General features: G+C 45.1%; 1 protein-coding gene across 1 annotated transcript; it reads left to right on the forward strand.

Annotated features, from left to right (window-relative positions):
• The first annotated feature begins 4,520 nt into the window (after positions 1–4,520).
• On the forward strand, positions 4,521–56,392 carry LOC142578195 (cytochrome P450 2A13-like). The gene is made up of 12 exons (XM_075687597.1): positions 4,521–4,649; positions 6,087–6,310; positions 15,020–15,121; positions 17,028–17,050; positions 22,273–22,379; positions 22,809–23,039; positions 29,864–29,898; positions 30,479–30,526; positions 33,310–33,425; positions 45,272–45,530; positions 46,334–46,524; positions 56,217–56,392. Exons 1-12 carry the CDS (start codon positions 4,521–4,523, stop codon positions 56,390–56,392), a joined length of 1,641 nt encoding a protein of 546 aa, XP_075543712.1.
• The last annotated feature ends 4,556 nt before the right edge of the window (positions 56,393–60,948 follow it).

The following is a 60,948-nucleotide window of genomic DNA, read 5'->3' on the forward strand; positions in this document are numbered from 1 at the left end:
GGGGGTCCAGCAAGGCGATGGCTCTGTCGAAGAACTTGTGGTTCAGCCTCCGTCTTCGGGTGTCGAGTCCGCAGCACCTTTCACCACAACTGTTACGAGGAGTTGCGAAGAAATGGTTTTATTTACAGGAGAATTGGACGATGATGGTAGCGTGATCGTAGCGCAGCCCGGCCTCTCTAACTCCTCGTTTTCTTCGTCCTCTCTTTCTTCTCTTCTTGTCCGTGCCTTTCGTGTCTGTTACAATGTGTTGCGAGAACTGAAAAACAGTCGCTTCCTGATTTCTTCATTCAGTAACCTGCCGCGTGCATCGGCATTGTGATGCCCTTTCGTCGATACGTGGTGCCGGCCCGTACTGACACAACGACATGACCCGAAATGTAGTATCCTTATGCCATTTCTTAAAAAGATCACTATTTGTGTAAATCAGCGTTTTTGGTTGAAACCAAGAAAAAAATATTCAACGGTAGGTATCATTTTTGTCCGGCATTTGAGTTCCAGCTGAAAAGAGTCGGTGAAAGCAAATTTACAATAAAGCTAAGGCGACCCACAATCTGCACACAGCCGCAAGCCTACATGCGCTCCACTGAGAATAACCTGCCAAAGTTAAGGTCATGTGTCAGCTGGCCGTTCAAGCAATCTTTACTTTTTTTCGTTTCTGCATCCATTCTGCCTGCGTCTGCGGCAAAAACGTGAAGTGGGATGGTGGTGGTGGTGGTGGTGAATTGTAGCAGCAGGTGGGTTTAGCCTGGCGAACAAGTCCGGCAATTGCTCCAGGCAGATAGATAAACAGAAATTGGTGGATGCAGGTGGTAGCGTAATGGTTAGCGTGCCCATTTCCCAAATGCAAGATGGAGCATTTGGGAGATGGGCTCGAATCTCGGTGGTTTGTTTGTGAAGACAGCTTTCTGTGGTCTCTGGTGACTGCGAAGCTCAGAATGAGGCGGCATCCTGACGACAACGGTCGCCGTCAACGTAACAGAATAAGCGGGCGTGCAAGGTCACGTCTAAAGCCGAAAGCACATTCGGAGGAAATACACTATACTCTTGCCGACAAAAAAAAACGTGATGAGTAACGAGCGGTGTTGTTGAGCGAGGCTGTAGACGGATAATGTCACCATAGACAGGACAACGCTCCCATCCTGGTGCTCAGCGGAAATATACGTCGACAGTGTGTCAATTAGCGTGTAATTGATACTTCATTAAGGTCGTTGCGTGTTTGTGTTGTGTCTAGCAGGAGCTAGTAGCGTAAGAGATGACACTGGAGAGAAGGCGGTGAGCGAAGTCCGCGAAAAGTAATTGAGGATAGCCATATAGAACGTCGACGCCATGTTGAATATAGCCTGCGACTTCAGTTGCTCAGCCGCCAGAAAGGCTTGTGTCGTAGCATACCGCTGGGCGTATTTGGTAACCACAGCGATAAACACACATTTTGCGGAAGTAAACAGAGGAAAGGGACGTAGTGAGTTGGCCGCCCTTTTCGAGCTCTGGCATAGTTTGAAAAATGAATGTGGGGAAGTATGACGCACAAAATAGTATATGTCAACCCAAACGAATCAGCGTGGTCATACTTGCGCGACACGCCATGGTGGCCTGCCACCAATACATCATGAACTTGCAGTGATGAGAGTTTTCATTGCGTACTTGAGAATAAAAACGAGCACGTCAGAGACGTCCGAGGGACATTTCTAGGGTACAAGAGCACAACCCCCCCCCCCCAAAAAAAAATCACGAATATAAGCTTACGAATATGGGCGTCGTAAGATCGAGCACTTCGGCGCTTGTTGATCTTCTTTAGGATCACGTCAGCATTTCATTCAGCGTTTCTTTCTGAGAAAAAGAGTTGAAGGCGCCCGTTTATTTGCATCACAATGGCAGGCGTAACCAGGCAAACATTGACAGCATTTCATTAGAGAGTGCCTGCGTACTCTGTGGAGATTACGCATGACAATGACATCAAACGCAGAAAGCTTTGCTTACATCGATTCGCACATACATAGGATTCGCATAATTTTTTCACTCATTGAATACAGTGCATTCTACGGTGTCATTCTTCGACAAAACAGATGGTACCGATTTTCGCGTAATGAGGATTGGAACAAATTGTCTCACCTTCCGGCTGTCACCTTTCTCCTACTGCCAACATTCCTTCCCCTCCGTAGTTGCTTAGCTCTTATTGGGTTCGGCTGCTAATCACGAGGTCTCGAGATCGAATCCCAACCACGGCAGCGGTATTTCAATGGGTGTGAAATGCGAAAACCCGCGTACTTAGGGCTAGGCACACGTTAAAAAATCCCAAGTGGTCTAAATTATTCTCGAATCCTCCACTACGGTGTGCCTCCTAATGAAATCGTGGTTTTGGCAAGTAAAACCTCATAATGTGTTATGTAACATTCGTTAAGGATGTCCTGGGCAGTCGCACAACTCTTGAGTACAATTAAGTGTCAGGAGTTGTGCGCGAGGTCTTTGAGTATGTGGATAGCCTTTATGGCGTTCGATAGCTGCTAGTCTACATTGCGGCTATATAATAAAGGCGGAACGGCAACATGGTAGAGAATGGGGAGAACACACAAATCCCGCATATATTACTGCACAATAATTTTAAATATCGTTCTTGCTTCACGCACGTGGACAACCGCCATAGGAGACTACTTTGGAAACTAACTGCAAGTACTGTATATGTCGTACCCAATGGTGTACCTGGCCTGGTGGCCAGTAAATGGAGACGTAATATTGCGAACAGCTTCGGCTATAGCGTGCTAACGGACAACGACACAAACTGAAGTGACTAGTGCAAGAGTGGACAGGGAACACTAAAGACGCTACAAGGACAAGCGCCCAGTTGGATGTTTGCGCGCTTATCCTTGTCGCCTCTAGTGTCCCGTGTCCACTCTTGCCCTAGTCACTTTAGCATGGAATACCAACTAGCCCGGTCTCACAGCCTGCGACGACACAGGGACAGTTTGCGCAACTCTTGTATCGTGACTTTTGTGTTAAGGTGAAAAACCAACTTATCCATGCATATGTCTTAATGCTTAAGCACATCTAGATTTGCAGCTGCGGCGGTGGCCCATGTGTGCGCATTGCAATGTCGCTAGTGAAATAATTTTGTGCACCTTAACGAATTCGATAGTGGAAAATCAAAATCCGTCCACGACGGCGTCTCTAGTAGGCGCTGTGCGATGTTCGGACGTTAACAATGTATGCCGACTGAAGAAAGGCTGTCCCGAAGTACTTCTGACGATTAGGCTAGCTTCTTTACTCCGTAGAATGAAAAAAAGAAAAGGAAAAGAAAAAGAAAAGAAAGAACCGCATCAAAAGCCCAGAATCAACCATTGCTCGTCGCGACTAAACGCTCTTAGGATGACGAGTAATTTCTAGGCGACGAGCGAATACGCTTGATCAAGAACACTGATAACACCGGCGGGACAAGCATTGTGGCGAAGTTCAATGCGCAGGGAAAGCTTTTATTTTTGTTTATTTTGTTTGGTTGACGTCATCACGCGTCACCGCGGGAAGTTTGAAAAGTTTAAGGTTAGTACGCCACGTGGTGGCACTCACGCGAACTAAACCCTCATGTCCAGAAAAGCTGGATACGCACCCAATCGCAGCAATTGCTACAAAGAACCCATACGGGTTTCTCGAAAGAAGAGCCCCGCAGTTGAAGAAAAATTCTTCCTGTTCTGGGACTCCAACCTAGGGCCAACGCCTTTCCGGGACAGCCGCTCTGCCATCTGAGCTAATCAGGCGACTCGAAGAAGGCCGAGCGAAGTCGAATTTGTCAGCAACTCCAAGCGAAGGCAAGAGTTTGACGTAATAGTTCTGCGGAAAGCCGCAAGGTGGAGAGAAGTAACTATTTAAGGGGAAAATCAACGGTTACGGAATTAATTAAGAGTTTCTTTCGAGAAACCCGTATGGGTTTCCTTTGTAGCAATCACTACGATTGGGTGCATGTGTCATTTTCTCTTAATTACTTCTCTCCACCTCACGGGTTTCCGCAGAACTATTACGTCAAGCTTTCTTCCATTTGAAATTTCTCAGCAGCAGCTGCTTTTCCATCTGATTCTCATTTATGCTCTTTTTTTCTTCAAATAAAACCTCGTCATGGGCTTGGAAAGATTCAGCTGTTATTTTTCGGATGTAATTTAATGCCGCTTCCCCTTCCAGTTTGTTTCCATCTTCGTCTAGGATATGTATTGACTTCCTGCCTAATAATTGTATGTGGTTCCAAAACATTCTAGTTGCGTCCTTCTTTTTCTCTCGTATTTCTGACAACCAACGTTCACTTTGGCTTTAACCTTTGCTTGAACCATAGCTTCTTTTTCTCCTGGTATATTCCCCATTTCCTGTCCAATTCATCCTGCGCCAACTGCGCGTCTTTTGCCTGCTTATGCTCTCGTGATGCTTTCAGTCATTCATCGATGGCTCCTCGTACATCCCCGTTCCACCAGCTTTTCGGTTTACTCTCTCCGTTCCAACAAACGTGTTACATCTCTTTCCGCGTTTCTCTCGTCATTACACGTATGGTATCTTCGACGGGTCGCCTCCATCACCCGAAGTACAGAGTCCGACAGATACGACGTTCCACGAACTCAGAGGTTGAGGACAAGCGCGAAAGCCGAACGTGGGACTCGCTCTCGGAGGAGGAAATGGTACATGCGTAACAACGTTACTATTGCTATGTTTCGCCTATGGAAACCTCCAAGCGCTGTCCGGAAAACCGGCAGACGCGCCGGTGGGACGGATGTTCGTCGAGACGCGAGCATGCAGTGGTCAAGGTTGCCTAGGTTACGGTAGACCGTCACCAGCACCGGCAACGCTGTGTTGTGATGACGTTGCGGGAAGCGCTTTCAATCTCGACGACATATTAAGGGCAATTCTAGCCTAACATCTCTTTTGCGAAGATGGGCTCAGTTTCCATCATCCTTCCTTTGTGGCAGCTAGCGCGTTGAGACGCAATGTCGCACTGCGCCGCGTTCAGAATCGGTCTAGGCCGTAATGCAGCAGATTACAGCTTTTATTTATTTTTTTTGTTGCCCGGCGTACAATCGGTGGTCATGCCATGAACGTTACCGTCATACAGTCGTCGACGCTGTAGTCTTGCTTTCGTCGTCGCTCATGGGCGCTTGAGTCACACACACAATCGCTCGCCTTACACAAACATGCTGCGTCATCTGCAAAAGCCTTGCAGAACCGCAAATGGTGCTACATAGCCAGCTACGTGCAAAAGTGTTCGCATAACATTCCTTCTCGCGGAATCTGCATATTCTTTTCATAATGCAGTTTTTGTGAGGACAAGAGTAGTAGTGCCAATAATTATTATACCAGTGGTAATGATTACGATAATGAGGGTGTCCTTAGGACAATGACAAGTGCCCACTGTCGAGTAGTTGGCACTCGGGCGGCATGTGACAAATAAACTTTGAGAGCTCTTAGAATTTGAATATTTTATGCGATGCTTATAAAAAGAAAGCCCAATTTTGTCAAGCATTAGCCTCCTCGTGTTTCTGTTGCTTTCCCGTACTACTCTATGGTGCTCACTATCTTCTTTCCTCTCGTGAAAAATTATTAACCGCTCTCATGTATCTTTTAATCCCGGAAAGCAATATTTATTTATTTATTTATTTATTTATTTATTTATTTATTTATTTATTTATTTATTTATTTATTTATTTATTTATTTAAAGACAGAAACACTTGGCAGTCTGTGTCCCTGTTTCTCTCGCAAACTGTTTGCGAAAGCGCATAGCGCCATTTCATGTCCTCACATTCTAATTGTCGCACTGTTTTATATAGGTGTATTCTATATCGGTGTATTTATTTTCTATCCCTCCTTCCATTAAACAGTTGTGAGTAGCGCTTGTCCTTGTCCGTCTTGTTTTCTGTGGTCTTATTCGCGCTCAGTTACTACTTCAAATATCGGTGTACCGGAATTGCCAACCGATGTGCTCGAACGGTCATTAATTTCATTTCAATGGTTGACTGTTGAGAAGACTTCATCATCTGAACTTCTTTTGTGTGTTTAAGCTGAACCTTTCTCGTGTGCGTATCAGCAGCCAAACTGACTGAAGAAATTTCCTCTCACGCAGGCTACGACCATGGACTGTCTAGCAGTGGCAGGCAGCCTGTTGGTGGCCTCACTTCTTTATTTCGTACTGCAGCGATGGCTGCTCGGAAACCGAACCCCGCACGGGTCGAGGCTGCCTCCGGGTCCTCCGGGTTATCCACTAGTGGGTCACCCGCAGTTCATGCGCAAGGACTTCCACTGCAACCAGGCCATGAAGTGGGCCAAGCAGTACGGACCCATATACAGGTAGGCTGAGCCAATGATACACAGGTAGCCTAGCTCAAGCTTTAGCTCAAGCTCAAGCCCCATTGATAGCGTCGCAGAGTAGTCTCAACAACACTCGATTTGAGATTAGCTTCTGTTTGAGCGTGCAGAGTCATTTCCGCGTCCCTGCCTGTTTTCTACCCCAGGCCTCTTCACCATCTATATAGTGGTTTTCTTAAATTATAGAGTTACGGAGGCGTGGTTAAAAACGGGTAGCAAACTCGCTTTAATCGACCCGCCGAAGGACCGGAATTGGAATTCAGTTGTTTCACTATCCTAACCTTCCTTTCAACAGCCACTAATAATTTCCTTCTTATCTTATAACGATATGCAGATTGCTTCAGAAGCAGCTCAATCTCACACAATTCAACTCTGCAGAAAAGGATAATCGATGAGAACACATTCCAGCTCTTCTTTCGGGCACACACGTGAGAGGCTATCTCACTTGCACGCAAACCGCGGCTTCAATATGCCATGTACAACAGGGTTGCACTTCTGGGTCACTTGTTTCTTGGTCACTCGTCCTTGACTTTTGCTAGGAGCTGGCTGGCTGCCCTAAACCGCTTTCATTACTAAATGAAATGGCTGGTATTGCCATGTGCCGCATGAGAAGAACACCGACCACCTGTTGGGAAAATGTACCTGGTTTGACTTGCAAAGACAATGCATCTTGAATGCATTAGGGTAGCCGCTAGATGCACCGTTTTTCCACTTAGAAAGTACTCGAACATCGGTGACACGGCTTGTCCCACGAGGATTGAAAGACACTTCTGTTTCTCCTTTTATAATGAATGATCTGTGCGAACTGTATGACGCAGTTCTTGGCAGTGTGTACACTAACATCACCTTTTCATTATTCTGTATTATCATACCTATCTTTATATATATATATATATATATATATATATATATATATATATATATATATATATATATATATATAAAATAAATTTAAATAATTAAATTAATTATTGAATTAATTTAATTAATTAATTAAAGTGAATTAATTTTAAATAATTTATATATAAAATACATAATATATTGCTACGGCATGAGCCGGGCGAGGAGAAGAGGAGGAAGACGCTATCTGGCGCAGCCTCGGGACGCCATATTGACTTCACCACCAACCTCGTCCCTTAAATAAAGCCGGTTAAACATTAACCGTAACAGTCTTGTGGTGGAGGTGCGGGGTACTTCGACTAAGACGACGGAGCTGCTGCAGCAAGTGCCCCGCCGGAGCCGACGCCTCGCTCGACTGCCTCCGACACCACTTGAGATCCCGATGTCCCACAGCGGCGACCAACAGCCTTCTCTGACTGCTCCAGTGGGAAGAACCGGCGCCTGGAGGCATCAGATGGAGCCCCACTCTTTCTCAGGAAAATTCGGCGAGGACGTGGAGAAATGGCTCACCCACTACAACCGTGTGAGCAAGTACAACGGCATGAACTCCACGGCTCAGCTCGACAATGTGGTTCTGTTCCTCACAGACACTGCACTAGTGTGGTTCGAGAACCATGAAGATACCTTCACAAGAAGGGAAAGCTTCGTTACTGACCTCACAGAGTGCTTTGGTGACTCCACCACGAAAAGGAAGCGGGCGGAGCAGACATTGCTTCAGCGTGCTCAAGTCCCAGGTGAAACATGTACTACGTACATAGAGCCGATCCTGAAGCTTTGCAAAACGGTCAATCCTCGAATGTCCGAAGAGGACAAAGTTGGACACCTTCTCAAAGGCATAGCCGAGTATGTTTACAATTATTTAATCGGAAAGGACAGCCTCGCCTCGGTCGCCGACCTCATCAAGCATTGCCGCACATTTGAGGCCTTGAAGCTGCGCCGTATCACGCCAAAGTTCGGCAGGTTAGCGAATGTCACAGCGGTGGCAAGCGTTGACGATAACGACAACTACAGTTTTCAATTTGACCTTGCGGCAACTATAAGGCAAATCGTCCACGAAGAAATTAACGACACACCAAAGGGGCGGATTTCGAACAGCTTGGTTGCGCTTGCAACCAACCTCAAGAACATGCATCTGCTGTGTCTGCATTGTCTGCCATGCCAGGCGTTGCAGACTGTCGAGTCGATCAGCTGCGACAGCACCGACGTACCTTTCCCGAGACATGACGCACAATCAACCACTCGTCGAGCTACCACCACGAATCGGAATTCGAAAGATCGCGTTTATTATTCGCAGCGTCCCAGGGTTGACCCCGAGGCTGAGGACGTCGATCGCGCATCGCCTGTATGTTACAGCTGTGGCGCCTCAGGACACATTGCTCGTTTTTGTGGCCGGCGCCGACAGACAACAACATATACCCCACCACCAACTTGGCCTAATTTTGAACGTAACAGGTATGACGACCGTCGGCCGACAGACCCTGATACTGCAAACACCGCAGGAACGCCATCCCGGAATACATATAGTAGAAGGAGTGGCTCGCCAGCTTCAGACCGCAGCCTGACGCCCCCAACCAGTCGCCAACGCCGTTCACTGTCACCACGGCGACGTGCTACGTCACCACCGCCGTCGGAAAACTAGCCGGCTAGGCCGATGGAGGTAAGGTCGCCGGACAGTCTGCGTCTCTGCGAAACACTCCTTTGCCTGTTATGATGGTGAAGAACAAAGTGCGTGAGTTAATTGATAGTATACCTGCAACAGCATTAGTAGATACTGGTGCTACCGTTTCCGTCATGGGTGTGACTTTCAAAGAGAGGCTGCGTCGGAAAGTTACGTTCCCTTTAAATGATGTGTGACGTTTCGTGGTGTCAGTGGAGAGTGCCTAGTTCCTCTTGGTATTTGTGTTGCAAATGTTTTATTTGGAGGAGAAGATCTTAAAACAGAACTTCTCGTGCTACCGCAGTGCACTCATGATGTGATTCTCGGGATTGACTTTCTTCAGGAATGTGGTGCATCCGTTAACTGTGGCACAGGCGAAATTACTTTGAATAGCGCGCTTCTCGCCACCCTTGCCGACACATCCTTACCAGAGAAAAACTATTGTGTCGTTTTGAAAGATTTGCTGCTACCGCCTTGGTCGCTGTCACGTATCCCTGTCAATTTCGCTGCTGCCTACCTTTCATCGTTTGACGCGCGAGTCCAGCCACTTACGTCGAGCTGCGCAAAGAAAGATGTACTTGTACCACGCTCCCTCGTGAGAGTAGTGAATGGCGCCTCAAATTTGTGGGCTTTCAATTGTTCTTGCGTCCCTGCTGTTCTCCCGCGTGTTATGAAGCTCGCTGAATTTGACGAGATTACTTACGGCTCCATTACGGTTCTAAGCGAGGAGGAGCAGTCTCATACTAGCGATCCTCACCGAAGCACTTCTGAAGAGCAGATCTTACGGATGATCAACAAGGCGCTGCCCTCACATGAGCGCCACGCTCTCGCACAAGTTTTGTGGGCACATCTTTCTGTGTTTGATTTCGCACAAGACGACAAGCAGGCTTCACTCCGACGTTCTCGTGCTCGCCACAGAATTGACAACGGATCAGCGCACCCCGTTCGGCAAAAGCCTTACCGCGTTTCTTCAAAGGAGAGGACAGTTATCGCTGAACAGGTGAAAGACATGCTACGGAAAAGTGCTGTTCAAGACTCCTCTAGTCCGTGGGCAGCACCAATAATCTTAGTAAAGAAGAAGGATGGATCGTGGCGGTTCTGCGTTGATTACAGGAAACTTAATGCGGTCACCACAAAGGATGTGTATTCGCTTCCTAGAATTGATGATGTCATCGATTGTCTACATTCCGCTGCCTGCTTTTCATCACTGGATTTGTGATCGGGGTATTGGCAGATGCACATACACCCAGACGATAACGAGAAAACGGCCTTCCTGACACCAGACGGTATTTATGAATTTAAAGTTATGCCGTTCGGCCTTTGTAATGCACCAGCAACATTCGAACGATTCATGGATGCTATCCTCCGATGACTTAAATGAGAAATTTGTTTGTGGTACCTCCATGATGTGGTGATTTTTGGCAACACATTGAATGAGCATAACAGCCGTCTCAGTCTTGTTCTGGATTGAGTAAAAAGAAGCCGGTTTGACCCTAAATTCCCAGTAATGTCGTTTCGGGGAAACCGAGACGTTAGTATTTGGGCATCGGGTCGAGAAAAACGGTGTGAGGCCAGATCCACGGAAGATTGAGGCAGTCAGCTCCTTCGAAGCACCGAAGTCAGTGCGGGAGTCGAGGAGTTTCTTGGGCCTGTGCTCATATTTTCGTCGCTTCGTCCCAAGATTCGCCGACGTGGTGTACCCCCTAACATGTCTTCTCTAAAAAGCCGTCCCTTTCAACTGCACATCGGCTTTCGACGGCGCGTTCCGCCAGCTAAAATTTCAACTAACGTCAGGGCCCATATTACGTCACTTCGATGCATCCTCGCCTACGGAAGCGCACGCTGATGCCAGTGGCGTCGGCATCGGTGCCGTACTAGTGCAACGTCATCAAGGAGCTGAACACGTTGTGGCTTATGCTAGTCGCTCTTTGACTAAGACGGAACGCAGTTACACTGTGACCGAGCAAGAATGCTTGGCATCTGTTTTCGCTGTCCACAAGTTTGTGCCTTATATCTACGGATGCCCGTTCACTATCGTTACTGACCACCACGCTTGTAGAACGTATGAACATAATAATAATAATATTTGGGGTTTTACGTGCCAAAACCACTTTCTGATTATGAGGCACGCCGTAGTGGAGGACTCCGGAAATTTTGACCACCTGGGGTTCTTTAACGTGCACCTAAATCTAAGCACACGGGTGTTTTCGCATTTCGCCCCCATCGAAATGCGGCCGCCGTGGCCGGGATAACGTATGAACAGAACTCTAACTAACGTGCTCGCCATGTACGCATCTTCCGATCACAGAGACTGCGACGACGTGCTCCCCTTCATCACCTATGCTTATAAACCTGCAAAGCATGAGACAACCGATTGCAGTCCTTTTTATCTCCTTTACTCACGTACACCGCTAAGCTGCAGTGACACTATACTAGCGTTTGACTTTCACAGCGAGTACTCTGTTGCCGAGACGCTTTGGCTTGCCGAAGAAGCCCGGCGTATTGCTCGTCTTCGTACAGTGGCATCGCAACACCGCTCGAAAGAGCGCTATGACAGCCGACACCAGTCTGTCTCGTACGCCAAAGGAGACTTTGTGTGGTTGTGGAGTCCGGAACGTAAACGTGGCTTATGCGAAATGTTTTTTACCGCAGTACACGGGCCCATTCGTCATTGCAGATCGCTTGAGTGACTTGACGGACGTGGTGACACGCTTGACGTCCGCTGGTCGTTGGTCTAGCCAGACCCAATTAGTGCATGTTGCTCGTCTTCAGCAGTTTCACCCTACGCTTAATAGAAATAGGGGGAAAAACTAGTATTGAGTAATTATTTTTGAACCACCTATTCAACCTACACACATCAACTTTCGGTACAGGTCAACCATAACCCCGCCCTTACAAAGGCTGTTTCACGTAACCTGTGCCAAGGATTTTAAAAAAGTGGTTTAGCCGCAGCTGAATGAAACCAAAGGCATATATATGGTTTGTCGTCATGTGGCGCTCCTTAGAGCGTTTTTTTATGTTCCACTTAATTAATTAACTAAGATGAATTATGAAAGCTTTTTTAATATTCACTTTATTGCCAAGTGCATATCGTTTCGTTGTAGAGGGAGTTCGGAAACGACCGACGCAATTTTTTTTTGAAACATTCATGCTGCGTGGTGATATTTTTCGGCGTTTAATGAAAGCCCGCGAAATATGAAATAAAACCACGTGACTGCGCTCGTGCGCTATTGTACTGCAGCGCTTTCAACCGCGGTTCGAGCGAAAGAACCGTGCGCGCGGACCGCGCCGAAGTGAGCGGTCGCGGCTGTCGCCAAGGATGCTCACAGTGCGTGAGAATCTTTGGCGGTGGCACACGGAAAGGAAGCGCCGTCGTCTCCGGTGAGCGATAAGCACGGCGCATGGTTGAGAGCGATGCGGTACCATAGCGCACGAGCGCAGTCACGTGCGTTTATTTCATAATGAATCTGAACCCTCTCTACAACACAACGAAACGTACTTGGCCCTGAAGTGAATATTAAAGATTGTGCCTAATTCATCTTAGTTAATGACCTAATTAAGTGGAATAAAAAAGGCACTCTAAGGAGAGCCACATAACGGCAAACCATATGCCGTTGGTTTCATTCAGCTGCGGCTAACCACTTCTTTCTTTTAAATCACCGGCACAAATTACGTGAAACACCTTGTATATGTACTCCAAGTATAAACTTGCTGCCTCCTTGGATTCTCCCAGGGCAGTGGGGAAGCTTTGTAAGCGTTTGATATGGTTTGAAATACAAGCGTCTAAACAATAGTTCAGCAATTTTCGTTTAACCCCAAATTAACTCACATACTTAAAGATTTGGCAGCATACGTACCTCGCCTAACACAACCCCAGTTGCACTTAAATGTAAACTCGGTGAATGATGCAGTTCTTTCAGGGCACTGTGAAACCACGCATATGAAGTTTTTGAGCGCTTCTGGTGGCCCTACCAGCTTCGCTGTAAAACCTTCAATTTTCGCTCAGCACTTGTGCCGTCTTTTGAATCGGCCAAATCGTTTGCACTGTTTTCAATATGGAACCTAACGAACTAGCGCAATTAGGCTAACATTTTACTTGTCGCAAGTTCCTCAACATGGTCTCGCTTACGTGAAAGGTTTCGCAACATTCCATCAAACTGTCGCGTAGGGAGGAGAAAGACAAGAGGAAATTCAGGAAGGTCAATTAGACATAGATTCGGTCTGCTAGCTTAGGCTGGGCGAAGAGGGTTAAGTGATCAAATGAAAGAAAAACAGTTTCCCAGAAAGCACCAACCATGATTGTCAATGGAAGTGAATAGTCCGAATGAACGAACCAACCAACCAACCAACGAATGAGCAAACGAACGAATGAACGAACGAATGAACGAACGAGCACGCGAGAGAACGAGCGTGTCAGCGAACAAAGAACGTTTCCTTTTCCGAATCCAACCATCGACCAACCATGATAATAACCAAAAGAACCAAAGAAAGTTATCCGCTTTAAGTAGGAGAGAGGGTAGAAATAAGTAGTGAAGAGAGTATGTCAGGGACAGAGTAGCAATGCTTGCACGTCTACAGTCCTTCACAAAGCTGCAATCCTCCGTTTCATCTGTAATAATGCGATCGTTACTTTGGAAGCTATCGACGCATATGACCATGGTCCAAGAATGTTTGGCCGGAATACGGTCATAGATTTAGTGGTTTGGCGTAGTCCGAAGAACTCCACGTGAGACGTTATAACGATGACAAAAGCACAGTATGTGTTCAATTGTCCTTTTAGTGTTGCGCGAGTCACACATGGTATGTCTCTCATTACATTACGGAATGAATAGGATTTCGTAAAATGCACCCTTAACCAGAGGCGTCGCAGGACAGCAAAGTTGCCTCACAGTTCAGAAAATTGTCATGATATTTGCCGCGGGGCCTAGTCTGTGGAGATGTCAGTTTGAGACAATAAGGGTGTTTCAAGAAGCTAGCCTCTTGGTGCGAGGAAACAAACGAAGACTCGTCGCAGCGTCTCTTCTGCCCAATAGTATGGGGACCATCTGGGATCCTTTTGGGACTGGCCTGGCAGCATCATTAGCATTGTTGTTACCTACGATGCCGCAATTACGCGGTAGCCAAGGCTTGATGTGCAACTTCTCTTATCTCAGACACGAATTTCTAATGAGTCCTGCGTCGTAAGGCTGACTGGAAACTGTGATGGGCTGTCTTATCGCATTCATAAAAAGCTACCAAGTTTCGAGATCGTGCTTGTAAGTTATAATTAGCAGCAGCACGCAGAGCGGAAAGTTCTGTTCCCGTACGCGCCGACACATGAAACACCTTGAACACGGTTGTAACTAGTAAAGCCAGTATGACAACAGCACCTGGGAATCTGGTAGCGGAGACCATCTGTGCAAATGTGCGTTTCTTACCTATTGGCCTCGATCAATAATAACAGTGTCATCTGTCGTAGGGCCATTGTTGAATGACCGCTCTTCTTCGCAGTTCCAGGCAGCGTGAAGCGTACTTGTGGCTTTCGTAGGCACCGCAGCGGTGACAAAAGTATATCTTCTGGTGTAAAATTCGATGGAAGGTAGACTTAATGAGGTACAAGTTCTGAAAAGCGATGAGCAAAACGGGAACAACATGAAAGCAAGAACCAAAGTTACGACAAGTGGACTTGTCTTATTCAGGGCGACATTTGTCCTCCACTGGATAGTATATATAGGTAGGTTCTTCTAAAGGGGAGAGGGGGTAAGGCGGGTGGGTGACTTAACGACCGATGGTGTATTAACAACGAGGGCGTACAAATGAAAAGAGATGATGTGCTGCTGAACGCCGGTAGAGGAATGTGAGGAAGCGCCGTGTGTCAGCTGGTTGACGTGTCCCTGTATGTTCCTCTTTTCGGGGCAGGGGCCTGGACAAGGGGCGAGAGTGAGGGTGGAATTACCTGCTCCAATTGAGGTCAGTGAAAGTTATGAAAAAGTGGCTTAGGTATCTGTAGCATTCATGAAATCTTCAGGCAAAATGTTCCAATGATATGGCTCTATACGTGTCAAAGCACAACGATAGGTATGGAAAGATTAAACTAAGGCAAGCACCTACCATCTTCCTTGCGCTGTGTGATTTCCTCTCGTTGTTCCCAACAGAATCAAGACAGGCCCTACAGACATGGTTATGCTGAACGACTTCCAGTCGATAAAGAAGTTCCTAACTAAAAGAGAAGTCCTGTACCGTCCAGTCAACTGGTTGTATAGGGGAGCAGTGTACTCAGGTAAGAGTGCGTGTTCGTATACGTCGCTCTTAAATCTGGCCCGATCGTCGCCATCACAAATCACGCTAACATGTCCATCACGGTTCGCAATTAAAGGGATCATCCAGTAATTCTTAAATAAATTCCAGGGGGCATTTCTTATTGGGGACTTCCTACTGCGTTCTCGTATCAAATTCTTGCCTAATGCGCCCCATCAGTAAACATTTCTTATAATTTCAAAGAAAATATTAGTAGAAATGTTAAGTGTTGCTAGTTGGAACATTAACGGTAGATGACTGTGCAGGGGAAGTGCCACGAACATGGGGATAGGGTAAAGAGATAACTGGCACTGTTTAAGCTAAGGCATGGCGTATCCAAAGCTGCCATGTCGTTAAACAGAATACTTCTCAGTTTACTGCAGGTTTTTCTTGGCTTCACTGCTTCTGGATGTGCGCGGCCAGTTGATGCGTCTTGTGACGACAAGAACCAGCTCATCAACAAAGGCCCTTCGTTCTCAAAGCTGTCATCATCCGGCGACGCAACTCTACCGGCCTATCCTTTCAAGTATCTCAGTGTGAGGTCATTGGTTGGCGCCGCTATAAAAGAAGACCGGCGTGATTTCGTCTTCTGTGGGCAAGGCGTATCCAAAGACGCCATGTCGTTAAACAGGATGCTTCTCAGTTTACTGCAGATTTTTCTTGGCTTCGCTGCTTCTGGATGCGCGTGGTCTGTTCATGCGTCTTGTGACGACAAGAACCAGCTCATCAACAAAGGCCCTTCGTTCTCAAAGCTGTCATCATCCGGCGACGCAACTCTACCGGCCTATCCTTTCAAGTATCTCAGTGTGAGGTCATTGGTTGGCGCCGCTATAAAAGAAGACCGGCGTGATTTCGTCTTCTGTGGGCAAGGCGTATCCAAAGACGCCATGTCGTTAAACAGGATGCTTCTCAGTTTACTGCAGATTTTTCTTGGCTTCGCTGCTTCTGGATGCACGCGGCCACTTGATGCGTCTTGTGACGACAAGAACCAGCTCATCAACAAAGGTCCTTCGTCTTCAAAACTGTCATCATCCGGCGACGCAACTCTACTGGCCTATCCTTTCAAGAATCTCAGTGTGAGGTCATTGGTTGGCGCCGCTATAAAAGAAGACCGGCGTGATTTCGTCTTCTGTGGGCAAGGCGTATCCAAAGACGCCATGTCGCTAGACGGAATGCTTCTGTGCTTACTGGTTTAGTGCAGTTTAGTCCCCGTCCTAGTTCAATACGTCGTGGTTGCCGAGGCTTAGTGGTTCTGCCGTGCCCACGGCGTTGTTTTGTAACAGCGTATGACTGCTCTGCCATTTGCAAACTACTAATTTGCAGCAATGCCGAGAAAAACCAGGGCCTACGCAGAAGGAACTGTACGAACAACTACTTGAAAATCAGACAGAAATTTGTAAGGAACTATTAGAAATAAAAGCTCGGATTGCGGAACTGAAAGAATAGATGCACGACTTTAGGCGTACTGCGGAAAATATGGTGTTTGAGCGCTTAGTGCCGCATGAAAATACTGATTACATGCCACATTGGGATCGTTTCAACAAGTCGTCACTGTGACCTGAGACTTCACTGCATTCAGAAGAGGAACAAAAGAACAAGGCTGTGAAGGGTATTTTTCACGACAATCTTGAGGTTAAATGCGAATCTGTTGGGCGTATCCATTGAACAGGTAAGCAGGTGGAAAATCGCCCTGTAATAGTACGCCTGCAGGACTCTAAGGAAAAGAACAAATACTGAAAAACGCAAGCTAACTGAAGGGCTTGAATACCTTTATTAAGAAGGATTATACTAAATCAACGTCAAGAAAACGCAGTCTGCTCTGTAACAGCGCAAAGGCCGAGATACGACAAGCAAAAGATCGATAAGGATATATATTCTGGGGACAAAGTGCAAAACATGCGGGTGAAAATGACCAGCGACAAGAACACCACCCCTCAACAGTAAAAAACTTGACGTAATGTGCATGCGCACGACAAGCAACTTTGTCTCCTTAGTTTGAATGCCCGTAGTGTTGGGAATAAAACGAAATCTCTTCAAATTTTACTGCTGCAGTACGATCCTCACATTACCGTAATAACTGAGAAGTGGCTGCATGAACGAGTGAATGATGACGACATTTTCCCGCCTTCCTATACGGCTTTTAGTAAGGACAGGCAATCAAGGGGAGATGGTGCGGCCGTTCTGATCCAACACAGATTTGACACTGCCTTGCTGGAGGACATACCGGGACTTGAATGTATCTGCATTAAAGTAACCTTGTGGGGCCGCTCATTCATTTTATACGCATTATATAGACCGCCGACTCAACTCTTGAATACTTACTAAAATTAAAGGTGCATATGTCTAAATACCAGGGAAACAAAGTTCTTTTCATTAGCGATTTTAATCTGCCTGGAGTAGGCTGAGAACATTTTGAGACCTTTTCAACTAATACCCGTCCTGCAAAAACTCTGTTTGGATTAGTGCTCAAACATAATTTGATACAATTAGTTCATGAACTAACGCATTATCATGGTGCCTCTAAATCTGTTTTAGATTTGGAATTTATTCCTCGTGATTTCGGCACATCCACCGCTGTAATTTTTCAAGGGCTGTCTGATCACTATCTTGTCTCAGCTTCTATTCCCCTGGTGCCGCTTTCGCAAACCATGAACCCGTCCTTTCATATTGGGAAAGTTTATAGACGTGCCCGTGATGCACGCATTATCGACCACCTAGAAACTTGTCTGATAGATTTTGTTGATACCGATGTTTACAGTTTGTGGGACCAATTTAAACACATGTGCTTCTACTGCGTTGAAAACTTTATACCGTTTAAACGTAAGAAGGTGCATTAACATACTCCATGGATGACGAGAAGCATCATTCACCTGAAGCGCAAAGCGAAAAGATTAAAGAAGATATGCATGCTCACCCCAAACTTACATCCGACACTCTAAATCACCTAGCACATAGGGTACATACCTCGAAAGAATACTACTTCAATATGTCACTCCCGAACTTCATAACATATGATCCAAAGAAGTTTCGAAACTATGTCAGCGAAAAAAGAAACCCATAGCACAGATTTTGTCGATAGTTCAATGGTATCTCATCACACCGCCATTGCTCAACACTTCAATGACTACTTCCATAGTGTATTTTCTACCCCTAGTAATTCTCTACCACCAGAAACGTGGACCATGCTGTAAACGCAAACTTCATTTTATATCATGGCGTCATTGCTATGTTGCTTGACTCAAATACTAAAACTTCTTGCGGTCCCGACAATATACCCAACATATATCTTCGTCACTTTGCCGAGTCTGTTACCAAATACTTAGTTATTATTTTTCCTGTCTCTCTGTTATCAGAGGAATTGCCAGATTACTAGAAGTCAGCCCGAGTTGTGCCTATATTCAAGAAAAGCGAACGTCTATTACTACAATATTATCTCCTGATCTCCTTAACATCTTCGTGTTGTAAACCTGTCAAACACATAATAGCTCACAAATTAAACGAATTCTTAGAACAACACTCAGATTTAACAAATCATCAATATGAATTGAGGAAAGGATTTTCTACTGCAACACAATTGGTTACTATAGTTCACAACTTTGCAGCTTGTCCAGACACTAACAGCTAAATTGATGTAACATTCCTAGATTAAAGCAAAGCATTCAATACAGTTCCACACGATAAACTAATTTCCAAGCTTCGGTTGATTGGCGTGCAACAATTAATCATTTCCTGGATTTCTGACTATCCAAACAACCGCAACCAATATGTTCATGTGGGAGAGTAACACTCTGGCTGCCTTCCGGTAAATTCTGGCTTTCCGTAGGGGAGCGTACTTGGCCCGTTACTTTTTTTATACATGTTAATGAAATTGTCAATATGGTTAACACCCCAGTTCAAATTCGTCTATTTGCTGACGATTGTGTTTTGTTTACAGAAGTTACCTGCGTTAGTGACCAATGTGACCTTATCTCTAGCTTAGGCAATGCGTTAAAAGGGTATCAGCAATGGGGAATCCTTCTTAATGCGACTAAGAGTGTCTATCTCCTCATAGCGCGCTAAAAAGCCCCCTTAGACTACACTTACAATTTGGCTGCAGCACCTTTACGGAAAGTAGCCTGCTATAAATATTTAGGTCTAACATTAACGAGTTACTTATCATGGAACTTGAACATAAATATCATCTGCTCTGCCGCTTTCTGGAAACTATGCCTTCTGCGCCACAAACTCAAGACTGCTCCGCCTATTGTTAAACTATTCTCTTACTTTTCCTTAATTAGGCCGAAACTTGAATGTTCTTCCATAGTTCGAGACCCTCCCATGAAAATTAATACTAAGAACTTAGAAAGAATTCAAAGAAAAGCAATACGATTTATTTACAGCAAATCTTAGGCTACTGACTCCACCACTGCATTACTAGCCGCAAACGGCTTTGAACTATTACAAATTCAAAGAAAGAAACGACGGCTAGAGTTTCTTTCAAACTTAATTAATCATAGGCTAGCCTTAGACACCGCAAAATACGTATCTCCCTTGATAAGCAGACCCACTCGAGACCACTACTGTCTTTTTCTAACATCACTTTTCGCAAGGACTGACACTTTTCGGTATTCTTTCTTTACACAAGCAATAGCTGACTGGAATAAACTAACTGAATCATATCCCCAGGGCCGTGAGCTGTATACCATGTGTGTAAATAAAGTTGTGATGTCGTTTATTAAATATAGTTTTATTATAATCAAGTTTAAATTGTTCTTGACCATCTACCTTATGACCAAGGAAATTGCGTGAAAAACATGTTACACACTTGTTTCATCCTGTTCATCTGTGTATATAATCTTGTGTATTCTGCTCCCCCTGCTTGGGCTTCTTGTCCGCAGTACTCTATAAATAATTAAATAGAATAAATACACATTTCTGAACATGACGCCAAGCTGAGATTTTCTCCTTCCAAGTACTACATAAGGTTGGTCATCCTGTTATTTTCTCTATGCATCGCTAACTACTGGCCTAGAAACTTTATGTTCTAGGTTAGCCGCACCAGCAGCACGCGCAGTGCATCACGCCTCTTTAAACAACGTTTCGTCAAAAGAAACCGAAGAAAATAATCCGAAGACACCTAAACACTTCTTATGAGTTGTGAACCTGAAAGCGTTAATGTTCAGTTGAAAGCCGCCGAGCTGTCCTTCTAGTTTTACGCTGCTAGTAATGCACCATAGCACTACGTGCTACCCGATCCAGCAAGCAGCAGCAGCAGCTTGCGAGGCCAACGCCGCATGCCACCGGCCTCCTGCGCGACGAGAGACCGAGAAAACAGCAGCGGCCACCAACGCCGGCAGGCGCGTGCAGCAGCTAAGCCCATTGGGGATGAGAGAGAGAGATACAGACGGCGCGCCGGCTTCCGAGAGCGAGGGTGACGTGGCGTCGCGGCGATGTCCTCTCCGTTCACGTAATACCGTTTCGCCCGCTATACTACGTCAAAGCGCGCTCGTGATCTGGCGTCGCAGCCAATGGGAATTTAGCTGGCGTTTCACTGCTGCAGACGCCGGCTATCTTTCTCGATAGGCCATTTGATGCTTTCGCATCAACATCGCTTGAGCTATATTTCTGGATTACTGTATTCGGCAAGACATCCACTAAAACGATACAAACCGAAAGGCCGGTGACGATGCCACATTGAAATTTGATCACCAGTTCAAGTAGCGTCATACTATGAGACAGTTATTGCATCTGGCAGATTAGTTCTGCGGAATCTCGCAAGGGGGAGGAAAGATCATGGAAGGGAAAAATTTTCATCCATCTTAGTGTAGCACGTAGTTACGAAGGAAATCCACAAAACTTTCTCAGAAAGAAAGCTTCGAAATCCAAGAAAATTTTATCCTGGTCCAGGGATCGAAACCAGGATTCCCTGAACCAACGCTTTTTCAGAGCGGTCGCTCTACCATCTGCGCTAACCATTCTGTTAGCAGACAACTCGAAACCCAGGGACAATGAATAAGGCAAATCAGTTCGCCAGAAGCCCGCAAAGTAATCGTACGTTTCCTTTGTCGCTTCATGCTACTCAAGTATATAACCTCATTGGGGCTAGTTGTACAATCGGGTGGATGACAATGTATCCATTTGAAGAACATTCCTCCAACTTGCGGGTTTCCACAGGACTAATTAGTCATACGGAATGTAACCTGAGCACCGAGTTATCGATTAACTTGGCCTCGCTCTTCGATCTACTAGCCTGATGGTTAGCTCATATGGTAGAGCGACCGCCCAAAGAAGGCACTCGTACTGGATTATATGACCGGACCAGGATGAATATTTGTTTAACTCTGAAGCCTTCTTTCTGAGAAACCCGCATGAATTTTCCTTGTAGGATTTCCCTTGTGCTGAATTTAAGTGGATTACTTTCTCTTAGTTTTAATATCTGACTGAGGCTAATAAATCGGTCGTTAAACAGCAAAGATGATTGTTGTGCATTATAAGACGAACGCAAGTTCAAATATTCTGTACACTTTTCGCGCGAAAAAAAGAACATTACAGACCAACTTCGCACTGTCCAGGACGCTTGACGGGCGAGCTTGTTTTTTTTTTTATTTGATTTGATTTGATTTATTGATTTCTCGTATAACTGAGAGGAGACAAGGACTAAAGGCATACAACTGCCTGACAAAGGTTTCTTCTCCCTATACAGTTAGAGGTTGGTAACATGGTAACAAGCACGTTGACCATAATTAACATCGTAAAGAGAGATAAAACATTTATTTGTAATAAGATGGAGTGACTTCCTCGTAGGGTGGAGCCCTTAGTTCAGGGCCCCATTGGCTCGCGCCACTCCGCGTGCCCGCCAGATCAGCCGTCGCTGCTCTTCCGGATCTGAGTCGGTCAGCGTAACCAAATATCGCAACAATTCTACTTACATTTATCGAAAGCACTTCTCAGTATAAGATACAATACAAAATAACAGTACAAGATCACACATTCGTAGACACAAGAGGCGTTCATTGATCTAGCCGAATTTATTTCCAAGATGACTGTCAAATGCAGAATCCCCGAAACTAAAATGACCATGCATTCAAACAATGTCTACATTTCTATAAGTGCATCAAATTTTCCTAACTAGGTGTGGCAACGATGAACGGCGAACTATGGGAACACAACCGGAGGTTCTGTCTTCACGTCCTCCGGAATCTTGGTTACGGCAAGACTTCCATGGAGGACCACATAAAGGTAAGTATATCTTGCAAAAATGCCGGCGTCCAACGCGCTAGGTGTCTTGTACTGAAAAAAAAGAAACTCGCCATTCAGACCTTGCGAAAGTGAATGTCCAGCGAAGCTGTTGATGACCACAACCACAACTGCTGAGGGAGTATGCGGTGCTTTATGGCTTTACAGTAATGGTAGTATGCCGTTTTAGAGTAAAAGTAGCAATGGGAGTAATGGTAATATTCTGCTGCTTCTATTAATCATAATATTCTGTTCTGCTTATTTACCACAAACAAATAATGAACTCATACCTGTATTTTCCAAGCCTAAACTTGTTCAATTTTGCTCTTTTGTGTCCTTTTCGGCCTGAGGTCTGTTTTGTTGTGCACGCGTTCGTGTGAAAAAAAATGTAAGGATGGTCTCTGAATCTCCTAAACTACTGGTTCAACGCAGGACGAGTGTCAGAGCATAATAGATAAAGTGGCAGAGGCGAAGGGAGCGCCTATCGCCTTCCAGGACTACCTGCTAACCAGCACGTCGAATAACATCTCGGCACTGGTCTACGGCCGCGGGTACCCGTTCGACCACCAGCGTCGCCGTTTCCTCGACAGCCTTCTCAACGACCTGCTAAGCGCTATCCGGGCCGGTGGCCTGGTCGAATTCGTGCCTCCCTTTCTCCTGAAGGTTGTTTCCAAACTGCCTTCAACGCGCCAGGCGACCATTGTCTCCAAACTATTGGAGTTCGTTGAGGACACCAAGTAAGTTTTTCGCATGTGGCATGCAACCATTGGGCATTGTGGCAAGGCCAGCCTCTCCATCTGTCATGTATCTACTTGTCTGTATTTAAGTCTATCTCCCTCCCTCCCTCTGGACTGTCAGTCAGCTCAGGCACTACATTGTCGCTGCTGTTTCTTTTTTCAGGTATTAATTGCCCAAACTACGAGAAAAGCGGTATGTTAAATAATATATGTCATCAATGATTACCTTTTATATGTGATAGGTGCAAAGACGCAGGGTAATATGTTATTTCATAGGTAGTTTCGATGACATATGCAGTCATCGTGCGGTATACTCTAATGATCGGTTTATTGGTCTATTGATTGATTGATTGATTGATTGATTGATTGATTGATTGATTGATTGATTGATTGATCTTCTAATTTCTTCAAAGTCCAAGGGGACCGTTAAACTTCTAAACTTCACATATCTAACAAAGGTATCCACTCCTGAATACAGTTCAGACAATGAAGCATCCCATATATCTCAACATGATGCTGTTCTACCCAAAAGAAGATGCAAAGATCAATCTAAGCCTACGCAACAGATACAACAACTGTTACCATATAATTTCAAATACACAAGCGATGTAAAGAATAATAATTCAGCATTGAATCAGTAACTAAAGAAGAATGATATGGATGGCCACATATAAGGTAACGCAACCTATTCTGACAGTAAAATATTGATTTATAACCGATCCATGCATAATTGTAATCTTTGATGCAAAGAATTTTTTTTTACTTGCCAAACAATATCTTAACCGCGGGCCGTAGCAGAAGTTTTAATAATCGTGAGTTCATCATCGGCACTAATTGTGCGAAGAGCCGCATAATTTGATCACCTTTACCAAGCACCCTTCCTTAATGGCGAAGTTGCTTGGCAGCACTACCTATTCATAGTTTAGTGTTATATTAAAATGAAACATTCTGGATGCGTCTGCAGTTCACGCTAACTTGTTAAACCAGTAAGGCATCCTTCCGATCCTCACGGAAGTTCAGCGAACTGGACAGCGAACTGTCAGTCGTTCAAACTTATCTGGTTAGCGGCGGCAAGCACGTCGGTCAGCATGAAGTCGGTTTTAACACTGATAATGTACTTAGCGACGTCAGAGTAATTTAATCAAAATTGAGCCGCACTGGAAGGCCAGTTAAACTAACCACCTCTGGTGTTTAGTTTAACTAACTGGTTAGTTTAGGGGTAGATGTTGGGGAGGAAGACGAAGTGATTCTTTGATAGAACGCTTCTACGTTTGTCTCCGCTTTTTCGCTTTGTTTTCCTGCATTTCTGGGAGCTGCCGCTCCCTCCTTGCGGCAATGGATGAAGAAATCTCCGAGGACTTTCCTGATGTGCAGCCGTCAGGTCGGGTAGCGTCCAGGAAACGTGGAAGTGCGTCAGGCGACACAGACAGCGAGGCCACTGAGATATGTTCGGACAGCTACGACTCATCGGACGATGACTTCCAGGTCGTGATGAGTAGATCAGCGAAAAGAAGACTACTGCAGGCATCTTCATCGCCCAGTGCTTCTACCGTGAAGAGTGCACCGCTGCGCTGGCCGCACACTGTGCTCTTCATGCCCGTGGACCCGGCGACCAATTTGCGGCTCCTCAACAGGCAGGTCCTCTCTTGCTTACTTGAGAGAATCGCACCAAATGAGATTAAAGACGTGCGAATAAACTCGCGGAAGAATGTCCTGGCAGTTGATGTTTTACATCGCAGCGCCCTACAACACCTACGTAATATAACTGATATCGACAATGCAAAGGTGCGATCAATGATCCCCACAGGCGGCGATGGTACTGCGGGCGTCATTTATGACGTCGACGTTGCCATTTCTAATGACGACTTGCCAACGCTGATAAAGCCAACGACAGAAGGCAATATCATTACAAGGATTTCCAGATTGGGAAACACACGCTGTGTGAAGATTTTGTTTGAAGGAGACAGCCTTCCTTCCCACGTCAAAGTAGGACATGTCCGCCATCCAGTACGACCATTCGTACCGAAGCCCCTCCAGTGTTTCAAGTGTTACAAGATTGGCCACGTGAAGGGTGTCTGTGTGAACAACGTCGTGTGCCCGCGGTGCTCTGAGTCTCATTCAGCAGACGCCTGCAACGCACATGTTCTAAAATGCCCTAACTGCAGTGGTCCTCACAAGGCCTCATCAAAGGATTGCCCGCGGATGCGGACGGAATTCACCATTCTAAAACGAATGGTGCGGGACAATTCGACGCATCGAGAGGCTGCTACCGCTGTTCGGCGACGTCGGCATCGCCACCGAAAACGTTCGCGAAATTCCGAAGCTGCAGATAGGTACACGCCAGCTACCGTCAGACGGACTGCCGCATCACCGCACTGCGCCACCAAGACAGATACAAGGAAAGCAAACAAAGCGGGGAGGCTCGCCCGTCCTGAAGAATGGCCTGAGCTACCGAGCGCACAACTCCCTGCTAAGTTACCTCAAAACGCACTGACTTCGACGGCTTCTGCACCTGTTGAAGCGACGCTGACTGATGATCTCCAGGTCATCAACATTCTGCGGTCGCTCATGAATGCCATTCGCGTTATACTTACCAACATGAAGTCTACGTCTGCGCAAAGCGCACTACAGGTGCTGGACACTTTGAGTCCAGTACTTGCAGCTCTTGGTTAAAATCATGGCTCTCCAGAAGCCGTCGTTTCGTGACGAAGTCCGAAACGCGTCGATATTTCAGTGGAACGCTAGAGGACTGAAGTCACGCATGTCGGACTTTCGACAGTTTGTGTTCACGAATAAGTTCCCAATCATCGTCATCTGCGAGCCCTTATCAGATAACATCAGACTGTCCGAGTATGAGTGTTTCATGTCCGCCACCCACGGAGAATGCAGCAAGATCATCGTATTTATGCGACGTGATCTTACGTATGTCCATCACCCAGTGTCGCCTGACCAAGAAAACCAATACGTATGTCTGACAGTAAAGAAAGGCAAGCTCACTTTCACATTAATTGGAGCCTACATATCGCCCTCAAGTCGGCTGGACTGCGAGAGATTACGGCGAATCACGACGGCGACTCCGCAGCCTTTGGTGATTACTGGAGATTTTAATGCCCACCACCATATCTGGGGAAGTTCTAAGATAAACTCGAGAGGAAGAAAATTAGTGTCATTTGCCTCCGAACAAGAACTGTGCTTGTTAAATGATGGAAGCCCCACCTTCCTGCGTGGAACTGCCTACTGTAGCTGCCTGGACCTGACCTTTGTTTCACACTCTTTCACTAGAAAGGTCAGGTGGTTTCCGGATATTGAAACGCGGGGAAGTGACCACCTACCCACTTATCTTAGGGTTGAAGGGTTGACGGACTCCAGGTTAGCCGGCGTCACACAATGTATCGACTGGCCAATGTTCAAGTCACTTGTCGAAGACGGCTGTCGTGATGACTTATCCTCTAGCCTAGAGGACATTATAAAAGGTGCCCTAGAGGTTGCGAAAAATTCGCTTCTGAGTACGTATACACGCACCGAATACGACATCGAGCTAGAGAAGCTTCGTGCAATTCGTCGTCGTGCAGAACGAAGATACAGGCGCACGAAGTCTGTACATGACTTGAGGTTGGCCAGAAGAACTCAAAAGAAGATTCAGCGTCGCATGGACAAACTCGCATCGCAAAGATGGAAATCATTCTGCGAATCTTTGGATCCACGAAAACCTTTGTCTCACATATGGAGAACTGTTCGTGGTCTCCGTGGAACCCCACAGCAGCGCCACCCTTTTAAGTCTTTGGCCCTTCACCAACAATGCAGCGAGATTGACGTAGCGGAAGCTTTCTGCAGGAGGATTGCTGGCGAAACTAGTTCCGCTGGAACATCGCCGCTCCACCACTCACCGGTTTCACGCGACCCCCGCATGGATAGTCCTTTCTCCATGGACGAGCTCGAAGCTGCACTGGCCTTGTGCAAGCGTTCATCTTCACCAGGACCCGACGGTATAACCTACCGTGCCCTATGTAATCTTGGCGAAGAGGCTCGAAAAGTGCTCCTGCTCTTGTTCAACAGCTCCTGGCAGACAGGTACGGTTCCCCAGGAATGGAAGACCAGTCGCCTAATTCCACTACTCAAGCCTGGCAAGTCGCCTGTAGACATTGCATCATACCGACCAATTGCGCTTGCCAGTTGCATCGGAAAACTAATGGAGAGGATGGTTCTAGCACGGCTAGAATGGTACCTCGAACATTACCAGGTACATCCAGATGCAGTGGCCGGCTTCAGACGTGGCCATTCTTCCATAGACAACGTTATCGACTTAGTGACGTACGTCGAGCACCAGAAGTCCTGCAAAAGATTATCTGCTGCCCTGTTTCTGGATGTTAAAGGAGCGTACGATAACGTAACGCACGAAGCGATTTTCAACGCGTTAGAGGCAGTAGGACTTGGCGGCAAAGTCTATCTCTGGATAAGTAGCTATCTACATAAGAGATCCTTCTTCGTACTTACCGAGGATGGCCCGACCTCGCAGCATTACAGTAACCGTGGGGTGCCTCAGGGCGGAGTACTCAGCCCAACGCTCTTCAGTCTAACACTCATTGGACTCACCGACATTCTGCCAGGCACCGTTAGGCTATCCATCTACGCCGACGACATTTGTATTTGGACGTCGGCTGTGACGCGACTGCAGCTTCGCGCGCGGCTTCAAAAGTCAGCCACTTTAACGTCCTCCTACCTTAGAGAACAAGGACTTCGTATATCCTACGAAAAGTGCGCAGCGGTGGCATTTACCAGGAAATCAATGTCTCCATACGTGATATCCGTCGAGAGACACATGATCTCGCACAACACGAGTCGCAGATTTTTGGGAGTGGTCCTTGATAAAAATCTCTCCTGGACCCCTCATGTGAATTATGTGAAGAAGCGCCTGACAGGAATTTGTCATATGTTTAAGTTCCTTGCAGGAAAGACCTGGGGAGTACCAATACACTCTATGCTGCAACTGTACAGGGTCCTCTTTATTGGATTCCTACGGTACAGCCTACCGGTCATGTCCAACACCTGCAGAACTAACCTGAATATAATTCAAAGCATCCAAGCCCAAGCCCTCAAGATCTGTCTCGGTCTACCGCGGAGTGCGTCAACGACTGAGGTTATTGCAGTCGCTCAAGATTTCACTATTAAAACGCACATTATCATTGAAACAATGCGTGTGCACATACGACACGTTTCCCGGACCCCTACCCACCACCTAGCAAGTCTCCCAGTAGATAGGCCCCACACGACATTCAGTGCGACTGCCTTCGCGCACCGTGCCTCTTTTAGGTCAGGTTACACACCTGCGGCAAGGCCTTCCAGTCCTCCATGGTGTATGCGCCGTCCTCAAGTGAACCTTACAATCCCAGGCCTTCAGAAAAAGTCGGACTTGCCATCATCAGCGCTCAAGCAACTAACTTTACTTCTCTTGTACGAGAAATATAGTGACTGCACACACGTCTACACTGATGGATCAACTACATCAACCAGTTCCGGCGGCGCTCTATTTATACCAGCAATGAGAATAACCAAGCGGTTCAAGACTTCCCATGTCACTACGTCTACAGCTGCAGAGCTCGCGGCTCTCCGCGACGCGCTTCAAGTAATAAATGCTGAAAGTCCTAGAAAATGGGCGGTCTTCTGCGATTCAAGGCCGGCCTTGCAATGTGTGCAGTCGTTTCTCCGACATGGAACTCACGATCAGCTCACGTGCGAAATCGTGGAACTTGTTCATCACTTAATAGAAAAAGGCCATGATATCTCTTTTCAGTGGATACCAGGTCATTGCGGTATCATTGGAAATGATGACGCCGATAAGGCAGCTCGGACGTCAAACCAAGAAGACCGCTGCGTCCCCATTCCTCTCTCAAGGACCGACGCCGCGAGGCAACTTGGCATTCTAGCACGCACGATCTCCTTGGCAGAGTGGAACACCGCACATACAAGGCGCACAAGACTGCAAAGACTAAACCCGTCACTTCAACTCAAACCTCCAGCGGGTCTACACCGACGTGAAGCGTCTGTTCTGTGCCGGTTATGGCTTGGAGTTGCCTTCACGAATGCCTACTCAGCACTAATTGGAATGTCTAATACTCCTGCATGTGATGTTTGCGGATGCGAGGAGAACATTGACCACTTATTGTGCCATTGTCCTCAATTTCAAGCACAAAGACAGTCTTTGTCCAACACATTGAGGACACTCGATAATCGTCCTCTGAGTGAACAGACCATATTAGAGCACCGTCCCGACCAATCATCGGCTCAGAAGGCAGTGAAGGCACTTTTGTGTTTTCTCAGAACTTCTGGTTTGCTCGAGCGACTCTAACTGAAGTGCTGTCCGTACACGTACCTACACCTTCTCTCTCCCTTCTTTCTCTTCCCTTTCTCCCATCCCCCAGTGTAGGGTAGCCAACCAGACTATTGACTGGTTAACATCCCTGCCTTTCCTGAACTCTCCTCTCTCTCTCTCTCTCTGGTTAGTTTAGACACATAAAATGTGCATTTCATGTGTCTGTTCTTACGGCACAGGAGATTCATTTTAAATAATTGTAATATTTCTTGTTGGCAGAGTCGCGGAGTTGTAAGCACTCTGCTTTTTCACTTATTTCTGGAAAAAAAATTTACACATTGAGGCCCCAAATAGGACCTCTAGTAGTACTTGCTGCCGGGCTATAGCTGGTGCGTGCCGAACGGTAATGAATTTAGCGCTAAGCAGACGACCACGAAAAGGGGACAATGGCGTTAAATTTATTGCCGTTTTCCACGTGAGAGGTCTGCTTTCCTAGTCGGTACAATTTGGTCTTCTCTCCTAAATGCAATTCATCTCGTTCAAATTGGTTCAGCCATTTTCTAACGAGCATTACGGCGCTTCGCATGTCTTTTGAGAAGCTTTAGCTTGTCGATCCTATCTGTATGCATGGAAAAGAGGAACTAATTTATCTCGTCAACCACTGCACTGATCGTGATGAAATTTTTTGTGTTTGAAAGTAAAAACTCCGACAGAATTCATCTTGTGATGAACGTAGACGTTAACGTAATCAGCATTGAAGTAACGCAGTGACACACTGCATTGCTAATTTTATCACTTTTGTGCCGCCGACTTCTTCAATTGTCTGCTGCCGTCGTCTTCAGTTCTTGCCTGCTGTTTTGTTTGCCCATCCGAGCACCTACCTAGGGGCAGTTACCAATTCAGGAGCATTGGCCCGAAATGTTCACTTGTCATTGAAGAGAGATACACGCCCACGGACACTTACCCAGAGACCCGGCCCATTTCGCGTGAAAGAGGCTCAATTGAGAGCAGCACTTACCCAGCGCATTCGTGGCGCAAGCTCCTTAATGTAATAGTATTACAGCTGTCAAAGACGTTCTACAGTTTCCTTGGGACTTTGTCAAGCAGGTCGTTGAATCGTTCATTTTCTTGAAGGCCAGATTCTGCGTGGAATACATTTTCATTGCTATTCGCAAAGCAATTTCTGCCGGCACTAGTGGACAAAGGGACTTCAGGAAGCGTACTTTTTAGTTAGGCCGTAGTGGGTTTAGAAAATATTTTTTAATCAACGAAATTCAAGTACCACGTCTTCAACTCAGTAACTGAGTAATAAATAATGGCGTCACAGTTCTGTAAACGGCACCTATTGACATCTAAAGCAGACAAAATCCATTTAATATAGACCAGTCTTAAATATATAAATCTAATTTATGAGTGAGACTCTTCCAAAAGCCTCATAAAAGTTGTAACAATTCCATGCAAGCTGAAATTTATCATCAAATTTATCCGCTTCAGAAACACTAATAGATGCAGTTTACAGAACTGCGATGGTATGGTATGGTAAAACTTTAATGAAGTCCTGCAGATCATGAGTCTTCACGAAGCGGGCCCGCTCCCACGTGGGAACCGGAAGGCCGAGCCTCTCGTCAGCATCGTGGGCCTGCTGGACAGCCCAGAGAGCTGCGATGTCTGCATTTATTGCGGAGTCACCGATTTCCTAACTTTGTGCTCAATTTTGTTAAAATTAGCAACTTTCAAAAATCTTCGTTAGAAATCGAAATTCTGCTTTTTATATAGCTCGTAAAACTTCTGAAAGGCAGCAAATCTCATTTGAATCGGCGTAACGGTCTTCTCGAAAGCACTTCTGCGTATCATATGTATTTTAATGGGAATATCGGTGTTGCCTCTGAGCAAAGCGTCCTCATAAAAACAATCACGCTACTAAATCACGACATCACGTTACTTGACTCATCTGGTGATGCAATTCCAGTTGCCGACTGCTCTGTGGTATTAAATGATGTATTTTGCCGTAATTTTGTTACAACCTCGTCTACAACACTTCCCAACGTGCAGTGTTTTGATTCTCTAACAATGGATCCAGTAATTATTCAACCCCTTGGCATCGAAAAAAATTATCGAATCATTGAAAGTGGCCTCAAGCCCAGGAATTCACCTTATCAATGCTAAATTCTTAAAAAGTACCAAAATTTATTCTAGTATTATGCTATCCAAAATATTCCAACAATCAATTGATGAATCCACACTGCTATTCGACTGGAAAGTCGGAAAGGTGGTTCCAGTTCATCAATCTGGAAGTAAAAATTCACCCCGGAACTACCACCCGATTTCACTAACTAGTGTCCCGTGTAAAATCCTCGAACATGTCCTTCACACAAACATTGTTAATGTCCTTGATGCCAACTCGTTCTTTTTGAAGGCCCAACATGGTTTCCGCCGATCTCTTCCCTGCGAAACACAGTTGGCTTCCTTTACACACAAGCTACATACAATTCTTGGTCGTCATTCTATCGCTGACTGTGTCTTCCTAGATTTCGCAAAAGCTTTTGAAAAAGTTTGCCAGAGTTTACTTCTCTTTAAATTAAGCAAATTGAACATTGATAGGAAACTTCTCTGCTGGATCGAATATTTTCTAACCGGACGCTCACAATTCGTGTCTGCTAACAGTTATAATTACCCGTTGAGGCCAGTTCATTCTGGCGTGCCCCAAGGTTCAGTGTTCGGCCTTCTCCTGTTTCTCATTTATATTAATGACTTGCCGCAATGCGTGACCTCTAACATTCACTTATTCGCCGACGATTGCCTAGTCTTCCGAGAAATTATTGACCAAAATGATGTTACGGTCCTTCGAAACGATATCAACTGTATATATAACTGGTGTAAAGTCTGGCTGATGGAACTCAACACAACGAAATGTAAGGTATTACGTATCTCCCGCACAACTTCTTGCCCCACTTCTTACTTGCTCGAGAATTCCGCTCTCGAATCCGTAACATCCTATTGCTTCTTAGGTGTCCACATAACTTCCGCTCTTTCTTGGTCTCTTCATATTAGCAAAATAATTAGCAATGCAAACAACTCGTTAGGTTACCTCCGGCGCAATTTTTCATCTGCTCCTGTTTCTTTAAAACTCCTCCTTTACAAATATTTAGTCCGAAGTAAACTCGAATATGCCTCTTCGATCTGGGACCAAAGCACTGCTATATTAACCTCTGCCCTCAAGTTTGTCCAAAATAACTCTGCCCGCTTCATTCTAGGAAACTACAGTCGTACTGCCAGTATCACTTTAATGAAAGAGTCCTTACAGCTTGCGTCACTCGCTTATCGCCGCAAGTTTTCTCGCCTATGTCTCTGCCACAAAATATACTACAGTCCTGCCCTACACAAAGACCTTATTCTTCCTCCATCATACATTTCCCCTCGTTTCGATAATGCACAAAAGGTGGGAATAATGTCGTGCTTAACCCAAGCACGTCATCAGTTATTTGTACCCCGCACCTCACAGGACTGGAACCACCTTCCGGGAGCAGTCACGTCCACTGGTCACTATTCCCAGTTTCATAATGTTTTAAACACAAGTGTATTGCAATGTAACTAACCAACTATGTAATTATATTTGTTATCGGTCAATTGCTTGAATTTTTGTTGCTTCCCGCAATTATCTCATCGTTTTAGCTAACATTGTATTAGCAGAAGAAGAACCTGTATCGGTGTCTTTTTTCCCGTATGTTCCACTCCCCTCTGTAATGCCTCTGGCCCTGAGGGTAGTACTAATAAATAAATAATGCGGGAATGCAAGTTTGTCCAGAGTTTCTTTTAAGATGCTTCGAAAAACTTGTCATTTGCGGGCACTGTTCCAACGGGGACCCGTCTTTCCTGTCGATTACAGAAAACAAATCGAGGAGCACAAGGCGACCCTTGACGAGCACTTCAATCGTGACTTCATTGACGGATACCTAAAGAAGATCAAAGAACACGAGGCGGATCCAAATTTAAATTTTCAGCGTGAGTCGACTTTCTCTCGCGGCGTGTGAAGCATACCGAAACGGTCCAAGGTGGTGCCAGCTATTGATCGTAAGCACTTCTGCACGAGGACACAAGCAGCATCAAAACGCTATGCAGTTTTAAAGCGATAGCCTTCTTTGTCTCTTCCGTGGAGTTCCGTGGTCGTGTATACAACCGAATAGCAGCAGAAGGTGCGACGCTGGACAGAGCGACATGATTTGGAGAGGGCGAAGGCGCCGTAAGGAGAAAAATACAGGTGCATCGCAAAGGTGATAAGCTTATCACGTGACGTAAAGAGTAGGAGAGGCACGGACCGGGGTGAAGCGGTGGCGGCGGCGGCGTGAATTGGAATTGTGCCAGCACCTGCTTCACTCGCGATCACGCCACCGGAACTTTCGCGTGACTTCTCCACATATGGCGTGATTGCGTCATGCCAGCTGTTCTCGCACCTGCGCCGCTCTGCTGCAATGAAGAAATCTTTTTTTTTAATTTTGGGATTTAATGTACCAAAACTACGACTTCATTATGATTTCGCCCCAATCAGAACGTGACCGCCGCGGCCGGGATACGAACCCGCGCCCTCGAGCTTAGTAGCGCAACGCCATAGCCACTACGGGTTTCAGTGGGTACAGTATTTTTGTTGCCTGACAATTGTGTCCGTGTGCTGCGCATATCCCTATGTGAAGTTTTTTAGCAAATAATGTTAACTATCACGCCATGCCCCGAGTACTTTCTCTGCTATCTTAGGAAGAAGCTAAAGGTACATGTTATAGCACCGGGACCGGCAAGTTTAACACGTCGCTACTGCTAACTCCGGCGACCGCGCCGGATATCTGCCAACCTTCGTGCACGTGCTAGCTAACGAGCCTCCCAAACCAGTAATTTGGCCAACGAGGATTAATTATCGCACTCGAAGGCTATAGCAAACCTTCTGCACGAAAGCTGCAACCGTAAATGATAACACTTTGCTGAAACATTAACTTAAGCTCGGAAACTACACACATGCACGCAAGGCATGCACGCAAGAGCATGCACGCAAGGCATCGGGAGACACGTAGGTAAATTCACTGGAGGGTAAATGTGCGCTCAGTTGAAATATCGGCATGTCAGAAGCACAGGAACAAACATTAATTCAATTTCGCTCGAGCCCGAGCCGTTCTTTCATGGTTTTCTTGACTGGTTATTCAAAAAGGGCTTTGGCAGGCCGTGCGAGGCAGCAACAAAGTCTTTAGAACGGAGCGTTCTTTGCGGGCCCTCCCGGACTTTCGTGGCCGTGGCTGCTGGAAGCTGCTGCTGCAATCTAGCGAATAGCTCATACTAGAAAAAAAATTAAATTATGTTCCGATGGTGGGATCGAACCTCGGCGCCCCGGCAAAGCAACCCAATGCTCTACCCACTAGGCAAGATTCACTTTTTTTTTTCACTTTCACGGTATTTATTACATATAGCAGAGCGAACAGCCATAGTCCCGATCAAGCACAAAAGAACAGTTCACGCGATAATTATCAAAATAAACAGTTCTCTAAAACAAGAAAAACAGATACACTTCATCAACAGAGCATACCAGTACGGTGAGAAGTCTCTTTGATCATAAATGCGTTTCAACAATTCAATTCAAACGAAGCGACTACGCATATACAATTGATTCTTCATTCAACCTAACAAGCAAGTTCACCTCAAATTGTGCAGCCCCACACGTAGCATCAAATCAAAAGGCTGAATCTCCTTTAGATGGCATGAGATGGTGTTCGGTATGATCGTTTACTTAAAGATCTTTTTTTAAAGGTCCTTTGGAGAAGATACTAAAGTATGATCGCGTCCCTGCTGCAAATAAAGCAGGGTCCTATTTTTATCACAAAGACCGCGATTAATCGAAGGTAAAAAGACACCTATACAACCATGATTTACCGGTAGCGTTTCAGTGTGCACTTTATGGGAGAATATAGAGCTTTAGATTAGGGGACGTGTCCTTCACCCAAGAGTTGGGAGAAGCAAACTCCATTGTGGTTCCTTCGCATTCTTTTGTGCTCGCTTTGTTTTTGTTTTCCTTGTTTTGTTAATTGTACGCCCAAGTGCGGCTTGCGTCTTCTTATCTGAAACTTTCTAACACCTTGGGGCGTGAAGAAATAGGCATTTCATTGACTGATACAAGCAAATCATGTCCAGATGCGTGGATGCATAGTGAGTGAAATAATGTAGGCGGAAAAAGCATACTGATTATATTTTTATGCAGAGTTTTCCGTGAGATAGAAAACAGATATTCATTTGAGATTGTAATTGCCAGAAAATGCACTGAGAGATATACTTCCCGCATGAATCTCTGCAAATAAGGACGCGAAACAAGATCTGTCTAAATGACCGAAGTTTCACAAAACGTTCACGAGATTCACCTGCATGAATGTTCGTAGTCATAGATAAGAACAGTAACGAAAAAAGAAGAATCGGGACACTATCTGTCTAACGTAAAGATGCCCCATCCAAGGCCGCCTGTGCTGACTGGTTTGCAAAGATTGTCGTGCCTCATTTTTTTTTATGTGCAGTAGAAGTTATACAGAAAGAGGTCCCACAGTTAGAAACTGCCGCGGGACCTCTTCTTCTTCGTTACATAATAATATATAAATAAAAAGGCGTCAGTCGCGGTTATAAACAAAGAACGAATTACACAATTCCTACAGTGTTAAAGTAATAAAACCTGTGGCAACACATCGCAACATAAAAAATGCACATAATAAGCAACACAATATATACTTCAAAGACTAGATGCAGTTTACAAGGCATTAATATAAGCTCTCAGTGAACGTTGGTATGACGATAATGCAGGTGAGGATTTCACGCGAGCAGGTAAATTATTCCACATTTTCACGCTAGCAAAACCAGCAGTTAGTTTGCCATAGTTGCTGCGTGATTTTGGAAGTAAAAGGTTATTTTGTAAAGAGAACCTGGTAGTGTTAGGATCAGCAAGACTATTCCTGCCAACGATTTAATTTAATTGTGGGTTTTTAAGAAGGCGGTAAATAACGATGCTGTGGTTGTACCAGACCATTTTATTTATTGTGAGGATACTCAACTCAGTGAAGATGGGGGTAACATGAGCGTTATAAGGAGGTGAATCGAAAATACGGATAGCGTTATTTTGGATGTGCTGCAAGGGAGCTATATGACAGCGATATGTAAGACCCCAAGAACTGATAAAGTAATTTAAATGGCTATAAATGAAGGCATAATACAATGTCAGGAGCGTGTGCTTTTCAAAGTACTGTCTGGCCTTTAAAAGCACCCTGATACCATAGGCAGCTTTCTTTTTTATGAAGCTGACATGCAAATTAAACTTTAGAAAGTAGTCTAATTGAATACCTAAAAATGAGCACTCATTAGATGGTAATATTGGGTGAGAAGCTATGTACACTGGTGGAAGGTTAGGTCGAGGTTTACTGTGTGAACTAAAAACCATAAACTTTGTTTTCTGAGGGTTAATTAGCTATTTATATTTCTTGCCCCAACTACTGACATTATTTAGCTCATCATTTAAACGCTCAGTTAGCGTAAAGATGTCGTTGTGGGAGGCGTAAATAGTGGTGTCGTCCGCGTACAAAAGACATTCTGTAGAAGTTAGGCAGTTTGGGAAATCATTAATGAAGATTACAAATAAGAGGGGACCGAGTATGGACCCCTGTGGAACGCCAGTGTTAATTATTTTTGTGTGAGACAGCACTCCTGAAATAGGCTCATACGCTCATCAGTTGATAACCAAATCGCTAATATTCGGTGAAACCGCAGAATGCAAACCCTCAAACAATTAAGAATTTTCTGAATGTAGAAAACCTTTCTTGCCTAAACTAAACTGTACGCTTTAGTTCTGCCAAACGTCGAAAAGTTGACGGGAACGAAAGGTTGAGCATATCGCTTTAGGTTTGGCACACGTTCCTTCCAACAATGTGCACTTATACGCTCCTAACCAAAAGCCATGGTATTTTGGCTGCTCACAACACCATTCAATGCAAGCTAACTTTGTTGGCTTAAAGACCATGCGCTTAACCAGAATCCAAAAAAAACTTTATTACAGTTAATTTGCGCGCGAAAGATGGTCCCGAATTTCTCTACATAGGCACCACACTTTTGGTAGAAGAAAACAAAGTTGTCCACGTTGACCCTTGCCAGACTTGCGGTATTAAAGACCGCTCAATACAAACAAACCTACGCATGGCACAGTGCAGCACTAGGAACGCCTTCGCAGACTGCGTGACAGTATCTGCCGGTTCCAAGTAAAGAGCCAGAAATAATAACTGACGATGCTCCAAGTATACTTACCTAAGGCGTTTATCCGAATCCCTTTGCCCCTCCCCCGATACAGTGTAGTCAATGGGAAATAATCTCTGGTTAACCTCCCTGTCTTTCCTTTATCTCTCTCTCTCTCTCTCTCTCCACAGAAAGAGTTCTGTATTGTGTGCATGTGTGTGGGGTTGTTTTATCCTTTTTCTCACCTATAGAATCCCTTTGCCCCTCCCCCGATACAGTGTAGTCAATGGAAATAATCTCTGGTTAACCTCCCTGTCATTCCTTTATCTCTCTCTCTCTCTCTCCCTCTCTCTTTGTTTCATCTCTTATCAACAACTGACAATGCTCCAAGTATACTTACCTAAGGCGTTGATCCGGATCCGTCGCTCTTTTCTGTTCTCCCTTCTCGAGCGCGCTAACGTCGGCGCCACTGTATTTAAAGGTCTGCAATCGTGCTTTACCTATTGGTCGGCTCGTTATATTGACAATGGTCACCTTTAAAGCCTGTGTCTCTTCGCTCCTCCGTGAAGCAAGGTTTTTCTTTATCGCCATTATTTCTGGCTCTTTACTTGGAACCAATGTGCTTAAGCGTGCTAATTCGCTCAAGTATTGTTCAGAGCAAGCTTTAGCTCGGGCCCAACTCCAACGCTGCCTATTCAAATACACGTAAAATGCAGAACCGCTTTTCTGAGATAACCCCTGGACCGATCTTAATGAAATTTGTTTCATTTGAGGGAGAAAATTAATTCTAGTCACTGTTGGAAGCGGAATTTCGATTTAAGGCATGCATTTTCTTTAAAATATTTTCAATATTTTGAGAGCTCGAAAAAAATAAAACCATGAAGTTTACAAATTATTAGCTCTGCATCAAGAACAGATATTGCGGTTCTGTAAACAACATCTATTAGAACATTCAAATTTATTAGAACATACATATATTAGAACAAATTTCATGCGTTACTTTATATCTTACTTGAATTCGTTGCATTGTGTGCAAGGGTTCTGCAAAAGCTGTATTTCCATATGACCAAATTTTTTTGAGATTCACGTGTAACATAAATTTTGTCCGCTTTAGATGTACTATTAGATGCAATTCACAGAATTGGGATATTATTTTTCATTGTTGAGTGAAAGAGTTGCAAACTTGATAGTTTCATTTTCTGAAAACTTGCGATTTTTGCCAATATTTAGTAAAAAATTTACAAACCGAAACGAGAGATTCGAAACAAACAGGCACTATAATTTAGATTTTTCTTTTAAATGCAATAAACCTCGTCAGATTTGGTGCAGTGGCTGCCGAGAAAAAGGAATTCTTCGTTCACATGTATTTAGATTGGAGCACCCGATCTAAAGCTATCTCTTAATGGATCCAGCTTTTCTTTTTCTCTTGATTTTTTTCTTTGCAAATGAGGTTAAAGCCACAATCGCACGCATACTTCCTTCATTGCCAATGCCAACAAGCTCTTTGAGCTGATCATCGCGTGCGTCACATTGCATTGTACGGACGCGCGAGAGCCCATGCGGGCGCCCCAGGTTGTTTCATGCCACATACGCAGCAATAAAATGGGAAACGTTAGAGCATTCAATTAACCGCTTCTTGAAAGTGTCGCTTCTCATAGATCCCAAATGTGCGTTGGATCTGCCCATACTTTTTAACTATCTTCAGCATCCACAAAAGTGCTTTTACTTCTATCTCCTACTCGACTCCTTGATTATGATGAAGATGGTGTCTAATGGCATCCCCCTTATATCGGGATTGTGACAGTCACCTAGCCTCTGCGAGCTATTACGCTTTGCCATACCGCAATCTAGCGCTTTGCCTAACTCCTACAAACGTTGTAAAGTTACCTATACCTGTGACGAGCCCACTCCCCTGTCTTCTCTGCTTTTGGAAAGAACAGCGCACCGACGAAGTACACTGAAAAGAGCGACACACGGATTTCACAATGTGTGCGTCGCTCTTTTCCCTCTACTCCGTTTGAAAGTTAGTCTTGCAGAACTTGACCATGCTACAACAACAGGCTCAACTATTGACCCTTCCGAAGTTCTGTGCTTCTATTTTCCAACAATACTCGCCTCTTGCTTAACTCGACCTCGAGCCAGCAGACGCTCGCAATAACTTTGAACCCCACGGCGCTTCTCGCATGCAGGAGGAAATTCTCTACGTTCCTGGCTGCGTGAATATCTTGCCATTCCAATACAGTCTGCTGTGCGCGCCCGGCTTTTTCTTGCTTTCAGCAACAGACCTGCAGCAGACCTCAACCTGTTTCGAAAACTTGTTCCTCTTTGTTTTCTTTCTCCTCGGGCAGCCAGCTAGGGCCTCAAAAAACAAGGCACTACACTTTGCCCTATCGCGTATAATTTCCTTTCGTTGTTCTTTCTCGTTGTTCGTAAGTTCTCGTTTGCCCGTCTTTGTAAAGCTCCATGGCCTTTCTCGCTTGCGTCCATATTTCTTTGCGTCCAGTTTACCACCTATATTTCTTTCACTTTCTTTTTTGATTATCCCGCGTGACGTTCTTGAAGTTCCAGTAGCCCTGTACTTCTTTGCGAAGTTTCTTCATGTCCTGGCCTGTGCAGGTATTTCCAGTCAATTATTCTGCTTGCTTATATCATTCGGCTCACTACTTTCAGTTCTTAGTCCACCTGGTGCCCGTCTAAAAAAAGCTACTGCCCCTGCCTAGTATCGACGTCTTACGGGCGCACCTAACCACTCGTTAAAATGTAGCCCGTCATGCGTGAACGCGCCCTCATGGCCTGCTACTTCGTCTGGAAAGAGAGTCAAATGTTTTTTTTATACTCCCTCTTTCTCAAAGAGTTTAACGCTCGTTCTACTCTCACGGAAAACAAAACGCAGAGAATATTTCTGCTTCTGCTGCAGGAGGCCGGCCCAGGGCCGGGCACTGCAGCAATTGTGCAGCAAAAGTGTAATTATATAGTCTTGAATGGTGCTTCTTGGGTCACTGGTGCTCAAAAGAATCCTTCTCGGGAGGCCTATTATTGTTTTTGTTGCAGCATACGTTTCATGTATGTTAATAGATAGGTTATTGAGACTAAGGGGGCCGGTAACCTTGTGCTGTACACTCCTAAACAAGTTTTATTTATTTATTTATTTATTTATTTATTAGATACCACGGACACGTAGTCGCAGCATGGAGAGCGACATATGATACATACAATGAAAGCAAGATTCACAAAACAAAAAAAGATAAAATTGCTTAATTAGGTTGTGGATTCAAATATACAATTCCATTTGGTTACAGTTAGAGGAAAAAAAGAAGACATATATTTTCATTCTTGCAACGAGTCCAACGGGTTCTTGAGTTAATGCATCATATCTGTGGTGGCATGTAGTTCTAGTTGATAACTTTGATAAATATTCAGATGGGTCAAGGGATAAGTTAGTGTGAAGTAGTTTAAGGAATTCAAGTTTTTGTTTCTTTCTTCTAAGGACGAGTGGTTCAATGTTGTTAATTTCCATAAGTTGGGTGGGGGAATTAGATCTTGAAAATTAGTTGAATATAAATCTGACCGTTTTTCTCCGAGTTCTCTCAAGACTATTAATATTAGTTTCTGTGTACGGATCGCAAACTATGCATATTCCAGCTCAGGTCTAATTAGGAAGAGGTAGCATAACATTTTATCGTTGGAAGGGGCTTTGTTAAGTTTGCATCTCAAAAGGCATAGCTTTCTGAAGGCTGAAGCGCAAGTCTTAGTTATGTGATCGTTCCATTATGGTGTATTAGTAAGGGTCACTCCTAGGTATTTAGAACTAGTGACTTCATGAAGAGGTGATCAATCTAACTTATAAGTATAGAGCGGTGCTTATTTCTTATGTTTCATTCGCAGAAGTACGCTTTTATCATTATTTAGTGTCATTTCCCAGCACCTGCACCATGCAAGAATATTATTTAAACTACAACATAAACAAGTTTGAGTCATGAATAGAAACAATACCTTTAAAGACTACACAATCATCGGCAAATAGCCGAATTAGTATACCACCTTCAGTTGTTCTAAGAATACCATTAATATATACAAGAAAAATAAACGGACCGAAAACACTGCCCTGGGTAACAACCGATGTGGCCGGAAGGCTTCCCCATTTTTCTCCATTTATCTCAACGAATTGTTTTCGGTTTTAGAATTAATTTATCATGCGAGACCGCATCGAATACTTTACGAAAGTCAAGGAAAATTATGTCTGTCTGTCCGTTCTTCTCAAGGGTTGATGCAAAGGAATGAACTATAGTGATTAGCTGTGTGACAGTCGAATACTCTCTTCTAAAACCGTGCTGAAAGGTAGATAAAATGGAATGCTTTTCTAGATATTTGGTTACACTTTTTGCTACGATATGTTCTATGAGTTTGCAGCATGATGACGTTAAAGAAACAGGATGGCAATTTTCTACAAGTAGATGGTCCCCCTTTTTATGAATTGGTGCAATTCTGGCTGTCCTCCAGTCACTCGGTAATTCAGACGATAATAATGAAGCTTGGAATATTATAACAAGGAAATTTGATAAGGTTACAGCACATCTACGGAGAAACAATTAAGGGATATTGTCAGGCCTATTTGAACATTTTGGTTTTAAATTCAACGCCATAGAGAGTACGCCAGCATATGATATAAAATTTACATCAAACAGTTGGTACACTGTGCAGTTACGTGAAGAATCACTGGAATTCGAGAAGACGCTGTGAAAAAACACATTAAAGTGATGAGCAAGTTCTACCTTCTTCGTAACCATCTGTCCATTTATTCTCATTTGGGATATTGGTTTCTTCTTCTCGGTAATGTAATTCCAAAATTTATTTAGATCGTTGGTAATAAAATTAGGCAGTGATGAGCTAAAATTCTAATCATTTGAACTACGCACGGCAAGTGCTAGCTTGCCCTGCACTTCAGATATCAAGTTTGCCTGGGCACGGGCCGTTTTAATCTCTTAATTTTGCGCTTCATATGAATGACATTGCGATTGATCCATGGCGTTCGCTCGTGCACTTGTATTTTTCTTTCTCATTTGGTGTGAATTTATCAAGAAAAAAATGAATCATGTCCTTAAAGCGGGTCCAAAGTACGTTGACATTATTTTCGTCAAAATCAATCAATTTTCCAAGTAATCAATCACGCATGTAGCGTGAGAATAATCTTTAACAAAATGGAAAGATGATTTTTTTTTAGTTTTAGCACAGGAAACAAGTAGTAAGGAAACACAAACAAGATAGTGGTCAGATAGCCTCTGCTCGATTAGCACCGTGAATTCAGCGAACTTGCGAGCAAAAAAAAAAAACAAAGTCCAACAATGAAGATTAAAAACCTTGTACACGAGTCGGCTCAATAACAACTTGCCTGAGATCATGAGTTAACACGACATCAAATAGTACACTAAATCCTGATTATGATGGGGCCCAGGCTGAAGGCGCAACCAGTCTACTCCGGGCAAATTAAAGGCAAATTAAAGTCACCCACAAAAAAATCTTACTGTGTAAATATTTATTCATACAAGACCGTAACTAATGCAAAAATTCAGGAGGGGCGTCAGGAGGTCTCTAAGTTGCGAATAGAACGAGGGTATAACCCCAAAGAGATACGTTAATACACAAGCATTCCAACGTAGGTGTTGTGTCTAAAACGACAGCTTGCATCTGACTTTTAATTAGGACCCGCCTCCTCCCCTAGAAAACTTATCCACGCGATGAACACTATAAGAGGGAGGAAAGGTGTCTTGGTCGTTGCTATCCTCGCGAAGGCAATTTTTGGTAATAGCAGTAATGTGTTATTACGGAAATAGGCATGTTTTATTTACAATACTTCTAGCATTAACATTAATTAATCGCAGCTGCTCATTGCTTGGAGGCTCATTGATTCACGATTGTGTTTGCCGAGGCCGACTATCTGCAACTTCTGCCCGTTTGTTTTGCGATTCGTCCCAAAAGAAAACATACTTGTCTACTTTGAGCTTGTCGTGTACAAGTGTGACCTTCTTTCATTGAAGTTAATCGTTTCTCGCACTTTCCCACAGAAGTTTGCGCTTGTTTACGGTAGATTGCGAGTAGTCATTCTGGATAAAAAAATACCGGTTCCCTTCAGTTTTCTCGTATTTTGTAGTATTTGTTTCTTTTCATGAAAATTCTGAATATACAGAATTACCAGTCGCTTGTCACCTTGCCTTCCTAATTTGTGAATCTGATCGACAGAATCACACTGCAATTTCAATTTTTCATTAAATGCATCCTTAACAACTTTATCTTTTAGCGCGTTTTCAGTATCGTTTGTAATATCAGGTATCCCATGAATGATGAGACTAGAACGCCGACTTCGATCCTCAAGGTCTGCGTTTAAGACTGGAAAGTGGTCATCTGTTCAATAGACTCTAAACTATAGGTATTTTCTACCGGAGTATCTATTATATGCATGATCTAAGTCTGCATCTTGTTAAACATACTGTAAAGTTCCAAAACCAGCTTCTCAGTTTTCAAGAAATGCGTTTGCAGTTCTTGGATTTCGTTACGAAGATCAGCCTGCCCCTGTAATAGCTGTTTAAGCATTTCGGCCTGTGTAGGGCAGGGATTCACTTCAACATCGCCGCAAAGTAGCAGTTTACACACAACGAGATACTCATAAGCCATAGCAACGCATCGCCGTGGGCATGGCAGGACTCTAACGACACGGTAATCACTACTTAAGCTGCTCGTGTCAGAACCAACCTGCACAATGAAGAACACAGCTCCCGTCAGTGCCATGGCAGTTCCTAGTCCGCCGTGCCCACGGAAGGAAAATTCCTGTGGCGCTTCTTTTATACGGGTGACCACCGATGACATCACAGCGCCGCGCTCAAAAGAGGTCGATAGGGAAAGGGTTGCGTCTGGAGATGACGATGAGATATGAGGCGCCATATCAACGCAGGAGGTACATATGCGAAGCACATCGCAGAACCGTTGTTCGCCGAGACGTTCATGAACTGTAGTTGATACCGCGGCCAATCAGAGAAGGCCCTTCACAACGAAGAACACGGCTTCCGGCAGTGCCATGGCAGTTCCTGGTTCCCAAAATGATGATCGTGGTCTGCCTTGCTTGCGTTTCTTTTCTCGAAAACTCTGTGCTCGCTACTTTCCTGTCGAGAATGCTTTGTCACGCTTATATTACGCATGCCATTCGCAACCTGAAGGTACCGAGCTTGCAGCGTTAAACAAAGAAAATGCGGGAAAGATCGATAACGATTATCGTTTGGGACAACATAAGCTCCATGGGCGCAAACTTTTTTATACATGTGCACTAAAGATGTTTACACCCTTTCAGGCATATCTTGTCCCCAAGCAAGAATGTCATCCATCTTGCTTGCGTTTTCTTTCTTTGAAACTGTATGTTCGCTGCTTTCGTGCCAAGAACGCTGTCTCCCGCAGGTACACACATGCTGTTCGTAACCTGAAAGTACCTGGCGCTGAGCATTAGGGAAAGGGAAGACACGCAATATGATTAGTGTTTGAGGGCAAGATAAGCCTAAAGGATGGAACCTTTCCTTTAGTGTGGTCGTAACACCGCTGGTAAGATCGGGCTGATGGCCGCGCAGAGCCATACCTCCTGGGCAACCTGCTGAGCTTCTTCATCGCCGGCTCGAACACCGTGGCAGTCACCCTCCAGTGGCACGTCTTGAACTTGGCAGACAAACCGGGCACGGTGCAGGCCGGGATTCGCCGCGAGATTGACGAAGTGGTGGGCAAAGAGAGGCAGCCCGCGTGGGAGGACAGGAATAAGATGCCTTACACGATGGCCTGCATCTGGGAGATGTACCGCTGGAAGACTGTGTCACCTGTCGGTGTTCCCAGGAGGTAAAGGAAACGTTTACGTAGGAAAAGTGTCACGATAAATCAATTCTACCACTATTAACATATGGAGTTGAAACAGGAGATATCAAAGGAACTCGAGAAGCGACTGTGCCACGGGTCACGTAATGGAGAAATGTTTGTATAATTTCAATAGACAGGAATCTGGTTATGTATTGCGTATTTTAGGTAACCGCTTCTTCGTTATAGTAACAGAATAAATACCGAGGGAAGGGAAATGCAATATAGTGGGGAAGAGAATCACGTGGTGTGGTGAGAGAATATTTGCGGGCACATAGGGCGAAGTTAGCTGACAGATAAACGGGATAATGAATATCGCTGAGAGAAGCCTTTGTAAGGCAAAAGGCCCCTAGGCATAAAGTATAATGATGGTAATTATATTAAATATGATGATGATGATGCTTAGAACTTTTGTATGTCTACAATATTAAAGCAGTGAATAAGACCCGCGTATTCACGCACCGTAGGAGTGAGTGTGTACGATTGCATACGAACATGCTCCCATCTGCAGATGAGCACCGTCCAAGGACTGAAACCAATAGTCACCAGTGGCGCCGCAAACATTACGCTCTGGTAGATATTACTGCTCTTACTTCACGATGTTTATGAGCAACAGTTATATGTAACATCATTTCACCGCTCATCTTGCGTACGCTGATCCTCGGGGGGGGGGGGGGGGGTAAACTCCTACAGAGAACATAACCTTTATTGTAAAGAGCGTAAGGCCTAATAGTTTTGATTACCAAAGTCACTTCATGTTCTCTTTCCTTCGTCAACGACCCTTTCAGCGCCGGTGAAGACACGTTCTTCGATGAATATTACATTCCGAGAGGAACCACTATTTGTCCCAACGTGTGGGCAGTGCACAACGACCCTACGCTCTGGAAGGAGCCTTCCAAGTTCGACCCAGGCCGTTTCTTGAGTGAGGACGGCTCTTTGATTCAACCGAAACCGGAATACCTGATCCCATTTTCCATCGGTAAGACCAACACTCCTGCAAATGCTTCTCAGTACTTGCACAGGCTCGATCTATGCTACCCACTGCTGCAAGCTTCTCTACTCCTCTTCCAGATATAAATTTTTGGGCAAACGTTGTCCTTGAACCCATCTTTCTGTGCGTACAGTGCTCACAAAAACGGGGACTGAGAAAAAAACACGCAAGACATGCACTTCTTCTCTTAGCCTTCGCTTTTGTAAACGCTGCACGTACAGAAAAATGAATGCGTATCAACTAGCTCAGTTTTCAATTCTAAAGCACTTCTTGAATTACCTGGAGGGGGAATGGGGCAGTTTCATTTCTTGCCGTTACGACGTCCAGCGCCTCGCTCTTAAGACAGCGTTCGAAGTGTCTTAGTATGCATAGAAATCCAAAATCGAGAAATGGGCTGACAGATGGAATATCACACTGTGGTATAAAGGTTATAAAAAGGGATAAGGTGCCTCAGATAGGCTGGCCTACGTTTCGATAGGAGGACCTATCTTCGTCAAAGGTGGCCTCGTCATCCTCGGCGTGTTAGTTTTAAAGATTTAGTGCAGTGACGTCACGTTTGGTTGTTGACGGTGGCAGCTGGTTGTAAGGGGAGAGACTTCAAAGTGAATGAGCGCTTTCGCCTGAGGTCTGTGAGCGTGGTAAGACGAGGGGACAAGAGCGGGAGAGTGGGAAGGCGGAGAGAAAGCAAAATAAAGAAAAGGACAGGGAGAAAAGAGACACCAACAGGGAAAAAGAAAGAACAACAAAAGAAAAAAGGCATGGGAGGGTGTCGGGGAAGCGAGAGGTTAGGGAGCGTTCAGAGGTGGCGTTGGTGGCATGTTCTTGTGGCTTTAGAAGAGCTGGTCAGGCGGTCAACGTGCGAGTAACAATAAAAAAAGACCCAAAAAGGCATCAGTTGAAAGAATGACTTTATTAGCGTAGCAGCAATGCGTCAAGTAGTCTTGAAGGAGTTAAGATGGCGACACAGAATCTGGGGTGAAATGCATGAGGTAACTGGAAGGCAGCGGCATGGTCTTTCAAGGGACGTTAGCCCCAGCAGCTCAACGTAGGTGTCGTTACGGCGGTATACAGAAACGGCGATACCCTGTGTGGCTGAGGCGCCGAAAAAGGCATCTTGGTGTCTGGGACTTTGGAATGTGTTGATGAGGGTGTTTCAAAAAATATATATAATAAAAACGAACAAAAAATGGGGGGGGGGAGGAGGACTGAAAGCGGAATAGCAAATAGGAGGGTGACGTGAGCAGAAGCAGGCGGGGGCAGTTATACTTGGGAAAAAGGGGTCGTACAGTTTATATAAACGTAAAAATATGAAAGAGTATATTAAATTGAGTAGTACGCAGGAAAAAAATTCGAAATGGAGAAATAGGTGAGGTTAAGGAAATTAACGTTAGCTGGTGGCACAATGAGTTTTGTGACTTGGTTGAGGATATGATGATTTCAGATTTAAGTTACTGCTTTTAAAGATTCTAACTTGCCAAGAGCCAAATTAATTCCCGTCGGGTGTAGGCAATTAAACTTGTATATGAGGTATGCTTCCGTATATTTCCTTTCGCGAGGGGAACAGAAATTTGTTTGTAGTATATGGAGCCTTGTTTTGTCGAATATATGACCATGTTCATGGAAGTGGCTGGCTACTGCTTTAGGTAAATTGTGTTTTTTATCCGCGCGGTGACCGTTGAGTCTTGCATTAATTTGTCGTCCAGTCTCACCTATGTATTGTTTGCTACAAGCGGCACAATCTAGATAGTTGACTACGTTGCTTGATGTGCTGGTGAAACTCGAGGTTAGCTTGTTTGAGTAATTCGACGCTGTACTTTTTACTGTAGTAGTAGATTGAATATGTTTGCATGTAGAGAACCTGGGGCACTCACACAAGGAAACTAAGTTACTTGCCCCATGCAGTGTATATCCTTCCCAAGCCGATTTCTCCTCCTAAATGTCGACTATATTTTGGCTATCCCCTTCTGTTTTTTAATGAACATCACTGCTTTCTTGCCTCTTGACGTTACACATGTCATTTTTCGTTCTGTCACACTATGCGCGGCCCTTACTTTCTTCTCGAGCTTCTCAGTTAGCCTCCAAGGTTCTGCTTCATATATTAGTACCGGTGAATGGCAATGATTTGCGCACGAGCTTGCGCTCGAATTTCAAGGTTTCTAGGATAAGAAAATACGTAGGCCTACATTTCATCCGCTATAGCAATATTCCCACCAAACAAACACAGAAACATTCTTTTGATAAAATATTTCACGATTCTAAACTGATTTAACGTTACTAGAAGAGAAACTTGGGCTAGTTGGTGGTAATTCATGTTTTGGAAATAAACAGCGCTGAAAGGACAGAAAATTGGGCTAAGAAGAACGCGACACGGGCGCTGATTTACAACTGAAGTTTATTTCGAGGAATATCACACTTATTCACTGTGGATAGTTTTGTTAGAATTGTTGTCCTTTTATTTACGCTCCATGTTTGTTGAATGCAAAGGCAGCACGTTGTTACAGAAGGCGGGATATTGTATCGAGCCATATTTTTCTTAGTCGAGTTGATAGTTTTATCGCTGGAAATGTAGGATGTTTGGCCTTTAGTGTCTTTAGGTACGTTGGTGATTTCTTAGTCATCACGGAAAGGGATAATCTAAATGGTAAGGTGACTGAGATTTTAAGGATTTTCGAGGAATGCAGTAGAGCTTTAAAATTTGCCTTTGAGTTACCTACTGAAGGCGAGCTTCGATTCCTGGATGTTAGACTGAGGTTTCGAGAGGACTATTTGTGTCGGTTATGTAAGCCTCGTCTGTAAAAGCGCTTTTAAAATTTTCCTCACGACATTCTAAGGTAGCAAAAACCGGTATTGTTTACGCTGCAATGTGAGCGATGCTTCAGAATACATGCAGTCATTCATTGGAATTTACTTGGCCAAATTCAGAGATTACAGAATGCGACAAAGAAATCTTGAGGGCCTGTCATATTCTGATTAAGCGGGAAAAGGATAAGGCAAAGAATAAATCAAAATATCCCGCGCGCAACGAAAAAAAATTACCGAAGATTACGTTACTTCCTAATGCGAAATTTGAGCGCAGCAAATAAGCTGTTTCACCTTTTCGATAGATTGAGGCAAAGAAATCGAGCAACACATGTATGCGCTATCACAGAATTTTTTTTTATTTTTCACACGTATTCCTTTAACAAAGACTCCACTAGGTAAGCTTCTGCTTCGGCGGCACGCACCTCTGGATTCTGACGGCGACGGCGCTGGGCCTCTGCTCTGGCAGCTCGTTTAGCAGCAGCAGCAGCAGCAGCAGACGGAGGACTTCCATCGGACGTCTCGCTCATGGCTCAGAAAGAACTGGCAGATAATTTCGCAGTGGCGAACGGCAGCGGCAATTTCGGCTCGGGCGGTGCACATATACAGATCCGCCGCCACCGATCTGGCTCTCTGATTGCCACCGCACAGGGGTTGCATTGGAGGAGGAGCGAAGAAAGGAATTAAGTTCGAGCCGGCGCTTTGACAACCAGAGACTCGCAGGAAGAGGGGGGAGGGGGGCGGCGTGTACACCCAGCGGCAAACGATGGGGGCAGAAGCGCGCGCAGCAAGCGGACAACACGATAAAGGGAGGAGGGAAGAGATAGCAGCGACTGGCTGATGCCGCTGACGCCGATAGTGAGTCAACCCCAGCTGCGGAGTTGGTTTCAGGGACAACGCCGCCGATGCCGACACAAACAATATGATACCCTCGCTTCCGCAGCGCTAAGAACCAGGTCTAGCCGTGGGAAGGTGGTCACGTATTCGTCGACGTGCCGGGGCCTACGTGAAATAACCGGCGCGTCGGCAACTGAAGAGCACCCTATCCGCCACACAAGAACAGGGGGGGGGGGGACCCTTTCCTCCTCTTTCTGCATGGCGGCGACGGTGTTCTATGCAGTCACGTTATCTTGACTCTCTAGCGGCGTCAGCGGCATCCAGCGGTATCAGTCGGTCGCTGCTAGCGCTGGGGGGATGAAAGGGGGGCGGAGCTGGTTACGAGGCCTACGACAACGCCGACGACGACGCGAAACCCAGGAACGGACGCCAAAGAGCTGCGCTCTAAAAAGACCGGTGGTGGTGCAATATTTGCACAAGTTCTCACATTGCTTTAGGAACGCGGGGAATAGGCACAGGGTGCGTGTGGTCATGTCCGGGCCCAACAAACTTGCCACAATTTGTTCCCGTCTTCATAAAAAATTGTTAGTCCTTGGCAAGGAATACAGTTTCTGTTCTGAGAAGTTAAAGAATAGATACGTTCGATGTCGATCTTCCGTTTTTTACAGGTTGCCATTGTCATGCGGGCAGGTTCATGTGGGCCAGACTGATCGATACGTGAACATTAGATTAAAGGAACACGTCATTATTAAAAGGTGCGGGGGGTTTGCACTTGCCCTCACATTGTACAGAGTGTGGGTGCTGACCAGTAGCAGAAAAAACTGGTTGTTTGTTCTGGCATAAGGATCAAACCACGAGGGAGCTTATGAAACTTTTAAATTGGTAGGGAATGGGAAGGATGTGTTAACAAGCCGTCTGTCACCCTTAGTAATAGAGTTGAGATATTTGCAAGAAAGTGGGTCACGATAGATTGCGGGTAATTTTGATAAAGAGTCTTCTATGGGTTTTTCCTTTTTTTTCCATTTTGTTTTCTCTCTTGTTTTCTTGTTTTTTTTCTGGGGTTTTCTTTAGTTTTTTGTCATGACGCACTGGTTTATTTCACATTGTTCGAAAAGTCACCGGGATGTCTCCTGCTGCGCATGTACTGTCGTTTAGTTGCTGCCCTGTCGGCCATGTTTACAAATGTGATATTACTCCAGATAAATTTGTGAGCCAGCGCTCATGTCGTGTTCTTCTTTGCCTAAGTCCTTGTCCGTTCAGTGCTGTTAGTTTCCAAAACATGATTTAATGTTGTTAAATAGGCTTGACTCAAGTAAGTATAACGTTGCTGCAGCTCATCAACGTTGCTGAGGATCTCATATTTCTTCGGCCATTTATATACTGTGTAAAAAGGAAAGACTGTTCGCCCGAATGTAGCACGTACCTACAAAGGGGCTACGCATGGAGCTACAAGAAGCTCCTTTGTAGCTGCGTGCAACATTGGCGTGGATCACGATTTTCGCTTTCATGACGTTTTCTCCACCTTGATGGATTCCGCAAAGCTGATTTGTCATTTATAGACCTGGTGTGGCATCTCCGCGTATGTAAGCCGCTAGCGCTTTACTTCTTTCCCCTGCTCTCTCTCTCTCTCTCTCTCTCTCTCTCTATCTCTCTCTCTCTCTCTCTCTCTCTCTCTCTCTCTTCATAGCTTTATCCTTCTTCCCCAGCGCAGGGTAGCTAACCGAGCACGCGTTCGGTTGACTTCAGTGCCTTTCCTTTCTTTTCACACACACACACTCTCTCTCTCTGTCCATGGGCCTCAAGAGAGAACACAAATTTCATTCCGTGCTTAGGGCTGCATGGAATAAAATTTCCGTTTCATGCTTAGTGATGCCTGTCGATCGGCAGCCCTTTATTGCGGGGGCGCTTTGCCAAACCTGGACAAATATGCTTAGGCTTATTCTACCTCGATGTGCTTCAACCATAGCAACAATTGCCATCGCGAGAGAATACCCAATAACGACTTATATAGCTGTCGACGCACTCCTGGTGCATTTTCAACATATATCCAGAGTCCCTGACCACCACCTCCATCGCTTGCCTGAGAAAAGACCCAAGGTAGCGTTTTCCAGATCAGTTGCGGCTGACCACCACTCTCTATGATTGAGATACTAACCAGCACTCTTTGTGATTGAGATACTGGCCCGCAACGAGAATTTCATCCCATCTGTGATGCTTGAAAAAGCCTCCAGTGTACCTCGCTAATCCAGCTATTGCGAAGGAGGCTAGCCTGACCTACGCGGCTCTCAAGCAGATCACACTGGAACTTTTGCATTGTTCGTATGCTAACCGAATCCATGTTTACAAGGACGGTTCGGTCTCGGAAAGTTTAACGGGCGCCACTGTTATACCATCTCAATCGGTCGTCATCAAGTTCACACGTAATTGACATCCACAGGTTCCGAACTGGCCGCTCTTCGCGCTGCTGCGGGATGCATTGGGAAAAAAAAAACGCCTATCAAATGGGCAATACTTTGTGATTCTAAAGTAGCCCTCCAAAGCTTGCGAGGTGACGTGGTAATTACGAAAAGCTACTGTTCCAAATCAAGGAAATTTGTCATAGCGCTTCTGAACGAGAATACGATATAATATTTCAGTGGCTGCCGGGTCATTGTGACATCGTTGGCAATCACCTCGCCGATGATGCTACCCGAGGTGCCCAGGCTAGAGCACCGACACTCCTTATGCCTTTATCGAGAGTAGACGCTGCAAGAGAACTTCGCAATCTCGCGTGTACCATCACGTTGAGTTACTGGCGCACACCGCAGAACTCTAACCGTCCATTATACAGCCTCGATCCATCACTGAAATTGAAATTACCAGCAAACCTTTCACGACGTGACGCAACACTGCTGTGTCGGCTGCGAGTAGGAGTAGCATTAATTTCTACAACTATCGTATTGGGATGGTGGACTCACCGATGTGCGCTAAGTGCAAATGTGAGGAGACCATCAGTCATCTTCTGTGCCACTGTTCTCATTTCGATAACTAACATCAGACTCTCTAGGTGCGCCTTGAAAATGCCGGACGATAGGCCATTTGCAGAAGCAAAGGTCTTGGGAGCCTGGCCTCACAGTTCATGATCACAAAAAGTCGCTCGAGCACTTCTTCCGTAACCGAAGGCTACATACTTGATTGCCCTACTGTAGACATGCTGAACCTAGCTTAGTGCATGTGAAAGTGCGATATAAAGTCGTGTGTACTCTCTCTCTCTCTTTCACTTTCCTTCCCCCTCCCCCCGTGTAGGGTAGCAAACTGGACTCCGTCTGGTTAACCTTCCTGCCTTTCCTTCCTCCTTTCTCTCTCTCTCTCTCTCGGCTGAGAACAACCTCATCCACATAATGTCAGGTGGCTACATCTTCTTTTTTACTGTGCCACACAAGCTTCATAAGTGTATGGGATTACCGCAAAACTCATCGCCGCGGCTGCCCCATGCATGCTGTAGGCGACGAGGCGACAAGGTCATAAGGAAAAAAACGGGCGGAAGGTAATAAAAATTTTCCTCATTTTAAGACAAAGTGCCAATAGGAGCGCGCTGAAGTAATACAAAACCGGTTCGAAACAAAGAGCTCAAGTTGAACCATGGCTGATATGGCGACGAAGTTGAAATTTCATGTCGATTCTCACGTCTCGTCGCCGGCTTGAGCACTGCACCCGACCACGCTCGATGCCAGGATGGCATTGCTGAAGTAGTCGATTATCAAAAAAAAAAAAACGATATAAAAACATGGAAGGTTGGCAGACGTTCCATTTTAACGCGGGCCCTCGTTGTCATTCACTTTCATAACGTTTCGGCACAACATTAAACTCAACTTGTATATTAGGTTGAGAAGTGTATTTACGACATACACGCACCGTAACAGCACACATGACATTAATACATTACTGTGGAGAGGCTCACAAGGGGAAAAAAGCACCTATTTACAGCGCGGACTTGGGCAGCAACCCATTGCCCACGCATTACCCGTTACCTTGAAATGGGATGACTTGCCCGTACGTCGGCTTTCAGCGCATTTCGGCAGAGCAGATACAACGGCATCATTTACACTCAATTAGTAGTGCGGTTTTCCACAAAAAAAAAAACATTTTTACAAGGTTTTACGAACCAAGTGGCGACAGTTTGGGACCCGGATTTAGATAAAGTTTGATGACTGCGTAATTTACGGTGCGACTAATTACACTGCACGCTGTGGCTGGAAGAAATGCTACGCTACGGTATCACGCGAGAGCAGACGGAACGGAGTCTAACGACATGCGATGCAACGCACCATTGCCGTACCCTCGTTATATATTGCCTCACTCTTAATCAGCTTAAGTAACGCGAACTGTGTACGTGCCCGTTTCGTGCGCAAGTTTCTCTGGCCATTTTTCATCTTCCAGAATCAGCACTGCCGCGCAATGCAAGCGCGTATGCGGCTAAGCAAACCTTGTCGATCCACCGGTAAACACGTTTTCATGCACACACTCAACCGTGCTCATAACCCCCAGTGGAGCCACGCCGCATAGAGTCACTGTCGCTCAAGAAACGACTGCGTATCTCGCAAGAGAGAGCACGCACGTGCGTCTGCACGACACTTTTAGTTTACGCAACATGAAAACTTCGCCACGTTGCCAGAGCGTTTACACGCGTTCGCGAGTGTGCCGCTATATATGGAAACCTTATTTCGAACTCACAAATTCCAGGCACTCGCTCTCCGCGTTAAGCGTTTTTAGTGGCGACGCTTTCTGAAAGCTATGACTTTTGCATTGGGCACACTCAAATAGTTGCGTCCGGCTTGGACGCTGCCCCTCAGCAGTTCCAGCAAATGCGTTTAACCTCATCACGTCTTACTGAGGGCAAATTGAGAACGCATCCGCGGGCTTTGTCTTTATACAGGTTTTATATGGCCACATCTTGTCGTGTTCGTTCTTTTTTTTTTTTAAACGAATTGCTTCGTTTCGCTGTTTCGCCCGCTTTCGTGGTCGGTGGCTGCACTTTCTCTGCCGATGCAGAGGTGTCAATGCAGAGGTCACGTGCTCTCGAGCTGTGGAGACGCGTGGGCTCTCGTCCGAGGGGGTTCTCTCAAGGTTTAGATTAGGGAGCCCACATGCAACCATTCTTGTGTGTATAGGCTTCCCAGTTTAGATACTGTGCTCGGTGGTGGCATTGTCTCGCGTTTTTCGGCCGCCTTGGCTGACGGTTGTGGGGCGCAGGTGCACGCAGCCGTTGTCGTGCCGTGGTGGTCACGCTGCCATCGCTCCGTTGTTGTCGTGCCATCTTGGTCGTGCTACCGTCGCCACTGCGCGGACATTATCCCAATCGTAACAACACCCACGTCGTCCCGCTGTCGTGCAGTCTACTAAAACATGTCGACGCTAACTTGTGCCACCGCCGTCATCAAACACCGTCATTGGCGTCAATAGCACATATCGGAAGTTTTGTTACTGTTAGAATTTCTGGTCGGTCGGTCGGTCGGTTGGTTGGTTAATTAACAAGTCATCTAGTTAGACAAGAGGTTATAAATTAATTATTAATTAATTAATTAATTAATTAATTAATTATTAATAATTAATTACTTAATTAGTCAGTTAGTTGTTTGTTTGTTTTGTTAGTTAGTTAGTTAGTTAGTTAGTTCGTTAGTTAGTTAGTTAGTTAGTTAGTTAGTTAGTTAGTTAGTTAGTTAGTTAGTTAGTTAGTTAGTTAGTTAGTTAGTTAGTTAGTTAGTTAGTTAGTTAGTTAGTTAGTTACGCTTTTTTGTGAAAAGGCCTTAATACTGACGAGGGCTTATCGTCTGCTTACATCAGTAAAGTGTCTCAGATTGTCCCAAATTTTATTTATATTCTAATCTGTTTCAAATAATTTGCTGTGCGCCGAGTGTGTGGTGCTGCACTGTTTTCTTTGGCGCAAGACAACATCTCTTTTTGAACTGAACAATTTATAATTGTTCAATTAGCCTTTTGGGAGACCTATCGTCGGAAATCTTGGATCTCTTCTCTTCATTTTGAACATGGTATTCGGTTCGCAGGCAAACGGATGTGTCCAGGCGAAATCCTGGCCTCCGTGGAGATATTCCTCTACCTCACCAGCCTACTCCAAAAGTATCTCGTCCTCCCCGAAGGAGACAAGGTCCACGGTCTGGACTCTGCCGACATCTCGCCTGCGGAGCTCCAGAAGTACAAAGTGCGGTTCGTGCCCCGATAGCGCTGCCGTTGGGGCCCAGCTACTAGTAAGATGCTTATTCCCTGCAGCCGAACAGAACCAGGACAATTTCGAAAGTGTTCCTCATCTCCAAAGGAAGGCGTTTGTTCGAAGATATGACAACCTAACCTTGTTTTTCAACAACATGTACACAGATTTAGCACTCCCTCCCTACTATACGCATTTCAGCTTGAAAACAGAATGGCGTGCAGGATGAAGAACTTCCACACGTGCCGTACAGATCAAAGAGAGTATAGTCTTAATCAATCAATCAGTCAGTCAGAACTTATTGAGTATGGAGCACCACATCAATGGCGAGAGGCGCAAATGATTGACCTGAGGCCCGGTGCCCCGTAGAAGAAACTTGGAGTTGGCGGACACCAGTTTTTTGAAGTGAAAAAGTGAAGCAGTTTTTACAATCTATTCACAAAGTGAAGACTACTCAGGAGTAAACAATACATACAGCTTGAATTCGTGTACACAGTCAGTGCAGAAAGACAAAAAAATAGACTGTACAACGGGTGGATGAAATATCGATCAATCAAACGGTGGCTATAAACAACCCCATTGAAAGGGTCTGAACCTGAGATTGTTAGTGCTGCTTCATGGCGAAAACCAGCTTTAGTCCTGTCTGGACTTCGTTGCACCGTTTTTCTCGCGCTGTAGTTCTCCATGAACACTGTTGAAAAATAAACCCAGACGAGATAGATTTCCACACGTACATTTGGACTTGACCAAAACGTAATAACATGTCCTACTATAGAAATTATTGAGCCTGTATCCTAGTAACTCCACGTTGTCACACATGCGCCCCACTCCAAAATGTCCTCCTTCGTGCTGGTCACCAGTAATTTAACACAATTATTTCAAATGGACAACCAGTTTTCCGTCAATATGAACAACATATATGCAGCATCGTTAACTGGTTGCCGGGACGAAACTCATATATCACTCTGCTGTTTATTTTGTTTCCTATTACGTTCCTTCTCGCGGTGTTTATGTTTCGCATTGCACTTTGGGTTGGTGTTGGTTAGTATCTCGACCTGTGTGGCGTACTTATCTTTCACCCACTTTATGTATAAGAATGCCAGCTGTGCTTTGTCATTCGTTGCGCTGCACAACAGATGCAACGTCTTTCTTTAACACTGGGGCTCACTCCTAGGGAAGTCTGAGAACTCCCCAATTTGTCCTGGCTCTTTCGTTCAAACAGACAGCAGAGAAAGCAGAGTATTTCTCATCACATGTGGCCACTTCCGGACTTCAGCCCTACTTCCAGTCACCTTCTCGTTACGCTCACCGCACCTCTTTTTAAAGTGAAATTTTCTTTGGTTCCCCCTCCCCTCCCTTTCCCGGGGGGCTAGGTGAGGGGGGCGGGGTGGCAGTAGTTGTCGTTTCCACTTATCTTGACTATGACTATCCCTCATCTCCGCTTTTTTTTCAAACATAATATGATTACCGTTCACTGTATATATTTATATAGCTCAGTTTCATCCCATAAGGCCTAAATAAAAAAGACAAAATGCTTCGCTAACAAAGCTGATGTCCAAGAGAATTGCAACTACATACAAAAGCCGTAACTCTGATAAATGGCGTGTCCTATTTTGTGAAACTAACAATGGATGCCAAACTGTGAAACGAAAGCCACAAAAGGTATTAAGCTTCTGTGCTATAAATCACATGTTCCTGCGCATGGCTTGCAAAGAAAATCTTACGTGACATTTTTTTCGGTGACACCGCTGTGCATGTGTAAACACTTTTGTTATTTGCGTCTGGTTAATATTTCTGTGTATTTTTATGTTTGTTTAATTTCTGATGCCTACGTGACAGGTTGGGCTGTATGTCATTTTATATGTTCGTGAGTAAAATGTACTTTTATTCGGGGAAAAGCTACTCAAGCTTGTTTTCCTACTTTTTCTCCTTGTTTCCCCCGTCATTTTAAGACGTCAAATAACTTATTATATACAGGGTGTCCCAGTTAACTTTAGCCAGAGTATAAAAATATGCGAATGCCACGTAGCTGCACAGAACTAAGGTAATGTTGTCTGCTGTCACTTGGAGATACTCAAATTATTTTTTTTAATTCTGCCTAATTAGATAATTAGCCTTAATTATTTATTCAACTTCTCAAATATTATAGTTACATGAAAAGTGTCAACTACGAAATTATAGAGCATCGTGACAACAGCCGATACGGCTTTCTGTTTCTCAATACGTGCTACAGGAAAGTGCTTTTCCGGGCGCGAAAAAAGCCCGCGAATACAATGCAAAATTGCCGCGCCACTGGCCGGTCGAGGCACTTTGCGTGCATTCGCGGGCATCTTTCACGCCGAGAAAATAACACCTTTATGTGCGTATTGAGCAACAGAGAGTCGGATCGGGAGTTTTTAACGTTGCTCCACAATTTTCTCATTGACACTTTTCATCTAACTATAATATTTGAGAAGTTCATTAATAAATTAAGACTAATGATACAATTAGGCGGAATGGAAAAAATAATGTGAGTATCTCCAAGTGACGGCAAATAACATTAACTTGGTTCTGTGCAGCTACGTGGAATTCACACATTTTAAAACTTTGGCTATACTTAGCTGAGACACCCTGTACGTATACACACGACTTGAGCCACCGACTAATATCTGTCGTCTGTCTTGCCAAGTGTACTACTTGAGCCATTCGATATGTGCCCAAATAAATAGACAACTTGTTTTTGGCTGTGTTTTCGCTTGGTAGACAAATTGGGTCACTGGGTACGTAGCACTGGGTATGTGCACATTCTCGGCCAATCTCCCAGAATACATGTGCCACTGTGACACAAGGGGTATGAAGCCTTAAATGTATCAAAATGTGGGTCGTATATCTCTGTGCATAGACCTCTCACCAACATTATTGCGTCGACATGTACCATACGTCACCTCCTTCCTCGCAACGCATACCGCTAAAAGGACGACGCGGATGTGCTCGTTACATCCGATACTTCGGCTATCTCGCTAATCAAATAAGTTTTCCATCAGTTAAATTCCAAAGTTACGCTGAATCTGCGCGCTTTTTTTTCATCAGACCCTTGACTACATAGTTTCGTTTGTTAATGTATGTAATTTTACTTCTGCATAAGATAACTATATCGTTCAAGTTGTTCCTCTGCAGCTCTCGGTGTCGACATGCTGTGTCGACTACTGTTACGGTTTCGACTGAACCACTGACGTTGTCCGTAGTTGGAATGCAGCTTGGAGAGTACAGCAGCACGCGGTGACATTTACCACAGGTGACACCATAGCGTTCGTCAGAATGCATTGTTTAAACTAGATCACGTGGTTCCATCTCCCGAAACTGCACACGGAGTTATGCGAGGGGAGAGTTCCTGGTTAATTTCGACCACCTGGAAATTCTTTAGCGAGCACCTAAGGCATTGTACAAGAACGTTTGTGCATTGCTTCCTCATCAGAATGCGGCTGCCGCCGCCACAGAATATAGTATATGTAATAATTTGGACTAAATGGCGACAACGCCTGCAAAGCACTGAACCCATGACGATGTGTATACACTCGTGTTCCAGAGGACGGTGCTGACCCCAGAACGTTTGTCCACGGTGCTTTATAAGAGGACCTCACAGTGGGCTCGGGCATTTGCGCAGTTTAGTCTGTATAGATTAGGCATTTAAAGTTCGGGGCAAGTTTCTTTTGTGAGCACGCGCTGCCAGGCATCGCATGCTTCCACAACTTGCTCTTTTTGTTCTTTCTTATTTTGAGGGAAGTGGAGAGCGAATTTGCCGCAAGGCATATGTGGCTAAACAGGGGAAAGGACTTCGGGTAAACATGTGCAGCCACGTGCGGGGCAGTTCCCTCTGTAATGACGATGCGAACGTGTTGTCCGGTGTTCAACGTCGCACCGTCCTCTGGACCAATACAGGCATGAGTTTGGTCTTCCTGAGCGTCTTGTACCTGATATTTCTAAAACCAGGGCACCGCCACAGCAGGAGCTGAGCGTTCGCCGTAGGCGCTGCAGTCTGGCGCGTAGTAGATGTTCCAGGGTTTTCCCATCGCCAGGCCCAGATGACAGCAAGTGTCAGGGCCACAATAGCCTAAAGCCTCCTAAGGCAAATTTTCTTACCGGGGAAAAATTTCGGCCAAGGAAGTAATCCGCACGGGGGCATAAATACACGTGTGCCCTGTTAGATATTATATTTCTTATGTTTGAGGAAAGCTCAAGAGTCTGAAAGAAAAGAGGCTGGAGGGGTCTCAGATAAAGATGGTCAGCGAGCAATTCGCTGCGGTTTGTTTTCACCCAGCCTTGCCATTATGATCGAACTTATACCGTACGTATATTTTCCTTTTCCTTTCCCTCAGTGTAGGGCAGTTAATCGGGCAAAGTCCTAGTTAACCTTCCTGCCGTTCATTTATCATTTTCTCTCGCCCTCTCTCTATATACCGTACGTAAGGCATGCCTTCCTGCTTTCTATGCCACGGAGTGAAGGCGTGCCTTATTATCACGAGTAACGCCAGATGATGTACAACACCCGCCTGAAGTACTAAAGCTTTTGTTTCTCGTTTTCCTCAGCGCTA

The sequence above is a fragment of the Dermacentor variabilis genome, chromosome 4, assembly GCF_050947875.1.
Source record: "Dermacentor variabilis isolate Ectoservices chromosome 4, ASM5094787v1, whole genome shotgun sequence".
In the NCBI taxonomy this organism is placed as follows: domain Eukaryota; kingdom Metazoa; phylum Arthropoda; class Arachnida; order Ixodida; family Ixodidae; genus Dermacentor; species Dermacentor variabilis.

Excerpts from the sequence above, each read along its gene's own strand:
- LOC142578195 (XM_075687597.1), top strand. The coding sequence starts at position 4,521 with ATGGTATCTTCGACGGGTCGCCTCCATCACCCGAAGTACAGAGTCCGA. Across the intron at positions 6,311-15,019 it reads CAGTACGGACCCATATACAG|AATCAAGACAGGCCCTACAG; the intron begins GTAGGCTGAGCC and ends TGTTCCCAACAG. Across the intron at positions 45,531-46,333 it reads CCTGTCGGTGTTCCCAGGAG|CGCCGGTGAAGACACGTTCT; the intron begins GTAAAGGAAACG and ends CGACCCTTTCAG.